Source organism: Microchirus variegatus (genome assembly GCF_963457635.1).
Source record: "Microchirus variegatus genome assembly, chromosome: 1".
NCBI lineage: Eukaryota > Metazoa > Chordata > Actinopteri > Pleuronectiformes > Soleidae > Microchirus > Microchirus variegatus.
The window spans coordinates 26,858,490-26,930,578 of NC_139802.1; the positions used below are offsets into that span (position 1 = coordinate 26,858,490).

The following is a 72,089-nucleotide window of genomic DNA, read 5'->3' on the forward strand; positions in this document are numbered from 1 at the left end:
TTAGTCAGTGTGTTTTCTTTTGATTTTAATTTTATTGTGTGTATGTCACTAACGTGTCACGACAACTTATTGCCGTTTGCAGATTTTCTGCGACGACAATTCACGCGACTCCCAATGTCAATAAGTTAGGTCTTGTGTTATTGTTTTGATTGCAGCAGCGGGAATTGCATACTTTGTGTTTAATTCTGCCAGCACACATTGATGATGTCAATGCTGGATTTGGATATGGCTGTTGTCACACACACACACACACACACATATATATATATATATATATATTGATAATCGAGGACTGAAATTTGGTAAAAGATCAGATCAAATCTGTTTCACATCAGTCTGATAATGTGAACATAGCCTTAATTGTCAATCACTTGTCACTAGTAGAGATAAATCTGTTTTGCTGTCCAATCTCTAGCTGACATGGTGAGTTTAATCTCTGCTTAATTCCTTGTGTGACCTGTCACTGTGCACTTTTGTAGAAAGAGGCATGCAAAAAACAGAAAGAAAGACAAACAAAATAGGATGGATCAGCCCTTTAAAACTCCTCACACTCTTTGCTCACTGACACTAACACAGCCCTTTGCCAGTGAAAGATAGTGGTCGATCAGCTTGTCTCAGGGTGATTGAAGAGTTGACTGATTGATTTGATTGGTTGATTGATTGATTTGCTGTGAGGTCCTTGGTGGGACTGCAGTGAAGAGGCCACAAAGTGAGACTCTTCTTCTCTATATTGCTCCATTGCCAGTGTCTGCCTTAGTGGGTTATGCAGCAGAGAGGCACTCAAAGGTCTGGGGCCTCACTTGTCAAACCAAAGCCAGGACTGTTGTAAATAATGTATGATAAAACTGGTATTTACTCAACCATGTTTGTTAACACCTTCATGAAGTGGATGACTCTCATTTAGACACAGAAACAACACCAGGTTACCAACTATGGTCAGCCTCAGTCTTAGGAAAGTTTAAATCGCTTTAAAGCAAGAGATATTTTTTTAGAAAACTGCTATCAAAAAAATATATATTATAGGTAAAATCCTAGATTGCCTGCTGTGATACACTTAAAAAATGTTAAACTAAAAAAATGGAATCATAAGAATGTGTTTGCACCTTCATCTTGCATTGAAAGACATTTTTCTGCTGGAAAGTGAAGATTATAAACCACTTAATCTCCCTCACCAAAGTCCATAGAGAAATTCAGCGTTTTTACCTGGCGGGGATTTCAGAGCTGCTGGTCTCCTGCTGCCTCAGTTGATAAGTTTGTGTCACTTAGGTAAATCCGTACAAAGAATTTCAAACGCCGAACTCACAGGATAACATGTTTTAACTTACTGACGGAGGCAGCAGTGGATTGTTAACTCCTGTGAGCTGTGATATCAAATCAGTGATTTGCTATATGGACTTTGGTGTGACCAGTGAGTGGTTCACAAACTGGCCAGAAAAAGTTTGACGGCAAGAAAAATAAAATAAAAAATAAAATAATAATAGAGGATGGCGTATGCCATTTTTTTTAATCAAATCAAATCTTTAGAATTTAATGTAATGTGAGTTTTACATCCTATGTTTGTTCCTATGTTAACGACTCAGCTCCTGCTTGGAGGATAAATGAGGCCGCAAGTGTTTTGGCTTCACAAAACGGCCCTCTAGTGTCCCTGGGATGTCCCTACAGTCACATGCATGTCAACTGTAAATACTCAACCCTACCCTCTGAGGTAAACCAAACACTCGACCACTGCTTCCTTTTGAGGACAGTAAAGCCCAGCATCAACTCTTTTAGCACCCCATAATTGTAGGTGAACCAACACTATCTTCATCTTTCCTAACTTGCTAAATGGCCCAACAAGTTAGACGAGGGAGAGCCAGTCTCAGAGCACTTAAGGTCCTAAAACATGTCCTGTCAAAGAAAAAATACAAAACAGAAGCTGGACATCAGAATATAGAAGAATCACAAAAGTCATGAAGCATGGATGAGCTGGTCCTGGCAGGCCCTCGAGCAACATCACACAAAAGGTAGTTAAGAAGATGCCTCTAAGGTAATGATGCAGAGCAGGAAGTGGAACAGCTGATATGTCAAAAACATTCTGGCATGTGAAAAATAATGCAGCAAAATATCTAAAGGGTAATGATGAATGCACACACTCCATCAATGTCTGTTTTTCCTCGGATGTGCTGTTCACATGCACACACACACACATATGCTGAGACAGAAGGAGAGGGTGAAGGGAAGGAAGGGAGGAAGTAAGGAGAGGAGGGACATTATGCTAGAAAACATTTGGATGGAATAGAAACAATGAGCAGGTTTCAAGTGGTAAGAGGTCAGTTCTTCAGGGGGGTGGTTCCCAAACGTCTCGGTTTGTCGATGTCCAATCCCAGCGCCCTTAGCTCCAGTTAAAACCCTCCCACTACCTGTGGTTGATGGTTCATCTACGGCAGATTGTAGAGGCATTTCCAGTGTGTCTCGCCACATGTGTCCCTGGCGGCCACAACAGTGTAAAAAGCCACAATCCTCTAGAGCATCATCACGCCTCACAAGCTTCAATTCACGTCTTAATTCAACCCCAATGTTCACTCCTCATTAGAAGCACTCTCCTCTGGTGAGAAAATGGCAGCCATGCCCACCAACGTAGAATTATGGGAGGCTGAAATGACGATGACAGTGTGTAGGAGGACGAGAGCCAACAGGCAGATCTTCAGTCGCCCGCTGCACAGTCTGGGGGAGGCGGCGGAGGTGACCGTGGCCCCCTCAGGCTGGCAGGAAGAAGCAGTCCTTTTTAGCGTCCCGCCTGAAGGGTTGTCCATTTTGGAGTCCCATCGGACGTCGCAGCACTCCGCCACGCTGTCTGACTGACGATCTCCCAAGAGTCCTGAGAAACAGACCACACAGGTAGAAAACATTGTAGGATGCAGCATATACAGTCAAACTTTTTATTCTTTGTCATTGTGTATTGTATGTTTTTTGGTAACATCTACTGCACGTGTGTCCGTTAAGGGAGTGGATCCCTCACCTGTGGTTCTCCCTAAGGTTTCTACCCTTTTCCCTGTTACAAGGGTTTTTTACCCCCTGGTAGTTTTTCCTTACCCTGGTCGAAGGTCTAAGGACAGAGGATGTTACCAACCCTGTGAAGTCCCGTGAGACAAACTATGTTTTGTAAACTGTGGGCTATACAAATAAAGATTGATTGATTGATTGAACACAATAAAACAGAGAGGAGTTTTGCAGCTTCAGCCCGGTTGGTGTCACTGATGTTAAAGTTCCACTTTGGCAGAAATGTGTTCTCTCTCCTAGGGCTACAAGTTTGTTTGGGAGTTGATCTCGACACATCATCTGGGCAGAACTTTTTTGTTTGGTATCTGACAACTATTGTGTGATTGGTCAGAAATCTGAAGTCGGCGTGGTTAATGCTTAGCGTGAGCGTTGTGTGCTGCAGTGTGAGGGGAGGAGTTCTGCACTTGAGTTTCTCATGAAGTAAGAATTGTCCTGTCCTCCAGAACTAACTTTGTTCTTGCCACCTTCTTGTGGGTTATGTACAGGCCTTTAGTGACATCTAATGGTGGCACTGCAAACTGTAACAAACCGAGGACTCTCCCCCCCCCCATTCTTTTTACCATGCACTTCAGTGAACTACGGTGGCCTTCACATACCAGAAAGGATGCTGTTGTGTAGTAGGCTTTTTCTTAAAAATATGAAATTCAGACTTTTTTTGTCAGTTCAGGCTGCTGAAGAAACACGACCCTTACATACAGTACATATACTGTAAAAGGCCTGTTATTTAATGCTTGTTATCACTGGAGTTTGTTATTATTATAGTATAAAACTTAAAGGTGCATTATGTAATAAATGTAAAGCAACTGGCCATAAAATCCTCCTAATATGTCACAGAGACTCAGGAATAATGTTCATATAACAAACTGAACTCACCAACAACAACAGTACAGACAAAATCTTTTGCAGACTTCAAATCATGTTTATGTTTTGAAATCATGTTTTGGCATGTGGCGCCACCTACCGCCGTCTACCAATCATTGCCGTTAGTAGAGTCTCCGCTGCCGAGCAACCATGGGTTGCCAGTTACGTCAGAAATCGAAACCTAAAAGACCTCGGTATTTTGAATTTGAATGTAGTAACCGTTTTTGGCCACATTCTTACATATGGCACCTTTAATTTAATTTAGTTTTTTACTCTAACATACATACATACATACATTATTGCTTATTATTTGCTGCAGAATTATTGCAACACATGACAATCCTGAATCCATGAACCTGCATTTAGGTAAAAAATAATCATAAAATACACTGGACAAGATAAATTAATAAAACACTTTTCATCACACTCAACATCAAACACACTTATAGGTAGTATATTACATTTCTGCCCATAAACCCTATAAAATGTTACACACTAGACCTTGAAAACACTTTAATAATGCTGTAACTGTCTTTATTCAGTTTGCTGTTGGAGGTTTTAAAAGTTTGCCATTGTCTTGTAAAGGTCAGCTGTGGCCACAGCACCACTTTTTTTTTTTACATGAATATATTTTGATGCCTCTGACTTTTAATTGGAATAATCAAACCGTTTTTATTCCCTCTCTGCCACTGAATCTCCATCCATAGCAACACGATATTCTTTAATAATCTTTTACCATAAAGTAAATCAAGTGATAATAGTGTAATAATAATCCTGTTTACAACCTTTGTTAACGCTGGTCCTTCACAGGAGACAGTGACCAAACACATAGCTCGTAGTTGGATGGAATAGAAAAAGGGAAAGGTTTTCTTTCATTTTAAATTTTCATGACTGAACTCAAGGTTGTTGTATGTTGTGGGTTGTTCATTTTGGATTTATTATTTAATTATGGAGTGGTTTTTATCTCAAACTTATAGACAGAACAAACAAAACAGAGCCAAAGAAGCAGCTCTTCCTCACCATACAAAATATGAATTATAACATCAACATTGATGATGCTGAGTGTTCCTCTGTCCCAAAATATTTCGTTTTAGATTATACAAATTTATTATTATCAGCTTGTAATCTTGCACATTTGCTACCACACAAATAAATATGCTTCATCACAGCATTTTGAAAGTGGCATAAAGTTTAAATAATGCAGTAAACTGCAAGCATTAACTGCATAATAAATGACCAGACAAAGAAAACTGAGGTATACAATAGAACAGCTTCATCTAAACAGAGCGAGTACTTCTGAATGAAGCCTATAAAACCAGCATCTACTGCAGCGATCATTTTAAAAGCAATACTGATTGTTACCTCATCAATAGTCCCACCCCACCCCTAAACTGTAAGTGGATCAAACCCAGCAGACCACAGTGTGCAGCTCTGATCACCACAGGGAGGCAGAGACACAGTGACCCTTGTCTGAACTTAAATTAAAGGCCACTGCTACACACGGGGCAATGCATCGCTGCATCAGCTGATGACTGTGGAAGTCATAAGTAGCCGGCGTGCAGAGTGAGTTGTCGCTGCACTCATCTGCACAGGGAAAACTCAGCTGGAGAGTTCTCATTGAAAGGCACAAGGAGAGGGCAGCTGATGGATGAGAGCAGATCTAGGTCAAGCTGATCTGGCATGGATGAAGTTATGTTCTAGACCAAAAACGTGTCAGGATTTTTAAAAACTGCAACTCAATCTATTTATTTAAGGGCACAAAAGTTTGCTATGATAAACACCAGGCGTTTTAATTATTCTACCTGATTAGTCGTCTCCTCAAGCCTGTGAGGGGGAAGTACATGTCATGCTGTGTTTGATTGGCATCTCCCTTATTGCTCTGTTGTGTTTACTGTACAAATATAATTCCGCTGAGGAGGCTCCATATTTTCTTTGAGCTTTCAACTTCACTTAGAAAAATAATAATCATTAAAAAAAAACATCCTATTGGCAAGTTGACTGTGAAAGAAAAGTGACATTATTATTGACCTCTGAGTTAGAATCTATCTCACTGTGTTGTTCTACACTGAATTAATCATTCAAATATTCACAGTCCACAACTGTGCTTACCTCATACAACTCTGTCTTTTGCCCCCTCTGTTTAAGGTTTAGACATCTGCAGTAGGGGTGGGTGAAAATATCGATTTTGTGATATATCATCACTTGTGCAATCCTATAATCGATACGCCAAGGCAAACATCGATATCTTAAATATCTTTAAGGTGCTCTAAAGTGCACAGTCCCTGCCAGAGTTTACTGCAGGATAATGGCAAAGAAAGCTACGCTAAGACATGCTCCACGTTCAATACATAGACTTTATGCACATTGTTCTCTATGTTGTGAACAATTAGAAAAATCCTGCACTTTTAACATTTCACATACATTTTGTTTTCTTCAGTTACACAGATCATGATGTATCGCTATATGATTGTCTCGCAATATATTTATTATCACAGAATCATTGTATTGTGATATTGGTATGGTGCACCAATAATGTATGGTGCATCATATCACATCGTAAGGAACGATGTGTTCAGTCAAGAAAATTAAAAATGAAAGAAAACATTTCCCTCCCTTTTCTATTCCATCCTACTAGGAGCTTTGTGATTGGTCACCGTCTACTGTGAAGGGCCAGTGTTAACAAAGGTTGTAAACAGAGCACAAAGGAGGTGCAGAAGAATTATCGCCTCCCTATTATCAATTGATTTACATTATGGAAAATGGTTATTAAAGAATTTAGTGTTGCTAGGGATGATTGAAACTGAATTGTCAAATATTATTTGACAATTCAGTTCAATTATCATAATATTATTATGATAATTGATTAATTGGAAAAAAAATGGACATTGAATAGCATTGTTCTTCAGCTTGAGGTTTAGGAAATGGAGATCAAGATTTTTCTTACAGACAGATAGGGGGTACATGGGTGGAGCTCCAATTGTCTGAAGGGGTAGGGGACTGTGAAAAGTTTGGGAACTACTGTACAAATAACACATCAATTAAAGGGCTCATATTACACCCTATTTCTCCAAGTTAAAGGTCACATAGAGTGGTCCTGTTGCACATAAATGTTAGTTATGGAGGTCTACTTACATATTAACTTGTTTTTATGGTCAAAAACCTCCTAGTTGCTGTAAACGAGCCGATTGAAATCCTCTTTTCTGACGCTGTTCGTCAGCCGCAATGTTTCAGAGTGAACTCTGACCCCCAGAAGACAGAGTCTTGTGATTGGCCAATACTATTCAGCACACCAACTCTCAGAAGCACAGCTCCCCCCCTCTGGAACGGTGGATGCACTGCTCCTCATTATCAACACTTTGTTTTAACAGTGTTTAAAAATAGCTTCTTCACGACTCCCATCCGCAGTCCCTTTTATGACTTTGACAGAGTCAGAAGACACTGTCGCTCGTGAAACACCTCCACAACGGACGTTATTCTTCTTCTGCGGTTCAATGTACGCAACCGGATGTGCCCGGACTAGTTCAGGAGAACCGCTGTTTACGTAACTATTACAGGATTTTCAGAGATCTCGCTGAGCCCCGAGATTACAATAAACACAGCGTTCTCAGCAGTGGCTGAACTGTTTGTTTAGAAACTTCAGGGCTTCATAAACAAGGTAATGACGCAGATACACACCAAAAAAACAGCGTTAATAGGAACTTCCGGTCGAGTTCAACTTTAAACTAGTTCCCTGGTGTACTAATGAATATGTCTGTGACATGTTTTGGTCAAAATACCGTAAGGATGAAACACCACAGCAGTTCAATCACCCTGCCAAAACAGCCCTGTTCAGAACGCTCTGTTTAGTAGTATCTCTTTAGATCCACCTTACAAGAATAATAATAAAAAAAAGAAGTTAAACGAAACTTAGCATTTGGAAAAGTGATAATTTGCAGGCTCAAGCAGGCACGTTGCTGTCATATATAACATGTATCTACTGGACAGATAAATCCTCTGAGGATGGAAGTTTGTTCAGAACTCTGTGCTGCACTGTGGAGCCAAGAATAGACTGATAGAATAGCAGACTTCAGTTTTCGGATACTGTTGCCCTTGCCAGCACTCTCGCGTGTTTTACGGACAAAGTGGAGCTCCGAGAGACAACAACTCCGGGAATTTAGCACATTGTGACGTCCCAATGAGTGCAGAAGTCAACATCCTGTGTTTTATCTCATGTACTTAGACTGAGGAGGACAGGCTTTTAGCCAGCAGGGCGTCCGGGCATCCTGGGGACGCCCTGTACTGAAAATAATAAGAAATTAGACGCCCCTACTTTTAGGCAGGACGCCCTAAAGACGCCCTATTTTTCCCCCGTTAACCACCGAAACGATGTTGTGATGACACGCGGGTATAGACAGGTGCATGCTGGTCGAAAAAACTACGGCCAGCGCGCGCCTGTCTATACCAGCGTGTATACCACAAGAGTCTCTTTGCATAAAAGCGAAACTTGGCTGCAGCGCAGCGCGGATTATGAACTCCCGGCAACAGGACTCTCTTCTCGCCGTTTGAGCAGTTAACTAAAGAGATCAGCTCATCTGTTGATGCATCTGTTATTCCCTTAAATACAGCGCTAAAGCGTCTTCTAAAAAAAGAATGAGACCACGGCGTGAAAATAATAAAAAGTGCGCTCTTCAGAATCTGTCAACACATTTTCTAAGATCTACTTGGATCCGCTGTATTTCATCGTGACTGTACTCGATCCTCGTCATAAAGATCATTATGTATGTGTCATATATGGATGTGTGGATAAAACTGCGCATAGAGAAATCCATCCATCCATTCTGCTTTGGATTCGGATCCGCGTACAGCGGCGCACAATGCAGGAGAGTGAAGAGCAGAGTCAGCAGGGGCGGTGCGCAGAAAAATAAGGCCCGCACCAGATGAGGGGCACCCTCTATAATTGCAATGCCTTGACTTTGGTGATGTCAGTACACACAGTCCAAGCCATAACAACAAAATTAGATTTAAAAACAAACAAAGATAAATAAATGTTACAAAATTGGCACAATAATTAATTTAGGTTTTTCAGTTTTTTTTCCATTTTGAGTTACTTGCCCTTACTTCATGAGTCACCATAATGATTCTTCAAAAAGCCTCAGAATGCCCCATTTTTACCTCAATTTTTCAAAAGCTCCGCAATTTATTTTAAGGGGGGACACCCTCTAAAAAAATCCTAGCTAAAAGCCTGGAGGAGGACCACAGAAACATGAGTGAGTCATCTTTTTTCACACTGATAGGGCCTCCAGAGTCCCAAATATAAGGATTTAAATTATTAAAAAGTTGGTTTTGCATAATATGTCCACTTTAAATAAGAAAACAATCGGCAGATTAATCAGAAATGCAAATAATCACTAACTAAAAATACCCAAATTAATGTGTATTTAATTTGTGTAGTAGTGAAATATTATTAGTTCACCTTTTCTAAACTATTACACAGTTAGGGCTGAAGTGTGTAACTTTTCAAAATAAATGAATGATGTCCTTCAAATCATTGTCAGATGAGCTGAATTCAATGCTGATTAAGTCCATCAGCTCCACACAACTCTCTCTGTGTTTCTCAGTAGAGCAATGTTTTGTTTTTGTGTCTTTGAAGACACATAGAGATGCAGATTACATCACAACTGACGAAGGGACAGTAGAAGCATAACAGTTACACAAGTAAACAATGGCATTATCCCACGTTCTCAGAAACATTAGTGTATGGACTTACAGTCGTCCTTTCAGAAGGCTCACCTGAGGTCTCAGGTAAGTCTGAGGTGGCAGCAACACTAACACTGTTTTGGTGACAGATGTTGCACACTGGAGCTTTAAATCAATTGATTTTATTTCAAATGGTTGGCCCTTCAGTCACTTTGATGCCAGGACTGCACCAAGCCCCTGGAAAAGAGGTTTGTGAACGTATTAAACTCAGGTAGAATTTTCTGGGAGGCTATGTAGTATGTATAGTTTCAAAAGGGGCAGCACACATGAAAACATCATCTCATGATGATGAAGCAGCAGCGTGAGGTGTGGTTTCTCTGCTGCCTCTGGTGCCAGGACAGCTCAAGATCATCAAGGGTAACTCTCAGATTGCATTTTATGATCTAAACAGAAAACTAGCTCCTTCCTGTTGCCATTTGAAGGTCAGTAAAAGCGACTTTCTACATTGTTGACATCAACCTTTTCTGATCACCGGGAGTCATTTTTTCAAACAGCTCCTTAGATTATTATTTTCCACTCAGTTACAGGCACATTTGTGGTCTATTTTGGTTGGTAACACTGCACACACCTGTGTGGGCTTTTCAGCTCATGATATTATGTTGCTTGTCTGTGCTTTGGCAATCAGCCAGTGTCTGCTCCTCTGTGGCGGGGTTCTTGGTGATTACTACTGTATAAATTGCAGTAAATATTGAGAGACGGGCCAAATTCAATTCATCAGTGCATTGTTAAACTGTCCTTGCATGAGCTTGGCAGCGCTGGAATGCACCACTAGATGTCATCAGAAAGCCTTGAGAAACACATCTCTTGTTTTCCTTGAGGAATACCATTCAGCCAATATGGAGACACACATTAAGGATGAATTAATACTGAGTGGCCTCATATAAAATGCTATTCACTGAGAGTAATGACATGAGGAGGCTCTCTCTTTCTGAGAGGAACATGAGGAGTTGGTATTAACCTGTGCAGATGAAGCTGGGGCTGCCGCCGTGGATCAGGTCGTCGTTGTCGGGCAGAATGAACGGACAGCTCTGCTGGACCTCCAGGCAGTACTGGTGGCACGGTACTTTCCTCTGACACGACTGCTGCGTGGTGGGGAAATACTGAGCACACAGCCAGGGCTTATAGGCCGTCTGAGGGGAAGAGAGACAAAAGATTACATGGAGTAAATATGTTGTGCTCTAGTTGAGGTTTGGTTTGAAAGTTATTTGGCTCCTCAAGCCTGTTAGGCCTCCCTTAGTTAAAAAGGAGCGTTCATTTTTAACCAAGAAGCAAAAACATATGCTTGGTCCTTATTTATCATCCCGACACATCATCCAGCAAAGTAATTACCTGTAAACCACTGAGCACCAGACACAAAATCTTTTCCTGAATAGATACTGAGCACTTAATGCATTAATAAAAGCTCAGGAGATTTCAGCCAAGGCCAGTCTGTTAGCAGAGCCACTCTGGATTAGTCTCACTGCAGAGAATTAACCAACAGAAAGCAAACCTCAGAAAATACAATGTAATGATTGGTTAGTTTATATAAATAATGACAGGCTGATGCAGCAGGTGGAGAACCTCATTATTTACTTTCAGAATAGTTAAAAGTTAAAGGTACTTTAATATCAGACAGGGGCTACAGCTAACATTTTCAATAAGTAAACTTCCAATCATTTCATTAGTTTGTTACCACACATTGTAATCACCAGTCACCAAGTGTGGAACAAATACTCCGCGCTCATAAAGAAGAAATAAATAGAACACAATAAAATGCCATTGCTGCTTTTTATGTACATTTTACAGTCTATTCTTGTGTTAGGATTGTAACACGTTCCTGCTTTTGTTTTTCTGATATCTGAAACTAAGTATTGCATTGACTCCTCCTTCTGTCCGAAACCAAAATATATTACATCAACCATCATATAAGGCAAAGAAAAGCACTGAATCTTTCACATTTTAAACAATCAACACAAATGTCAATTAGTCAATCACATTTACTTAACAAGTTTTAGCTTTGCACTGGATACATATATTCAGTCCAGGTTATATCAATGTCACACAAAACAAATTTACCTCAATAACTTCAAGTCTCTGTTCTCCTGCAAGAGCAATAATAAGACGCAGCATGTGATCGAAAATGCAGAGAATGTGCATAAGGAGACAGATGGTGACATGTACCAGCCAAAGCCTCAGGCCTGGAAAGCTTAGCAAAATAAAATGAACTCAGGGCAAACCACAGTCTGCTGGATTCATTCTCAGTGTAGCCTTTCCTTGATAAGCTTTTTTACTGGGATTACCACCAGAGAAGGGAAATTACAGCACCAAGAAACAGACAGTGTCTCATACAGAAGCTGTAATCTGATTTGTTTCAAACCGTCTCCTGTCACCAAAGTCTAACATGGTCAGCTGAAATTCTGATGAGTCCATGTGACCTTTGCAACGAGACCTTGCCACGCAAGTTCAGTTGTATACATGTTAACAAACGTTAACAGACGTTCCTTTGCAAGGACATCACACAAAACACTAACACTTTATGTAAAAGTAAATATTTGCTTTTCGAAAGTTTGACAAAGTCATTGATTTCTTTTTGGACTACTGTAAAGCCACAGTGTTAATAAGGTTAAAAAATTAGTAGAAATATTCATAATATTCATGCACACATGCATGTATTCATGGAGACACCATATTGTTTACTGCAGCTACGTAGGTAAACAACAGTCTGGATAAACAACTGATTGACTGACTAACAGGGAAATCAGTGAAATATCTGTTGTTAGGTAATAGGGATGTGAATCTTTGGGTGGCTCACGATTCGATTCCGATTCTTAGGGTCAAAATTCGATTCAAACCGATTCTCATTTCTTACAATTCTCGATTCAAAAATTGATACAATGCATAGTGTGTTAAGGCAAATTATGGCATCAAAACAATACAGTTTGTATAAGATAATGTGATCACACAAAGGCAAACTTAAGACAAAAGTTAACATTTATTCATTAAAAAACAAATAAAAACTTACTTACTGTACAAACAATAACTTGCATAAATAAAAGCTAAGGCTAGCTGCCTTTTTCTCCCAGAAGTTACAAAAATAAACTGTACACAAACTGGTGTTTTGTGTGGTTTTTCAAAGTAGAAAAGTTTTTTTCAAATATAGATTTTTGAAGTTTATGAATCGTTTCAGAATCGTGGATGATTAGAATCTCGATTCCAATGTGAATCTATTTTTTTCCCCCACCACTATTAGGTAATTGCAAGTACATCAGAATATTATAAACATTTGAGTATGCATTCAAAAATAAGTAAAGTGCCATAATAGTTGTTTTGATTGTGTTGAAAACTGGGAAAAATTGGTATTGAAACCGGGACATTAAAATGTTAACGATACATGTTTAGACACGAGACCCTGGGCTTGAAACTGCAATAGTCCCTGACAAATTTGCACAATATAATAATGTTTATATTATCACATTCAAGTGTATGTATTAATGTAGCCGTTATTTCCCGTATTGCTACTCATAGTTATGTTAACAACAGGAAAAGCATTCCAACCATTTTTATGTAAGAATATTTAATTTCCTAAATCTAAACATATAATATATATGTATATGTATAATACACATAACATATATGTTGATGTTTCTGTACTGACATATAACATGTTGTAGGTCTGTGAAAACCAAACTGCTAACAGAAGCTGACCCCAGGCCTGTGTCTGTGACATGCAGTACCATCACTTCCTGCATCTCACATGTTCCTGGCTCGTGTTAGCGAGGTTTGCAAGGTGATGTAAGGAGTTTTCCCTGATGTACAGAGGCGTATTCCTGTCATTCTGTGTCCACAGGCAGTGGCGAATATATGTGCACAGCACAGCATCATGTTTAACCCACACAAGGTTACTCTGTTGTCAGCATCAGCAACTTGGACTGTTCCATCAGAGTGGCTTCTATCAGTCACTGTGCCTCATGTGCCTGTGTCATGTATTCTTGCGACATATTATCCATTATGTCAAAAGACTAGAGTGCAGTTTTCACTGATCAAAGTGTGAAGGTAGTGATGTGGCACACTCAGGCAGTAGTGGTACAACAGTGATTTTCCAAGTCATGAATCATGGACAAAACAGACAATTACCAGCAATCAGATACCAAGAAGCTGAATAATAAAGTGTTCAACATTAACAGAGATTTAAAATAACAAATTAGGTTCAAAGGTGTTGGGGACCACTAAAGTGAAGAAAAAGGTTACATTAAAGATTTAGTTCTGTGTTTTTGAAGTGTGGTTGTATTGACACATTATCAACACTGGATTCACTGAGCTAGCACTGAGAACATGGCAGATTTGAGCCACTTAAAGGTCCCATAATACTCCCTATTTCTCCACGTTAACCTAGTTTCCTGGTGTCCTAATGAACATGTCTGTGACATGCTTTGGTCAAAATACCATAAGGATGAAGCACCACAGCAGAACAGCCCTGTTAAGAACACAATGTTTAGTAGTAAAACATAGTCCCTTATGTTTTGTTTTACTTTTTAAAAAAAAAGTAAAACAAAACATAAGGGACAGTAAATGACATCAGCCACAGAGGCTACTGGGAGCTAACAGCAGTTAGCATTTGGAAAAGTGATAATTTGCAGGCTCTAGCAGGCACATTGCTGTCATATATAACATGTATCCACTGGACAGATAAATCCTCTGAGGCTGTAAGTTTGTGTAGGACTCTGTGCTGCACTGTGGAGCCAAGAATAGAACTTTTAGCGGACTATGCGGACCCGTTTTCGGATACCGTTGCCCTTGTCAGCACTCTCGCGTGTTTTGCGGACAAAGCGGAGCTCTGCGAGACAACAATTACAGGAATTTAGCGCACTGTCACGTCCCAATGTGTGCGGAAGTCAACATTGTGTGTTTTATTTCCTGTACTTAGACTGAGGAGGATAGGGTAAGGCCTCCAGAGTCCCAAATATTAGTATTAAAATGATTAAAAAGTTGATTTTGAATAATATGGGTCCTCAAATGCTCACATAATAATAATAATCTATTGGGTTTTTCCATTATACAGGTTTAGCACTACTTGGCACTACTTTTTTTTTCTTTTTCATTGGGATAGTACCTACTACCTGGTGCATTTTTTGCAACCTGCTCTGGGGCGAAGTTCCAAGCGAGCTGAGTCGATACTAAAATGTCAACCAACTGCCGGCCACTGATTGGTCAGAGAGTGTCGTCAGTGGAAGAGTCATGAGCGTAACGTCTGACACTAGAAACAAACCTGACATTTTTAAAAACCAGCAAACGTATTACAGCGAGAAATACATGGCTGCTGTTGGCAAAAATACACAGTTGTTCATCAACTGGGTGCAGGCATCCCTGTGTTTGGTGGCTGGCGAGATCCAGATAAAACTGTGTCACAGCAGTTTTGCACAGCCGTGCTATGACGACCCTGCCTATGTTAAGGAGGTACTATGAATTACCCAAACTATCTATTTTTGAGAATTATTCTCTTTCCCAAACCAAAGTCACCAAAATGGCAGCACTTTAATCAAAGACTGTATTGATAATGTGTTAATACATAAACAATGACACTTCCAAAAACCTGACCTATCACTTTAAGTCCTTTAGCGCCTCTGGGGTGAACTGTGCATAGTGTGAAAAATTGCCTGTAGTATATCAATTGAGTCAGGGTTGACCGACTCTAAGTGAGGTCACCTGACCTCTATAGAATCAACCCTTATCTCGGCTAAAGGCTCCTTGCTCAACACAGAGGTTCCTTGTATGCTGTTTACGCTGAATCCCATTGATCCGTGACATAATTGAGGAAGGCTTTTGTAGCCTTTAAATGTATAATATGAGGTCATCAATCACTACTTTGACGCAATCAAGCCCATGGAAGTTTTGCATTTCCTGCCTCTTGCTAAATATTTAGCATCGGGGCTATGCAATCATAGCCACCCACGTTTGTCATCACAAACACAATCCCAAGGAGAAAGATGTCACAATGGAGAACACACTGCACGCACAGTTAATTATCCCCTGTGTTTTTTAACCACAGGGGAACATCTGCGGCTTGAAGATGGGATAGTTAACTGTCAATGCGGTTTTTAAAGTGTCATGGATGTTTGGTTAAATTACACCCAGCACCGCCACAGGGCTAAAAAGGTAAATCTCCAATTCTGCCCCTCCTCCCAAGTCACTTGTATCTCTAAATGCTGAGAAATCACACAGGGGGTCTGACGTACAAAGATAACAAATGTTGCACACGCAATTATAATAATTATAATAATCTGATTATGGCGATGTTGATGAGAATGATAATGATGTGGATTTGAATGTTGCGGTGAAATGAAATGTATTCCCGACATCTATGACTTCATGTTGATACTGTACGCATTAAACCCTCCCCCACGTTTTCCAGGAAGAAAACTCATCCTTTAAACACTTGATGCCAGATCAGTCTCCATTTTAATTTAGGTGACACTCGCTGTGCAGATTGCATAGGGAAAAACTATTTTGTTTCTGTGGATGTTGTGTCATAATAAACACCTTCATTCACACTATAGCAGCGACACATCTGTGTATGTTCAAGGGTGACTCAGATAAATCACACTGACACTTTAATTCCCACAATCCTCTGCTTTTAGCAGCAGTGTTCTCCTCATAGACGGCAGCTGAATGTGCAGAGGAGAGAGTGACTGAAAGCCAAGAAAAAAAATTCACCGTGATCTTTGATTACATGCATGTTTTAGTGGTTATGGGCTTTCTATCATTGTTAGAGATGGTAAATGCATGACTTAAGATTTTCAGATTTCTGTCTGCACAAATGGCTGCTCTTTAATTCATGATGATGTAGCATAAATTCTTGCCAGTGTTGAGATAATCTGTCTAGGGATGCCACGGCTATCAAGCGAGAACCAAAACAATACGACCGCAGTCAGACAGGAAATCTGGGTCCTCCTGAAGATGTATGCTGGCAGTTGCCAAGGTAACGGCTTTTTCTGCTTTTCATTAGAGCTCAATGGGTACTGCCCCACTCGCTGTTGGTTTTCTGTTTGTGTGCACACATTTTAGCCCACATTCACATCTCTGCATGTGTGTGTGTGTGTGTGCTCAACGTGAAAAGGGAAGCGTATGAGAGCAAATTGAGTTAGTCAGGAAGCAGGCCTGGAGTCTGATTTGATCAGTCTAATGTGTGATCAGTGTGAATGAGAACCTGGCACTGAAAGAGCTGCTGCCGCGATGTAGTTTCATCTACTTGTAGGCTACTGAGGCCTAGAGACACAGGCAGAGAAGACAACATGCTGGCAACCGTAACCACCAGGGTATTTACGCCTGCAGTCTATCTCAGTGCAGGCCCAGCCATGTCACCCCATTTAGGTGTTACATCTGCACTGAACACTTGAAATCTTCAGTTCTGTAGATGAAGTGAAGGAGAACGTGGTAATATAAGGCCAACGTTTATCAATAAAACATCTAAATGAAAGGCTCAAGCTGCAACAAGGATGACCAACTGATTGACTGACTAACTAGCGATGAAGTCATGGACTGCTCTTTTTCTGTCATACTTCTACACTCGGCCTGAAACAATTCAATATTTTCAAATTGAAATAAAAAGAAAGAAGAGAAAATAGCAGATCAATTGTTCTATTTTTTGATTGTTAAGGCTGCAACAATGAATCAATTCTTAAGTGATTTACTAAATACTACATTAAATGACAACTATTTATTTAAGTTGTTTTCAGTTCCTTTAATGTGACATGCTCTGGTGTCTATGCTCCATTTTGGACAAAACCTCTGCATTTTATGGACGAAAGAGCAAATCAATCAAGTGAGAAAATAATCAACTGATTAAGTGACAATGAAAATAATCATTGATTGATTGGTGATTAAATGTGCTAGCCTTACAGATGTATGCGTGTGTGTGTGTGTGTGTGTAGAATTGTGCAGAGGATCCATGATTGCACTGACTATTGTTACTCTGACAGTTTGCAGTTTTCATATTACACTATTTTTATTTTTATTTTCTATTTCCGTTCTGACAGTTTGCATGAGCTCTTATGTTTTCAATTATTTTCACTCTTTTGTAAATAACTATTTTCTATTTTACTGTCCTTATATGATTTATCGGTTGCTCTCAATGCACACAACTCACCAGAGCAAATTCTCAGTATTGTGTAAACTTTACCTGACAATAAACCTGATTGTGAAAAGGCATATATTAAAAGGTTAATCAAATGATTTTATGAATTCCATACCAGATCTTACAAATGAAGATTGATATTGGAAAATATTTTTTGTGTATCCAGCCCTAGTTCAGATAAGGATAAGTTTACATTTAAAAAACATTTAGTTCACAATACAACATTTATTATTATATGGATGCACCAGTCCAATTAACAGCACAAGTCGCTCTTTCAATGGAGACAAATAAGTCCAATTTGTTTTTGCTAATTACAAAAAAGAGAAATCATAATTTGAATGAATTTTAGTGCTCGTAGTTTTACTCAGCACATAAAATAATTGTCAGAATGCACATTTTTGTTCTTACATTGTGTTCTCTTGGAGCATCAATCAATCAATCTGATAGCAAAAAGCATTCTCAGATGAAATGGTCGAACAACCATGCCTCAGTGGTGAGTGTGTGTGTGTGTGTGTGTGTGTGTGTGTGTGTGTGTGTGTGTGTGTGTGTGTGCGTGTCAGTGACACTGTTTTGTAACGTACTGATGTTGCGACCAGCAGGCAGCAGGCTGCACTACATGTAAGAGGATGGAGAATTACTGAGCTAAATGTAGCGTCACATAAATTAGCAGCAGCACAGGAAGAGAAACATTAACGATGAAATGAAATGATCCTCAGTTGATGTGAAGATTTCCTCTCAGTGTGGCTTCAGGGTCATCCACAGCTCAGCACAGGTGGATCTACAACATCCCCACCTGACACACTAAATGTTGTAAAACCAGCTCAGTGTCTCAGGCTGACAGCTTGTGTAAATCAGACATGCAGAGCGACTCTCCCTCTCTTTCTGTTTCACCTGGGTGCAGGGCTTCCCTTTGCAATTCCCCTTCACATGTCTGTCAACTGACACAGACAAGACTGTGGGAGAGCCTGTCTGCAGACAAAGAGGAACCACTGGAGGAGCTGCTGTTGACGTGCACGTGTTCACTGAATATGCATTCGGCAGCAAAGGTACCAGTGTTAGGAAATGTCAAACACAAAAAATATATGGTAATTAAAACCAATAATTTCTTTTTAACTAAGCGTGCAACAATTAATTACACTTAAATATGAATATTTTCTGGGTGCAGTAAACTGAATATCTTCATTCTGAGGTCTGGGAAACACAGAGTGCCTTTTTAATGGACCAAAAATGAGTTGAAGCTCTACTTTAAACGAAAAACTATGTAGAATTAAAATCACTGCTAATTCACCACAACCTGGTCTTTAAACAACAGATGGAAGTGGATGAGGAACAGAGACTTAACAATAATTATTCCTTAGAGGACGAGCACATGAAACAAGAAAGAAGTTCTGGGAACCCAGTGCTCCAGCAATGCTATAACATCATGTTCAAGTAGGTGGGGTCTGGCAATTTATCCAAAGCCACTCACACATATAACATCTCCTTCTGTGGCTCATGCTCCGCCTCTCTACAAGAAAAACTATTAAGACTGTTTTTGCAGCCCTCCTAATGGATGGTAAACAAATGTGCAGCAGTGGAAAAACTTCACCTCGCAGAGACACAGTTTTAGTTTGGTTGGGTTCATTTGTTCCTAAATGGATTTATAGCCACAGCACAACAAGCACAATAATGACACACCATTACAGATGTTTATGCAAATGTGTTTAAACATTGGGCCACATTTCAACCCCAACAACCCCACTATAATTCTAACATTCACTGATCTCACTGCTATCTTAGCTCTGTTAGCCGTCTATCGACACTCTTCATTAGGGGTCGGAATCACCAGAGACACCATACGATATTATCCGATATTTAAGTCCTGACACAATATTATCACAATATTTTAATCCCGATATGATATTATCGCGATATTGCAAAATAGTATTTGCAAATCATATATTGCGATATAGAACTGTCCAGGGTGTACCCCGCCTATCGCTCTATGTCAGCTGAGATAGGCACAGCACCCCCCGCGACCCTCCTGTGGTAAATAAAGCGGTAGATGATGGATGGATATAGCGATAAAGTTGGTGCTATCTAGTGGACTGAAACGTCAACTGAATATTTTTTGGATTATTGGTAACATCCGTTAAAAATTATAGAATTTTAACACTAATACATTTTATAGCAGTTTTCATAAATTTAAAATGATTAATTAAAAAAAGGAAAACAGACATTCAAATAAGTTAAAACCATTAAACAATTTTACACTTTATATAATATTGTGATATTTCACTGTATCAATTTTACAGTTGCTAGGTTTTCCAATTTAATCCTGTAAAAGAATAGGAAATATATATATATATTTTCTATTCTTTTACAGGATTAAATTGGAAAACCTAGCAACTGTAAAATTGATACAGTGAAATATATATATATATATATATATAAAATAACGAGGGCTGCAACGATTAATCTAAAATTTGGACTTTTTACTTACTAATTTAGATTCTAAATTAATCGTCAACTATTTTCATAATCAATTAATCTTTTTGCTAAAAATTAAATGCTGAGTTTCTCTGATTTTTCAGTGAATATTTCGTGGTTTCTTTGTTCCATTTAAAATAATACCGATCAACATTTTTCCACAGTTTCTTACTTTTTATGCAGCGAATATTGGAAGTACTAGGATATTCTTGGAAATAATCAACAGATGTAAATAATGGTTAGTTGCACTCCTAAAATTTACCATATGTGTTTATGCTGCAACACAACAGGGGGAGCTTTAATCTCATTTGTTTCTGAAGATAATCTTTTTTCTGGACAGTTATATGACTCTTCTAGTCGTTGATTGGCTCCAAAGTACAGTACCGTGTGTGTGTATTTAGCCATTATGATGTCTAGTGTGTGCACAGTGATGAAGTAGTAAAACAAGTCATAAAATTGTGAACCCAGATAATGACAGTCTATTCCTGAGCCGAACGCCACAAATCAAGAGGCAAGTTAACTGTACTCATGTAGAGTTAAAGCTTCAGGGTATGTTAAAACTTGAACGGAACACGGCGTGAAGTATCAACACTCTCTCTCTTTCTCTGCAGCAGGACAGTGTTGTCACACAAAGTCACTGACACACTCACACACAGACAATGCTATAAAGTGGAATTACAGCCGCAGCTATAAAAAGCGTATGAGTCAAGCTACGCAGTGAGATCCCAGTTAGAAGCTGAATGACACAGATCATTACCACTCACACAAATCATGGCATCGGTACAACAGGAAGTGGCTCTCACACTACCTGGGCTATTTTCAGAAGTGTTTCTTCATTTCATTACAGCCAGGATGTGTTTTGTTTTTTTAGCACTGTAATGTACTGAGTGTGCAAAAAAATCCAATCGAGATTCTTGATAATGAAAAGACTTATACTGTATAAGAACGCGTTTTTAAGAAAGACTGGGCGGTAAAACTACCAGAGGAAAATTTGCATATGCTGCACATGACATGAAAGAAAAGAAACACCATCAATCTTGGCAAAATGTTGTGACAGGACTTTGATGCACTAACATCTCAAATCACAGCAGCTGCTGCGGGTCACTGACGCAACCCTTGGATAATTCAGCAGGACAGGGATGTAAACAGGTGTCTGTCTGTCTTCCTGCATCGATGTCCACACTTATTACATCCCATTCGCTGGTGATGTAACATATCCAGACGCTGTATGTGAGCTTCAGGAAAATGACACTCTGAGGCTGAGTGGCCTCAGTGAATTAGATGGTTTGCAATTTCAGTGCAACCCCTAAACCGTTCAACTTCCCCCATGTGCTCAGAAAAGTCATCCATCCATCCATCCATCCGTTATCGACCGTTTTATCCTCCGCCGGAGGATCGTGGGGGGGTACTGTGCCTATCTCAGCTGACATAGGGCAGTAGGTGGGGTACACCCTGGACAGTTCGTCAAAAAAAAATATCAGACATATTTTTAGTGTTGCTCTCGAGACATGGCAGCATAAGATGGTTCCTTTGTAAAGCAAGGTCCTTGCCTATAATACAAAACCATTTTTTTTTTTTGGTAGCTGATGCTACCAATATTTGTGTGTCTTTTTTGTTGCCGTGCGTTGTCGCAGAGAGAGCCGTGACATGTCGCATTATCGTCAAACGGGGTCAGCCTCTGACTCGTGACTCTTCAAAAACGGTTTGCTTGTCGTGAGGCTGCTGTCTGTGGCTAGCGTTAGCCGTGTGGCTAACGTTCAGCTGGTTAGCTCACAGTCCACAGCGTGTTGGTGGAAACACTTGTTTGTGACAAGAGACAAAGGTCAGACAAAAAAAGAAAAAGAGAGGGGTGTTGTTGTTGTTTACCTGTTGACCTGGTATTTATTTCTAACTAACAATTATTTATGTTTAGTTACTGTTGTGAAATCTTAAAGTGGTAGACTTTGTTTTACAACAGAAAAACATTTTAGTTTAAGTACTAAAATGAGGTACTATTTGGTACCAGTACCAAATTCGAGATAATGATACCGGTACCGCATTGGTTCAATTATGAACGATACACAACCCTAGTAACCGTACTAAATGTTTACATGATGCAAAAACACACGCACAAACCTCTAAAAGAACAAAGTTTCAAAGGCAAAAACAGTAAACAGAGGCCTTGATTAGTGATCCATCAATCATATTGACAGTCTTGTATGGGTTTCCAGGAACAGGGAACCTTTAAACTGGAAATGCTACACAACATCACATGGCATTATTGGAAGTTAGAGCATGAGAGCAGACTGACAGGATCCGAGACATTTCTATGATCGCTGTCATTTATGTCAGCTCCTGATTCATGTGCGGACATGGAGGATCAGATCCATCAGCGCATGATGGCGAAGATTGCATCATTTTCTCTGAATTATAATTTGTAGATTAGTTCTGAGAAAACGTGATCATGAATGTGCACGGCAGGATTTGTTTTCAGCCTGCTTTTGCACGCAGATGCATGTAAACAGGTAGACGTAAGCGATGGCTTGTAAATATCTGCTGCGGGGAAACAAACCCAATTTAAACTGGACAAGAGGTCCTTTTCCAGTTTTGGTCTCATGTCGAGCAGATTAAGACGCTCTCTGGTCACAGGATCCAGGTTGGCTCGATGCCAGCTCTGCAGCTCGTCTTCTGTAGAGGTTTAAAGAATTCATTTTCAGCTGGATCAGAGTTCAGAAAAGCCGCTGAATAGGTCAGTGTGGCTCTGCTTTCTCTATCGACACAGTGCCTGCTGACTGCAGGAGGCTCGACCTAAGCCCAGGACATATTGACTGAACCCTCCCCCCAAAGATGTCGCTTCAGGATAAACATGGATGCATAAATGCTGAGCGGGGGGTAGGAGGTGCTTCGACAAACAATAAAAACTGGACTGAGCACATGCTATGCATTTATTAATCACATCCCAGAAACCTCAACTCAGCACTAGTCCCTGAAGTTCACAGGCTCTGGTTAAGCTATGGCACATTCAGTGCACATTAGAAGGAATGGTCTGACAATTTAGGAAAATACTGTATTTGACCCATAGTCATGTTTGTGTGGTCACATAAACAAATAGCAGGGGGGAGGGAGTAGTTCTGACACAAAAGTGGGCCCTGGTCCTGTTCTGAGTGGGTCGTGGACAGATGTTGGACATGGACATGATGTTGGTGTTGATGTCTACTGCCATTTTGTGCCTATAATATGTCAACAGAAACATAGGAGGATCCTTGTTATGAACCAGCTGACCAGACTCCTCACACACATACCATCAAGTCAACATATCTCACTTCCTTTAGACCTGGCCTTCAGAATAAGAGCCACTGACTTTGAATATAAACACACTGGCAATAAAAAAAAAATTATGAAGTTCAGTTTTATTTTTGTGTCAACGTTCAGAGATAAAATGGTCAATACCATTGGTAATACATTAAGGATAGAAAAGGACAGCGACCTCAGTGTTGATATGCCGTGAAATGCTTGCACACAAGACCATGAAACCATCCAAACTGAGGCGCCATTTAGAAATAAAACATCCCAAGTGCAAAGACAAGCTGGTGGAGTTTGTTCAAAGACAAAGATATGCATAGAAGCTTCATGCACGTGCATGAAGCTGAAAGAAATAGAATCAAATGTCAAAACTGCACAAAAAATAAGGGCACAAATTATATTTCACTTCTATGCACAACTGCGTAGTTGTCACATTCCTGCTCAGTCTGTGCCCCAAAAGTAAAGAGATGCATATAAGTTAAATATTTCATGTTGTGGCCTTATGTGTTTTGCACATTCACTTTTATACATGTAGTTGTCTAGTTCTTCCTCAGTTTCTTATTGTGCTCTGAAATTCTATAAAAGTGGGTAGTGAATTAATGTCCATGGCAGAGGTTGCGCTAGACTTTTTTGTTGTCTGTCATTTTGACTGACAGGGTCATACAAATCCTGTCATAAGCTACTTTCACCGGTCACTTCAATTTTTTAAATGATAATAAATATTCAATTGCATTTCATTTTAATTCATTTTTAATTAATATTCAGTCCAAAAAAGCTGAACAAATAATCCACACCGTGGATACACACATCAAGCAGAATATGAAGAATATGTAACTTTTTCTCCGCAGTAACAAAAACATCTGACTGTGGCCCCAGTAGCTACATATGAACAATGAATAGTGAAATATGAGCGGGTCACAGATGCGCTCCAAAGCCTCCTGTCCATAGCTCTTTAACACGCTGTCAGCACCACCCGGATTTTTCCATCCTCCGTCCTCAGCCAGGAGAACTCCTGCTCCCACTGAACTCTGTACTCCCGCCTCACCTCCTTGCTGCCGCTTCCTCGCTCCGCCGAGGCCAAGGGCTGAGTTTGTCCTTCATCTTCATCTGCATCTATCCCTCTTTTTTCACCTCTTATCAAAATCATTATTGGGCTTTTTAAAGAAACTTCTGACACTCAACTGCTGTGACATTTTTATTTTTTTCTACTTTTCTTCTTCTACAAGAGCCAATTACTGGAATATGGTCTTCGCCACCAAGTGGTCAGGTTTTTCCGTTGCCGTTTTAAAAAAAACGGTCAATGATGGAAAATATTCGGTTAACGCGACCCCTGGTCCATGGTCAATGTGGGTCCCAGGGTAAGACAAGTTGAGAAATTCTGTATTAGTGTATGGATTCAATATAGGAGATACAGTACATTCAACATGGAAGATGGTTATTGAAGCTATTCTATGCTATTCTTGATGTTATTGTTTACACAGTGTTTCAAACATGGAATTAACACTGCTACAAGTAGCTATAAGCATGAACCTTATAGTAGTTTGTCACCATATTGATCAGGACGAAGAATAATCTTTATGAGCTAAGAGGTAAAAGCTAAAACAGCTACACTTGTAGCTGCTATGCATATGTTGGTCAATGTATGGAACATGGGTAAATTGTATTGTATGTTGTTCTGACCGCGTGTTGACCCTCCACAATTGAGTGTCCACAGAAAACAAAATAACATGTGAAGAATGGTGTCAGCTAATGTTCACTTTTCAAGCTAACTGCTGTAAATGACAATTATTAAGTGTGGGCAGTATTGTCAGCAAAGAGCTGAGAAGGAACGATTGGCCTGAGGGCTGAGGGGAGAGAAGCAATCGGCATTATAGATTCAGTATGCGTGAAAGGGGGAAATGTGAAAGGTCATGGTGTGAATGATGGCCAATAGATAACTGTGGTAAAGCCAGGGGAAGATTCTTATGCAACACTATCAACATTCCCATCAGTCACTGTCACTGAATTCATTAAAAAACGTAATTAAAAGCCTTGTGTATTTGCATAATACAAGATTCTTCAGTCAATCCCAGTCTTTACTTTGTGCTAAATGCTAATGCTAATTACTGACTGTACTACTCAAGGCAATAATCTGGTGACAATTTGTTTTCCATTCTTCATCAATTACTAAATTAGTTGTCAAATAATTTTTTCCTGATTTTTCAGCTTCTTAATGTGAATATTTTCTGGTTTATTTGCTCCATATAACAAAGAAATTAATAGTTTTGTTTTTGAACATTGGGAAACACTGATCAACATTTTATCAACATTTCCTGACATTTTATGGACCAAATACATACTCAATTAATCAAGAAAATAATTGACAGACTAATCAATTAAGAAAATAATTGTTAGTGGCAGCCAGAGATACAATACTTATTCCAATATAGAGGTGATGATATGATACATTACAATATATTGGGATACTTTAAGCCAGGTGATATAATGCCAATTTCCCCCAAAAATATATATTTTAAGAAAAACTAGTAGTAAAAAACACAATTTGTATAGTTTTCTAGTGATAGGAATGGAAGGAGGGGGAAGAGTCAAATGGCCAAAAAACCTTCAATAAAACACAAACCATCATCTGAAAATGTATGTCAAAAATGTAAAGAATGCAGCATTTCAGGACAGGGTTTCCACACCTTGGTTGACATAGGATTCAAGGACTTTTCAAGGACTTTCCAGGACCAATTCTCACAAATCCAAGGACCGAATGTGCTGACACAGCTTAAGATGGGAAGGCAAATTGTAAGGGCCGCTTCACCCATGGCTTCCACGTTTATTAATTAGCAGCACGCTCTGCATCTGGCCAAGTGATCAGTCAGACTTTGTAATTTTATTTGGTGAGCCAGAGACCTTTACATTTGTCAGTATATACACAATAAGTGATACTTTTCTCTTTTTTGTCCTTTTTTTTCTTTCTGAAGATGAAACCGAGTCCGTGTTAGTAGACTCGCTTGCCCTCTCTTGCTTAACGTTACTCGCTCATTGTTCTGCATGGAATCTCACGTCAACGGTGGAGAGAGTCACAGTGGACCGTGTCCACAACAACACTGGTAATTACGACTCAACATTTGATGTTTGTTAATAGGTGTCGTGTGTGCAATGCAATGCAATTTTGTGGGGAGAAACAACGCAAAAAAAGAGTGGATGAATTCATGGCTGGGAGGAGGGAATCAACTTGGATTGTACAAGTTACAGTACTGAACAAAAGTATGCAACATCCGTTTCCCAGTCAACTTGCCATCATTGGTTATTGCGGGATTCTGCTCACGCTCCAACCTCTGTTCACGCGTAAGCAACAAACATGTTTAATACATACGATTTGAAAGACTCTGATGTGTCCAATGACATTAAACCACACCTGTTAACCCCTCACACTACATGATCATCTGGACAGATAATCTGTTGAAATCAGCCTAAAACCGTAAGGCAACCACGATTGTCAGAAGGGCCAGATCGGGACCAAAATCTGGCCAGTTATCCTCTATTGTGGGCCAGGCTTTCCTCACTATGTAGGCATGGGTATGTTAGCATGGTGTCAACATTTGCTAATTAGCACTTTAAACCAGTGAGTCATACAAGTCATTGGGGAAGGAAAGGCATGAGGAAAATACATGCCATTATTTTGACCCTGAGGTCATGAGTCCAGAAATAATGGTCATTCATCAAATTAAAAATTCAGCCTACTGGTTGGGTTCCAGTTAAAAGTAGCGCTTGGGCATTAATCACAATGATATACTATACTTCAAAAATGTCAATAAAGCAATCCAAGAATGTGACGTTCATATAAAGTACAAGGACAAATAGAAGTTAAACAGCCAAGAGGCCTTTCATTACGCCTACACCAGGAGCCTGACTTTAGTTCCTGCAGTGATACGCCCCCCTTCTCATGCCTGCCACCAATGCCGTCAACACCACAGCCTTGAAAAGCAGTCCTCACATCTCTGGATCATATTACTGCAGTTGTTGAGTGTGGGTATTATAAGAGTATTGTGAAGAAATTAGATAATGCCTGCCGATTTGCGTTTAACTTTTACTCCAACATAGCTGAATGCTGTTGAAGAGAGCGTTATTGTGATTCAGCTCCTCGAAGCTTAGGTGGCTACCTACTACTACTCCAAATCAGAAGGAAGGATTTGGAGAGGAGGTCACGCAGCGGCATCGGGACTGTGTTTGACATCCTCTGTCTCTCTTTGATTCACGATAAATTAAGCAGCACTCTGAAACAGATCACCACTGACTGCAGAGCACTTCACCCACACAATATGCTTACCTGCTAACTATACAGTGTTTACATCATCATGCTCAACTTATTGTCACATCAAACACAGAGAGCATGAAAGTGCAAAATCACTCCAAATGAAAAATGAAACACAATTAGCAATTTGATAATAGAGTGTGAATTAGGCCATGTTTTTTTCTGTCTGAACACAACCAAGCCCTGGATTTATGGGTTACAAACTTTCTACTTCACAAAGAGTTTGCACTGATGGGCAGTAGTAATATCACAGATTTCTTTTTCAGTTTTCTTTTTTACATGTGCCTTAACCTTTCTTCTTCCTTTTTTTGCAAAGGGAATCTCATCCTTGGGTAGGTTGGCCCAGATAGAGAGAGATTGTCTGTAAGTTTACTTACAGACAATCACAGATACATCTTATCTTAACATGACTATAATTGTATTTTCTCCACAAACCTCAGATATCCCAGACTACACAAAGAGTTATTGGATGGACTTTAGTAGCTCAGTTACACATATGAGGACAATACTTATGTAATGTTCTTATCTAGTGTATGAAAACAGAGCTCCATACAGTTCCTCCTTGTGTGTAACATGAACCTCCTTTTAACTGTTATATCATCACAGTCTTTTAAGAACAACATGTTAAATTGTTGTTTTGTTTAGTACGGCGCCCCAGACATGAAACTGGACAAAAAAATAATAATAATAATTTGTGGCCACAAAATTTGTTTCCACGATATACGTAAAACGTGTGCATGCATAATATTAATAACATTCTCATGAATTACCTGGAAAGCTGTACAAGTCAAGCGCGCAAAGAGGGCTAAAGCTTCGGGATAAAACAGAGATAGTGTGATTGAGTTTTATTTTAGGTTGGGAATGAGTTATGAATATGTTCTCAAAAGCCTGACATTGTCATGCCAAGGTAGTTATCCCCAACAGGATTTGTATCCCCTGCGAGAGCGCGCATGCATTCAGCAAAGTGGGGTTACGCTGCTAGAAGAACATCCAATAGTAGAGCACCAAATGTGGATTACACACAGCTGAATATAGTCCCTATATATGGGTTCCAAAAGTGTTCTTCTACAAGGGCTGAGGTTCTACCTGGAACCATTTGCTTCTGAAAGGGTTCTTGGTAACGCTAATGTTTCCAGTAAGAACCATTTTTAGCCAGAGAACCCTTTAAAACCATTTCCTGAATAAAGGGTTTTAAAAGGGTTCTTGGTAACACAGGGTTTTAAGTGGAACCTTTATAAAAGGTTCTACCTGGAACCAAAAACTGCTCTCCTATGACAAGCCAAAGAACCTTGTATGGTTCTACTTAGCACTTGTATTTCTAAGGATTTTGTTTCAGTGACTTTGAATTAGATGGGGGTCTAAATATTGATTTGGTGTTATATTGTCATACTTCCTCAATAATCGATACGCCAGGCTAAATATCAATATTTTAATTAATAAATGAAGGTGCGTTGCATGGCTCCTCACTGTGGTGCTGCTCAAATGAACGAGGGAGACTTGGGGCGCAAGTTTCCTTGCCGAAGAAGAGGGAGTTCCCAGCAGGGTAATGGTGGAGAAAGCTATCCACGTTCAAGACACACTGTAGACTTTATGCACTTTGTTCTCTATGTTGTGAATAAATAGTGAAATCCTGCCCTTTTAACTTTTCATGGATGTTTTGTGTTCATGGACGTTTTTGTTTTCTTAAAACTTGTTCTTTAAACCTGCGCAAACAGGGAGAATGTTGACTATATGGATCTGCTAATGGTATAAATTGGTTTGTTTTCCACAGTAAAACGTCCTTACAAGAAGATAACAATCCCAATTCCTTAGCCAATAAAGTGGAGAATAACCATCACAAAGAACAATATATAGATCCAGTATTTATATCTCATAACGCCACACCTCTGCTCTTGTGCCACTGCTGTGCTGACTTCACTTTTCTACCTCACTTTTTATTCTCAGTCAGCTCATATCAACAGTTTGAGTACAGAGCAGGAATATAAATAAATAAATCTGCACTATAGAGCAAGATAATCTGGAAAATATCAATGAAAAGCTGTTGCACATTTGTTAATTTGGTTTCAAAGCAAGGAAAGCTTCTTTAAAAAAAAAAAAAAGTAATTGCACAATCCTGTAAATCATCAGTTGACACTCATGATGTCATGTATGTTATCAACTTACTCCATAGGTCAGCAGCATTTATCAGGGAGAAGTTAGTTTAATGGAAGAAGCTGTATATAAAGTCTTCCTCTGAAGCAGTATTGCTGCTAGGCTAACTGTTGCGCTCTGATGGATAAAAACAGTCATGCCTAGTGACTGACAATTCATTTAACAGGGCAAATGTCGCCCTCAATCATCCTAATGGGCCGCACGGAGCTTAACAGAGATTCAAACATCACCTTTTACCTAGTGCACTGCACACAAGACATGCAGGCCTGGTTTGAAAAAGGCATTTTAAAAAAAGGACACCTGAGGCGCCTTATAGAGGGGAATAAGGGGAGAGGTAGATCATCTCATTACATTAGTGCCAAGTAGTGGAGAATTTGGATGTGATCATGTGAAGGCAGTAGGCTGGGTATTTGGGCTACTTAGTCATCAGTTTTAATATCCAACACCAGCAGCTATGGCTGAACAGAAAACCTGCAGCCTGTTCCACAGAAGACACTGTCTACATGACAGTGTTTTAACACTAAAATCAAATATAGAAACCAGTGCATTCAAGCTTATAGCTTTCCATGTGAAAATAATCCTTTGGAATACCTATGCAGACGATAGCACTGTTAGACTAATTGATGTCACACCCATAAATTAATGGATGTATAAGTCTGCCCCTTTCTGAGGGTGTGGGGGTGTTTCTAACATCTTAATTTTTCAAAAAAATTATGAAGCTGAAGTAATGAATGTTTTTATAATTAAATGTTGGTTGCTCCATGATTGCCTTAAACAGGAGAACAGCTTGGCACCTAAATGGAATTCATCTCCAGGGAGATTTATTTTTTAAAGAATGTGTCATTATAGCACATCTGTGCATCTCCATTAGGACGATGCATGGTTTCTACTCTTTACACAGGAGCTGGGTGTTTAAACATATTGTCATTAAATAAAGATTTTAACTTGCTGACACTAGGATTTGTGTGTCATTTTTTTCTCTCCTCAGGTGTTTGCGAGTGTGGTTGCTAAATCCTGATTGGTACACAGACATATGTGGCATCACTTTGTCCAAAAAAGCTCCACCCAATGCAACCCAATAAGGAAAGCTTAGTGTAAAAGTCACATGGGCCAACTAAAATCGAGTTGTTTTCTGTTTGTGTCCATTCAGTCCAGAGGCGGAGCTCAAACCCATTCAATTTATGTGAACCTGCTGAATCGACACTTTCAATAATGACCCATTCTGACTGGATAAAAAGTCACCAACATCAGCAAACTGTGCCGATCGCATCAAAGCACCAAACTTAAAGCAATAAAATATACGATAATTTAATCAATATAATGTTATGTTAGTTTATAAAAGCATTAATGGAACCATTACAGTGTCTGACGAGCTGTTAATGAAACTAGATGCTACAAACGCATGGATTAATGTGCAGCTTTCCCCTTCTTGGCTTTTCATACAGAATACTGGAAAACATATTAAAATACATCTAACATTCAAAAGTAATTCTTAACTTCTGTTTCCCTCATGGAGTAACCCAAATTCTCCACCATCCATGTCAGGACATGGTGTTCAGATACGGACAAGAAAGAGGTTTTAACCAGCTTAGTAAACTCTGAGGCGTGAAAAACAGTGCAGTGTTACTTTCTGTAATAGTCTCATTCTGTCTGTTATTTATAAATATAACTTCATCCCCCAAAAAGTGTGTAAGACTTTCTTACACAGGCCCAAAAAAATACCAAATAGATGTATGTATTTAGTTAGAAATATAACTAATAGTAAAAATAAAATAGTAAAAATAATGATAATAGAAAACTATGCTATATATTATGTAAAAAAAACAAGGGAATTCAAATCCAAATTAGCTAAATGATATTTGTGTAATAACTTGCAGAGGAGCGGAAAATTCCCGGTAAATTCGGCAATAAATTTCCAAAAACTTTCCATGGAAACTTTAATTCAGGAATCTGGAAACGAATCTGTTACAAATTTCCATAGGAAATTTCCATAGGAATTATGGGAATGAATTGTAATTAATGGGAATTAACTGCATTTTGGATAAATAGAAGAAACTGAGTGATAAACAAACAAATATAAGCATTTTGGGTTTTTAGTAGACGTTGCAAAAGGATACAATTAAATAAATATTGACAAAAAATAGTAACATTACAGAGATTTATTTGTACGTAGAACTTTAGGAACGCTTCATTCTTTCACTGAACAACAAAAACATGAATATTGACTGGAATGTTTCTTCAAAACTCTCCTGTGTAAAAGAGTATGATTAAAAATGTAAAAGTAAAGCAAATATGTTGCTTCAATAGTATTTTATGTGTTGTGGGCTCAGAAAAGTAGCTTTAGTGACTGTGTGACTGAGGAATAGCATATTACTGTATTACATATTATTGTATCAAATCGGATTGTTTTGGCCAAGATTATGTTACAATATTTCTTTTTTTACCTACTTTATTTCTTTTCCCCACATTCAACTTTGAAAAATCCCAGTTTATACTCATTAATTCCAATAATTTCCAGTTAATTCCCATCAAAAGTTTCCAACTTTGAAAATTCCTGGAATTTTGCAACCCTAGAATTTACATACTATATTAAATAAAGAAGCAGCCTAGTGATGGACAGCCAACCTGTCCAGGGTGTACCCTGTCTTTCTTTGGCCCTATGTCAGCTGGGATTGGCACCAGCACCCCGTGTGACCTCACATGGAGGATAAAGTGGTAGAAGATAGATAGATGAATGATAAATGAAGAAGCTAAAAAGGATTTTTCTTTTTAACAACTATACACCCTGCAAGACAGTTGCATATATGTATATTTATGTACATATACAGTGGCAACATGGTAACAGTATGCACTAAGACCATCTTTACATCAGGGAAAATGTGTGTGGGACGCATAACGGACATAACGGAGGACGCATTTCAACTATATATATCATGTAGTTAGCAATTTTGTTGCGTAAATGAAATTATTCCTCTACGCAGAGATTGTGCAGCTCTGATTAACTTCGCCCATGATTGACAGCATGTATGTATGACGGAGAAGCGACTCCACATGTCATCTATAATGGAAATGACACGGAGGTTAAACGAGGCCTATTAATTGTGTAACTCACTGTAAGCCCTTCTGCCTGCTGTTATCCGATCTGATCTGCTCTCCATGCAGCGCTTCACTGTTAAAACAACATGGAAGCAAGTGCTCTGCAACAGCTAGCCTTCCCTTACTCCTCCTCCCCCTGCTCCCCCTGCTCCTCCTGCTCCTCCTCTTGCCTCATTGGCATGCTGCTCACACATCTGCCCATTCATAAAAGAGCTGGTGTGGGATGGGCCAAGCATTTTTCTAAGGTACAGAACCCTCTCCAAGGTCAGCGTTCACAACTGCTGCAGGGAGACACAATGGTGGAAAGCACATGTGACTTCTATGTTCAACCTAGACAAGCAGCTACAACAATAGGATGCACTGCAACAACATTTGTTCTGCGTCATAATCACAGCTGGTTTGATGGATACACACAAAACAAGCAAATACAATGAGATCAATCATATCTGTAGAAGTGAAATATAGGAAAGAACAGATCTTCAATAGCAATGTTGTCGCTCAATTGAAGAACTCTCCGATAAGAAATCAATTAACTGATCATCCCATCCATCCATCTTCTAAGGCTTTATCCTCCACATGAGGATATGGGGGGTGCTGTGCCAATCTCAGATGACATAGGTGGCTCTATCTGACAAAGGTTTGTAGGGGCCACATAGAGATAAACAACCATTCTACACACTCACACCTACGGTCAATTTAGAGTGTCCAATTTGCCTAATCCCAAAACCTGCATTTCTTTGGACTGTGGGAGGAAACCAGCAGGACGCACACACGGGGAAAACATGCAAACTCGATGCAGAAAGACCGTTCCAGGTTCCAACTGGGTCCTGAAACCGGGTCTTCTTTCTGAGAAGGCAAGAGTGCTAACCACTACACCCACCGTGTGGCCATTAACTGATCAATCAGACAAATTTACGTACAATGACATTAAATTGCTTCGCATGACAAAACAAAAGCAATGTTTTCAAAAGAATTCTCAGCAGTCAGTCTGAAAAAAACTAATAAATTACAGTGAATGAACAAACAATAAGAGGATATGACAATGAAGTAAAACTGATCAAAATGTAAAAATTAATACACCAATAAAAAAAGGACATCAGCAAAAAGTGTATAAATAGTTAAAATAATGATTAATAGTCAAAAAATATATAGATAAAAGAAGTTTAAGTCGATGAAAATGGTGACAGAAAAGGAACAGGAAGTACAACAGACTAAAATGTTTGACGAAAGACGATTACTGGCAATAATCGGATTAAAGAAACAAATACTTTTGGGGCCAGTGGGAAAACTAAAAAAAGTAGAAACTAAAGTCGCATTGATGGCTTGTGTACTGTATATACAGTATATTATATTATGATGTCACTTAACCTGACATTTAAATAACCATGACAGTAAATGAAAATGTAAAACAGCATCTTAACATCTTAACGTACAGTGTGGTTATTAAATGTCACTGAGGTACAAGAGCTGAAAAAAGCCACCTACATTTACAGATTAACATTACCTCAGTTACTGTATATTAGAATCATTTATTAGGAACATTTACATCATTGCAAGGTGAGAATCTTTGGACCTGTTCACTGATGTTGTGGCATCACATGGTAAAAAAAAAATAGATGTGTTGATAGAGCATAGCAGTGACTTCCCATTCATTTTCTCCATTAACTTTTCAAAAGAAATCCTTGTAAAAGAGGAGTTTTTCATGTGGAACCAGGCCGACCAGCTGCCAGATGAATCATGACCACAAAACATTTGATTTGGAGCAAAATAAAATATTGGGGGAAAAAAGGCAAAAGGACTGTGAACAGATCCCTTTTCTGGGGGTGCACATGAATCATCAATTATTCAAATATTTGTTTGTTTATAAAAAAAAAATTTGCTCAGCAAATGTGATTATTCGTAATTCTATTAAAAAAGATAGAAAAAAGATCTGTTATGACAAGCAGAAACAAGCATTGATTGTGTGGATTGTGTGTTTTTATAGAGATGACATTTAAGAGGTTTCTTAAATGTATCTCATTAGCTGCTCAACCACTTTCACCAGCTAGTTGACAAATAATCCCATCAAATAATCCCCTTCTTGTTGTTGTTATAGTGTTGGAAAATATCACAGTTTGTCAGCATTTACTGCATGTTTTTGCACATTAGAGTTACTGGAGGATTCTTGTGTAACACCTGTCGGGCAAATATGGCCAGTACGAGTTGTGGGTGTGTTTTTGACTCGTTTTTTTATGTATTTATTTGAAGCCAAAGTGTGTTTGTATGCTCTTGTAGTTCGATTTAATCACTTGCTTTAGTGCCTGTCTTATTTCTCTGAACTGGTACAGAGACCAGACTAGAGAGTGACACAGTGTGTGTGTGTGTGTGTGTGTGTGTGTGTGTGTGTGTGTGTGTGTGTGTGTGTGTGTGTGTGTGTGTGTGTGTGTGTGTGTGTGTGTGTGTGTGTGTGTGCGTTCTGTCACACAGAGGGCTTTATCTGGGTTAAGACCTGGTTTAGGGTTAGAATTTCATTCAGGTTAGGATCAGTTTAAGGGTCTAGGGAATGCATTATGTCAATGGGTGTCCTCACTATTAATGCTCCGCAAACTTGTGTGTGTTTTTACTAAATATTGCCCAACTTGCTTCCCTGGAAGTTGAAGCTTTTTACTAAACCTGTTTATATTTGCTTCATGGCTAGGGTTGGGTATTGATTACACAATGTTTGCTACTGTATCAGTATGAATATTAATATCATATTAGGTATCAATAATATTGATAGTAAATTGAGCTTACTGACTCAACAATACTGATGGAATAGGTACCTTAGCATTTGAAAATCGAATGACAACTTATTTTTAGGTGAGACAGAATAGGTTTGGTCATAAAACAAAAGTATTAATGATCAGATGCTACATGCCGCCGGTTCTTAAAAAGTATTAAAAGTCTTAAACGCGATTTCATGAGGTATTACATTTTGTCCATAGAGTTTGACTGCAAAAAGTATGCATGAATGTATTTATTTTCCTCCCTGCGTTTCTAAAAAACAACGATGTGCAGGCATGCTCGCCCTGCAAGATCGGCTCAGGGCAGCACACATACACGTGACTTTACGCCGATTTCAGCCAAAATGTTACTTGTTTATTTATACCCTTTGTTCCTTTCCAGGTTATGAGTTACTTTGTATGGTTGTGTTCTATACATTTAAACTGTTTTGTAAGTTAAATATGTGTTGCTGATTACAGATTGAAGTGGCAATAAGGTCTTAAAAAGATATTGAAATTAACGTCAGGATTCCTGCATATACCCTGTCCTATCATGGCCAGAATTTCAAAAATGAATACTCAACATTCGCAGCTCTGACTGATTTTCAAAGTGACTAAATTAATTTTGGTGAGATTCAGTTCTTCAAAACCCTGGGAGAAGTTGCATCGCTCCATCACACTTTCGATTTTTGTTTCAAGGCTGTCCATGTGAGAAGTGATATCTTTGTTGTCCCACATCATTTACTGCACAATTACATAACTGTCTGTATTATATAGGAAGAAAGATAACAGACGAGGAGAGCGTAAGAGATAGGGGAAGTCTTTCTCAACTCTCTATGCCCTCCTCTCCTCTAAACGCACACATTCTTCTGATGGCACAGCCAGACAGTTTCAGATTACTACATGATGTCTTCACTGCGCTCAGCCAAACGCTGCCCTATTTTGGTTGCAGGAGTGGCTGACTATCAAATGAAGGACGAGTGAATGCAGCAGGCGCTGCGCAAATCAATAGGGATCAACCTCTTAGTAATACTACCACCCAGATCAACGTAGATGTGCTTTCTACTTATACACAACACCAGCTAAGATTAGACATTCAATGGCCCTGGAAGCAGGAGACAGATTTCTGCACCACCTTTTCAGATGTGTGTTTTGGGATTATTTTACATGATAAAAGTGAGGTCGTACATGCAGGGCAAGAAATGTTCCTTCTTTTGGCTTAAACTAACTTCATATACTGTGCATTGACATGATTACTGCTGCATGACAGACATGTGCTTTCCTCGCTCACAGTCTAGTCATTCAGTCATATAATGTCAGTGGCACACTCAATGGAATCCAATGACTTTGACCACCATCACGCCAATACTGTATGTATGAACTATCTTGTCTTGCGCTGTTTTTACATCATGTGGCAAATGGAATTACTTCAACTCATAGGAGCCCAACATCAAAAGAACCTTGAACTTATTGTTTCTGCTGGGAAAACTCCAAGACTTACTGTGCGTTGTGTTTATATTAGCAAAACATCTGTGGGCTTGTATGAATTTATTGAGCAAGTTACCAAAAGTCTTTGGACCGAATATCAAGTTAATAGCATTTTTCTGTTAAAATTCAAGCCTGGCCACCACAATAACATCTTCTAACTATTATGTAATGTAGGTTTAACACTCAAAAGCTCATCTAACCTGCTTTTTAGACATGTGTGTTGTCTCCTAAAATTCCATACTCGCACAACTAAACTGCATTCGGCCGAAAGGTGGGGTTCACCCTGGACAGGTCACCAGTCCATCACAGGCCACATAGAGACAAACAACGACTACTCTCACACTCTCACTGATAGTCAATTTAGAGTGTCCAATTTACCTAATTCCCAAAGGGATTTAAACAAAACTGTCAGAACAATGTGAAATATTAAAAACAAACTTAATCTGTGAGAAAATACAGTCCATTCCTTCTAAAATATAATTGAATGCAGTTAGTTGAGTGGGAATGGAGGTGTCGGTTTTATTGTCAGACTGACTGATGTAAAATAAAATCACACATCACTGAAGCACCGCAGTACTGCTATTTCCTGACATTTTAGACCAAATAAATAATACATTATAAAGACTATCTTAAGGTAGTTGAGTCAAAATTAAAATTCTGGTTAACCAGCTCTAACGCTAACTGAAACCCCCAATTTTAGGCTTTAACTAAGACTTTTAGTGTTGTACAGAATGCAACTAAAACCTAAAATTTCCTCAAAAATCATATAATATGAGCATAGCTTTACCTTTAGTACGCATACACGAACAATGCATCAATAAACATGCTTCATGTGACTAGGTAACAGTAATTGGTTGTTATAAAGTTGGCTTTTAAGATATCCTGCATTAAACAACGTGATTTCAGTGCTGAGACCACAGGTCTATCTGTTGGAGAGCAGTTGCTTCACTGCCAACACGACTTTTGACAAGCCAGGATTGTTTTGGCCTCATTAATTCTTGTGAATCTACAAGCGAGTCTGACATTTTAGTGAACACTACATGCTGGAAAATACTTCTGCTTTCAAGTCAGCATTAGTGCTTGTGTATCGGCCCGGGTATATATTTTTCCAGCCTGGACCTGCTGTCAGGATGAATGGACAGGGTTTTCACCATTGGGGGATCCCATTGTGAGGAACAGCGCATGCCGGCCGTGTCCACTGTGTGATGTTTCACCTGAGGCTAGAGGAATCAAAGCACCACCTGTGGACCAAAGGAACCACTCCGGCACAACAAATGTTACTGTCCGTGTCGAAAATCCACTCCAGCTGCCTCTGCTGCTCTGGTGTGTGACAAAACGAGAATACAAGGCATGGAGCTGTTTGTTTAATGTGATTGCACTCAGTCTATACTATAATCTTGCCATATTTACATGGGCTGTATATAGATCTCTGTGAGCCAGGCACACAACTAGCAGTGCTTGGCTTCTCCAAGGCAGGTACCCATTAACTTGACAAGAGCTCGACATTATCAATTGAGTCACGTAGCTCTTGGCGTAACACTGCAGGCCAACATATATACAAGACTTGTGCCAACCTATAATCAAGTAGGTGATGGAGAAAGGCCATTGTTAGAGAAATTAGCAGCTTCGCTAAATGACTGTTTTCATTTCAAATGCCAAGACACGTCCGAAGACTGGCAGCGGACAAAACATGGAATCATTGCGCAGTGTTTCAGTTCAGCTGAGAAAAAAAAGAAGAATATGAGATATGCATGCGAAGGTTCAATGATGGTTAGTTAGAGGCTACTAATAGGTAGCAAGCCCAGGCAGCAGTTTGACTATGCCTTAAAAACACATGATTTGGAATTTTTTGACCGACTGCTGATGGGAACTAAGGCCTTGTGAATAATATAAGAACTTTGTCACGATGTTCCAGAGCCCAAAACATCTTCAAATGTCTTGTTAACCTCACAGTCAGAAACTTATCAGTACTCTATTTGCAGGAATGACAATTAATTATTTTTTTTCTGATTGTATGAGCCTATGATGCAGTTTGTAGAAGGCTGTCTCCTTGCCCTAAAAGTCCATAAAGTAAACCAGCGATTTTTCATCACAGCACACAGTTGTTGATGTTGTTAATTCAATGCTGCCTCCGTCACTTGGTTCAGCTGTGTTATTTTGTGACCTCACTGTTTGAAAGCCTTTTTAATACAGATTTACCAGAGACAGAAACTTACCAAACAAGGCAGTAGCATCAGACCAGTTGTTTAATGGTGAGTAAAAATTGGTAATTGTGTTATTAAGACAGTGAGCCGATTGAGTGAGCTGTTTCTCCATGTAATTTTGTCATGATAACAGCAAGTTATTTGTCTAGGGTCAATGTTGATTGTGTGTGTCATACTTAACTGCTTAAATAAACAATGTGTTGTTTATTTTTGGAAGAAAACGCGAACAAAGGGTTTGTATTTTTGATTTCTTCTGATAAATAGAAGCAGCTTCTCCTAACAGGGGCCAGAATAATGTCTCTTATATGTGCTTGCAGATGGTTTGGTTGGAGTGGTGGTTTTGACGCCTGCGTTTGTGTCGCTGACACTGGTTGGGTGAATGGAGGCCATCTGGGATTGGCCAGAGCTTCTGTGAATGAATGGAGCCGGGTAGCGTCATTCAGCACCGCGGACAGCTCTATCCGCTCTGCCGGTGGAGCTGTCCGCGGTGCTGAACGCGGCTGCGCTGCGGCTCGGTGCGCTTTCCTCACAGCGTTTCCCGGACACACGCGACAGCTTCGCTTTGACCCGAGGAGGGGGAGCCGGGCTCCAATGAGGCCTAAGGTGTGGGCCTGGTTTGATGAGCAAACACAAGCCGATGCGTAAAAAGCCTTCCGCGACATTAGGTAGGGAAACCACCTCTTGATTTAAATGAAACGCTCTCGATGTGGAGTGGGCAGCCATGATGAACACCTGGCGGACTGCAACAACACACACACACACATGGGGTTTGTACAGCTATTCTTGTAAGGACTGTCCACGGTTGACGTAACCAAAGCCTTATGCCTAACCTTTATGGGTTTAAACTAAGTACAACTCACATATTAATCACAAAATTGTGTTCTGATGTCAGTTTTTATGCCAGAAAAGGGCCTTATAATGTAACACAAACGTGTACATACACACTCTTGTACAGCTGAGGACTCCCACAGACATGATGCATCCTCTAACTCTAACCCTAAAACCAGGTCTTAACCCTGAAAAACCATATTAAAGTTGTGAGAACCTTCTAAAATCATCCGTTTGATACACACACACACACACACACACACACACACACACACACACACACACACACACACACACACACACACACACACACACACACACACACATAACGTGTGCGCATACGTCTCCTTCCGCCTCATTAAAACGTTATAAACGCGATGACCGAGTCTAACAGGCCCGTGCACAGGTTATCGGTTGGTGATCACGCGGGATTATGATGAGCCAAAGCGGCGTGCGGCGCACTTCAATGTCACAGGAGAGCGCGTGAACCAAAGGTAGAGAGAAGCTGCAAAAAAGACACCGGCAGCAGGGCCTCCATCTCCATCTGCACATTAGCATGGGGCCTAAACACAATGAGGAGGAGATGAATGAACATGAGGCCCGGAGTCTCCTTGAATCTGTCATCCGTCTCCATGACGACAGGAGGAGGAGGAGGAGGAGGAGGAGGAGGAGGAGGAGGAGGAGGAGGACCAAAACTGGCATCTATCCGGGCCCAAATCAACAGATGGCCACCACAGCACCACACACCCACCACCACCACCACCACTCTCCCCTCTATCACAGCCTACCTTGCACTGCTCCATGCACGTCCTCACTGAATAAGCGCCCGGCTCGTACTTCTGACTCAGGAGCTCAAAGTCCTCGTATTTCTCCTGGGCGTGCTGGTCGTAGCGCTGGTACGCCTGGACGCACAGGCTGCACCTGGTCGTGTCGCCGTCGCCGAGCACGTCGAGGCTGCAGTTCAAATTGTCCGGACTCGTGGAGCCGTCGAGCAAATCCAGCAGAGAGTATGAGTTACAAAAGGAGAGGTACAAATCGCTCATATTTACAGCCCGCGTTCCCTCTTGCTCGGAAAGGCCCCTGCACAAATGGTCGGCATCTGCGAAAGCGAAGCAGTTCTGAGATAAACTATCCTGGTGGCAAGTTTCCAGCCGCCACAAATGTTTGGTAGAGTTTCCTATAAAAATAGCATCTGGGTTTCCTCTGAGGCTGCTGTGTGCTGAGTGGGTGTGGGGTGAGAGGAGGTGGGAGGAGGCGAACTTGTCCCGGGTGCGGGCCAGTTTGGCCTCGGCGCAGAACCACAGGTGATCAGAGAGGAGGATGGTTAAGAACAAGAGGGATGCCAAGGACAGTCGCCATCTCTGCGCCCTCTCTGAGTCGGTGAATGGCTTTTGGTTGTCGCGGGGGGGCTCTAGCCAGATTTGGAAGCCGTCGTCATCTTCTTGCTGCCAACACGTCCCAGCACCCCTGGTCATATTTTGGGAACCGGCCGACTCCACCGTGGGGGCTCCTCTGCCGCAACAGTCATTGACGTGGGGTCCGCGTCGCGTTTTCCTCCCCTCAGGTGTCGGGTGGTGGGTTGTCCCGGCTGGCCTTTGATATCAGCGTTAATTCCCATCAAAAATCGCGTGGGTATGATGGGGAATCAGGCGACCACGGGCCGCATCCTCCATGGCTGGCCGGTGAAGCCACTGTCCTCCCGTCCGCCCCGAGCTCCGCGCCGCGCCGCTCCGCTCCTCTGCGTAGCCTCGACTCCGTTTTTAGAAACACTCACCGACGCGTTTACGTTTTCCCCGGCCTCGGTCGTGCAGGGACAAGGCTGCTTTCCTCTTCCAACATGGCGAAGCGGTGAGCCTTTGTGTCGGCGGATGGGCCTTGAGCCTGTCACATACCTCTCTGCTTTTTCAAGCCCTCACCGTCTTCATCGCGCTGCCGTTGTCAAGTTGCCGCCATGTTCGCCCGGAGACGGTGTGTGTGTTTGCAGGAAGATGCGGCAAGTCAGCAGGAGATAACCAGCGGCGTTTCCGGTGCCGACTTTCAAAATAAATCTCACAAGCGCATTTGTGCATTATTATTACATATCTATGCAAATGAATTAATTTGAATGACAGTTTCCAATCTTAGTGGCATCTGGCCTTTTAAAAATACATTCAGTTAATTTGTTGCCTCCATGCACATGTTATTATGTCCTATATTAATGAGCTATGATCAACTTATGTTCTGCTCTGTTTAATACAGAATTATTCATTATTTCAGATTGGAGAAGCTGAGATGAAATGTTTTATTTTCATTTTATATTTAACCTTTAATTATCCCGGAAGTCCCTTGAGAGGGAAGCCCCTTTAGAAGGGAGACCTTGTCAAAACAACTGGCCATTTACAGTTGATCAGAATAATGTGCTGCAATTTTAATTGAATAGATTTTGATTTTGGTAACTTTGCTTACAAATATATGTCGTTACCTTGAGTGTTTACACAAGATGGATTCAGTATTCAATTGTCATTTATAAGATTTTTGGAATGTTTTGTTTCCACCTGCTGGTGAAATTGCAAATATACACAGGTTACTTAAGGAAATGCACATGGTATAATAATTCACATTGTGTTTTTGTTTTACAACAACAATAACAACACCTATATATTTGTAACAATACAAACGCCATGTAGCAAGTGAAGACACATATTGTGTTGAAGGTCACATTTCCTAATATCCGTTTATCTGCTGCTTTTTGCTGCCAATGTGACAAACCTCTCAATGTGTTGCGTTATGCGCGCGCACCGCGGCATCCCTCGCTTCGATGGCATGTCAAGCCTGAGAGTGAGCTACATTTTCATCAAAACTGTTGAAATATTATTTTCACAATTAAAGCCTTTGATGTTTCTATTAAAATATAAAAACAGTTCCACAGCTTCCTGTGCTTCTACAGAGCAAGTCATAGAAGAAACACGTGATCAAACAGGTGGATACATTGCAATTATTAAGCAACAAAAGACTGAGCTGTTTTTTTATTTATTTTGAAAATAAAGTATGTCAGACATGTTCTGCTCTGTGTTCTTGTCCAATGGATGTTTGGGCACAGACGTGTCCAAACTTAAGATGTTTGTCACCCTTGAAAATGTGTGTTTATTCACAGATTTAAAAAATAATATGAATAAGTCATGATCTCAAAACAACAAAATAATTATAATGATCATTTTGGCCATATCTGAGAAGCCATATGAAGTATTTACAAATGAACACATGTATCATTCTCCTGTCAGTAACACATGTTATATCAATTATTTTAAAGGTGGCAAAAAATAATAATACATTTAATGGTGAGACTGCAGATTGTATGTCAAAAACGATGGTGGCTTCCATCTGCCAATACACAAATAAAGACAAATGTCATCCTGTTTGTCTTTATTTGCATATTGAAAAAGTATGCAGGATGCTGGCCTTCATAAAGAAAGGCCCTTTTTCTTCCTCTTTATTAAAACAAATGAAAGATTCATTCTTGCGGCTTGATGGTGTAGAATCAAATCAAATAGTATAGAAAGCTTTATTGTCATATACTATGAGGCAATGGGTCATTTAAAACGAAGCATACTATAAAAACATTAAATAATAAATGAAATAAAAACTCACACTGAGCTGTGGCTTTTTTATAACTACAAATGTAGTCATGAATATAAACAGTTTACAGTGACAAATAAATAATAATCAATATTAAACTATTCCTTGCTTCACAAACCACTAAGATTGAGGGAAAAATTGCATTACATATGGTTTCCTATACCTAAATCACAAAGTCGAGTACGATATTAGTCTTAGATCGAGATTTTTATTGACATTGTATATAGGATATTTATTGGGTTTTACATGTTTATCATGTCTGATATCGATTCCAGTGATTTTGACCAGTATCAGACCAATACTCACTAACAGTCGGTCTGATACTCAGGAACAGTATCGGTCTGATACTCAGGAACAGTATCGGTCTGATACTCATTAACAGTATCGGTCTGATACTGGTCAAAATCACTGATATCTCGTTCTGAGCCCTTCCACAAACTCCACACAGAAACTTTAAAATGGGATTCGAACGCAGACTCTTCTGTGCCAACCCCTGTAACACCACATCACATCTTGCAGTTGTGTTGATACCCTGTCATTTTATTCCTGTTATATTAAAAAGTTGTGTGTTATCACTACACTTAATCACTTTATAGACTTTTAAAAACAGGACCGCAGCTTGGAGCAAGTTGGAGCTTATGAAAATGTGCATGACACTAAATCCGAGCGAGATAAGGATGTGCTATTATGTCAAAAGATAAAAACTGATTTTAGTTTTTTTTTTGCTGATACAAGTGGATTTTATTTTGATACAAATCAACCACAGCCAGTTTAACCAGACTTCTCAAGTGTCACTTATTTATGAACCCAATGTTTGACCACTTATTTATTCATAAGCCACCAAATAGAGCCTGATTTACTGTTGTTTGTGAGTGAATTTCTTAAGTGAGGGTGGGCTGTGCTAATCGCTGCAGACAAACCCCTGCGGCTACGAGCCTCTGTTTGGTCTCTACAGGAGCTCGTTTATTTCAGCTGAGAATGTGCAGCTGCTGGATGTCTAGGGGCTTTTTCCAAACCATTTGTTTTCTGCTTTGTGTCCATTGTGTTTGTTGGTTCCAGCTCTCAAGTAACTACGCCCATCTTAATTAGAGCATTTATCTCATTAGGATATGGGTTCTTTTCTTTTTCTTCTGCAGTGCAATGGCTTTCAGCAGTTGTTTGCACCGCTCTTGTTTTCATCACCTGATCCTTTCAACTGTAAATCTGAGTTGCACTTTACAAGTTGTGCTCATAGACTCAGGCTGAACGATTAGGGGGGAATATCTAATTAGGATTTTTTCTGGCAGATAGCGTTTGACAGTGTTTGATGTTTGATTTGCAATGTAATTTCAATAAGTCTTGCTTCAGTTCAGACAGAAATGTTTTTTTTAAACGTATTTTATTGCACAGTATACTGTATTACCAGGGAATGTGCTCTCTGTAATAGATTTAAAACATGATGGAGCATTATATTGTGAGGAATCATCAAAAAAAAAACTACTAATAAAAACATATCTTGTGTATTAAATAAGAATGACAAATGTCTGAATATGCTAGATCAGTGGTTCACAAACTGTGGCAAAAGAAAGACTGTTATATTGTATATACCAGCGTGTGTGATCGGGGTGGAACTGAGGAATTTTAGCTGACTAAGTGTATTTTAACTTTGGTGATTATAGTGTTACTCAATCTTTTTCAGGTGGTACTTGGTCTGAAAAAGTAACCCTAACCCAGTACCACTGTGTTAGGTGAAAAAAAAAAAAAAAAGGTAAATTCTATAATAAAATAATGAATTTTGCTTTTGCAAGTTGCTAATTGCATCATTTGAAATTGCAAATAGTCTTTTAGTTTGAAAAGTGAAACCCAAACTCAGTTTGAATGGAAGTCTATAGGAAAATTGGCCTCTGATAACGTCAGTGAACATTCCACTGACGTCTCAATAGTTTCAAATACTAGTTTCAGCTCTTCTTCAATAGCACATGCTTTAGAGGAAAACTAAAGGTTTTCCCAGGTTACAGGAGATGCCTCCAGTTTCAAACAACGTCACGGTGATCACAAATCTTGAAGCTTTGAAAGTGGAGTTTGTTTGCAATTGTAAGACTATGTCCACTTTTATATACAGTGGTCTATTGTGCATCAGAGACACAGTGCTTCACACACACAAAGCCACACAGGAATAAGCACTGGCTGAGTAGCTCTAATTAAAGCCTGTCAGTCAAACGCTCACTCTTCATCACCTGAAATAGTCCAGAGTGGGCTATGGTTTACACACAAGACATTTTTTTCTCTCCAACCCTTCATGCTTTCATGATATTTTCGACATGGAGCAAAGCTTGGATCAGCAGAAACAGCCACAAATGTCAAAAAAGTAAAATTTTGTTTAACAATAACGGGAAAGGGACCCAAACTCCCAATAGGGAAACTTTACATCATGTCAATGAGAGATATTATTCACACCATATAATTAGGAACAGGTACCTCATCACTTAGATTTTTGAAATGTATTCATGCGGCATTTACGGACAACAATGCCCAAGGCGCCACAGGCAGCTACCTACACCCTTGAGGCGGCAGCGATGAAGGTTATAACATATCAATAAGTCCCAGGGCACAGCAGTGACATTTTTGAAGACGGGAAAACATGGCGACATCTCTGTTGAAAGGCCTTGCGCGCAACTGGTTTTGACGTCCCCCTGTGGTGTCCCTCTGTCTCTCTCTGCCAGCTCAGCGCTTGCTACACAGCTGAGCCAAAGGCCATAATTTCACACAGACACTCCATTCAACTTAATTACCAATTATTGAAAAAAATAATTTGTCATTTTTTTTACCAGATCAAAATATTTTTGAAGGTTGCATCTGATATGTAGTTAAACAAGCACCTCACAGTACAAGAGTTGACTTTCATTGCACTAATATGATGTTTTTAGAATTTAACCCTGCATGTGTATTCAGGTGGAAGTGTTCCAGTGTATGATCTAGGTAGTAGAGCTGCACCATGTGGTCAAAATAATATGCAATAATATAACAATTATTTTTGACAGATATTGTGATTGCAATACGATTTTCATGAAGAAAAAATTATTAAAATCAAATATCAGCTAATGTACAAAGCGAGATTTCACACTCTAATAGCAGATTTGATTATCAGCCCAATTCTTCTCTGCATAAAGTTTAGACAAAAATGTGAAAAAAAAGCAAAAGACAAATCACTTCTCCATTTGGAAAAACTCAAACTGCTAATACTTTTACATCCAGTTCCAACTTTAATTTCCTTCGTTTTTATGTCACACATTTGTTAAAAGCAAACACCAGAAAACCTTAATCACCGATTAAGAACACACACGCTAAAAGCGACTGAGTTTGCATGAAAGCCCTGTAAATGAACACCCATGTACTTTGAAATCAAACCTCTTTATCAATTTATTTATTTAGCTTTTATTAAAACCTTTAATTTAATTTGTTATCAATTAAAATGCAACATTGAAGGAGGCTTTTCCTACAATGTCTTTTGTCAACATTTTACCCGTTAAACCAAGTAACTGTCATCATTCATGAGATGCCCTGCTTTGATTGAGTCAGTCACCCATGAATCTCTTACAATCTTAAACTTTTTCCTATAACACCTTCTCAGAGTCCTCAGATCCACAAGTCTGGTTTCCTCTGTGACGATGACATGAGACACTCCTTCCTCCAGCTTTGGCACAACTGTGCCTCCGTGGTAGCGAAACTCCAGCGCCCTGATGTCCAAACAAGTGGCAGGTATGGCGGTGTCGGGTTCTCCTACATCAGTGCAGGTGTCCATGTAGGCCGTGAAGGGTCTGAACATGCTGGTGGGTAGGTTATCCCAGCCGCAACGCTGCTCCACCTGTCCTATGTCCACGGCCGCCGGCGGGTTGTCACCACCACCAATACGGCCAAACAACTCCCGCAGCTGCTGCACGTCTGTATCCACAAAGTAGCTGTCACCATAGGCGTCATACTCCTTTGCAAAGTGCTCCTTGGTGGAGGGCGACATGTGGATCATGTGACGTGGTTGCCATGGCACCACTTCCTTCTGGTCCAGACACTCCAGCAGCCACGAGGCCCAGACCGTGTCATGCTGGTTGGCTAAAATCAGGTTCTTTACGCGCATGTTCTCCACGCCAGCTATCACACAGTAGGTGTCCCGTCCTGGGTTTTGAACCACGATTCCTCCACACCTGGTGATGACATCGCTAATCAGTTATTTTTTATTTTCAGTGTTCATTTAGAGCTGCTATAATTTCTTTCATTTCATTAATAATGAAACGCATGCATCAAATATTTCACCACAGAATGGCACAGAGTGGATAGTTTGGGTTTTTGAAGTGCAATTGTTGTATGAAGTGCTGACCCAGAGTCATAGCTGACTGCAAAACAGAAGAAAACAGGGTTCGTACACTTTTTTAACAATAGTTTTCCATGACTTTTCAATGACTTCTCCATAACCTTTCATCGACTTTCCAAGACCGAAAATCGGTGCCATCCCACAGTCTTACATGAATGTCCATTAGTTTTGACTGCAAATCTTTGTTAAAAAACATATGCAGTTTGTCGCGACACGTCTTTCATTATCAGCATTTTGCACGTCCGTGGTCTGCGTCTTTCAGTAGCCAAAGTTTAAAGCTCTCCGTAAAAAGCCACTCTGTTGTAACTTTCTTTCACACTTATTGATTTGAATTATTATTTGAGTAATGCTTTAAGTAATGGTTAAAAGAGAGGAAGTGGTTGTATTCTGTAAGGTCTTTTTTGTTGTTCACATTTTGGATCATGCCTGCAGTATACACCTGCAGCCACTGTGTGGCATCGTTTGCCTGTGAATTGTTGTCCCCTATAGGCGTCTCCTTTTTTTTTACCTCCGAGTAAGAACGCCGGAAGTGTGTTGCCTTGTGTTTTTAGCTTCTCCGTTAGCTTTTGTGTTAGTGGGCGAAACCCACACGCCAGGACTGAATGATTGTCTCTGTAAGCCTTATTTGCATTGACGCAGTTAAATCATATCACACTCGTTGAAACTACACTTTCCTGGCATTTTGTCGTTGAATAGAGCATCTCAAAATCCATGTGAGGACTGGAGGGTCGCTAAGCACGGCGCCAGTGATCTGCTTGTTTCCGATTGACACTTCCGTGTCAATTTAAATTTTAATCGCACATTACATCATTTTATTTATATTTTACGCATCCAAAATATTATACATGCAATATTTCCATGACTTTTCCAAAACTTTACAGGAAATTTAGTTTTTCATTAATTTTTCAAGGACCTAGAAAATGCATTTTCCAAACTTTTCCAGGTTTTTCATGACTGTACGAACCCTGAGAAAAGGCTTGCCTAATGAAATCTATGCTACCTTAAATGTATGCTAGCTTAAGAATACGCCATTGTATACTGACATTAAACAGTGTTTCCTGACTGGAAAATTAAGTTCTCCTTTAAGTTTGTAAACCACTCACTCCCCACACCAAACTTAATGATCCAGTGCTGCCTCCATCACAAACTTGTTATTTTGTGACTTCAGTATTTGAAAACTTTCATTCAGATTTACTTCAGTAAAACAATCTTACAAAACAAGATGCAGTAGATAAATAACTCCTGTATCACCACATGCTAAAACTGCAAAGAAAAGCTCTATGGACTTGAGTGCTTGAGAGTCAACAGTTTACAAAGCAACACAAAGTTCAGTCTCCAGTCAGGAAAGGCTTTCTAAAGGCTTAATCAATGAGCACATTCTTAAGGCATCAGTTTAATTGAGGGAGCCTTTGTTAAGTTACTAAAATCTGTTTCACTTTCTGTCTCACACTATATACAAGGTTAAATAAGATGAAATACTAAAAGTATATTTATCAGGTCATCTGAAATATGACTCTAGAGAAATGCTAATGCTGCTCTGAATCTGTTGGATGTGAAGCAGAAAAATATAGAAGTTAATGTTCAAATGAAATCTACATATTTATCCAACAACAACAACACATGTTATCCACAACAAAAACAAATGAACAATGACTTCATTGTACCTGGCCACCCCCTTCTCCAGCTCAGCCTTGGGATGATCCTCAGTACCGTTCAGGATGCAGAACTCCACATCTTCAAACATGTCCATCTCCTTGGTAACCCCAGAGAGGTCCTGTGGCTTAAAGTGGTCAATGATCCCAACCACCTTCTTTGGTCTGGCAACCAGCTTGCGCTTCTTCTTCTGTGGTTCCGCGTCGCTGATGTGAAGGTGCCTCGAGGCGAGTTTCCCCGACGCCTTGCTGCGGAACTGATCCAGGTCTGCCAAAGTCATGCACTGGTGCCACTCCTTGTCATCACGAATCTTCTCGATCCTGGGGAACCGCAGGGTGCAGTTTGTTTTGTACATGTCGCTTCCAACTATCTCTGCTGCCTTCACTTGGATGATGACAGAGTTGCAGGGCTCGATGTAGACTTCGGGTTTTTCTGTTCCACACAGGATGGATGTTGGTGGGTCATTTTTTCTGTAAACTTTCCAATGCTTGGCTAACTTTAAACCAAGGTCATGTAACTCCTTCATGGTGTAGCCGGAGCCAATGCGGCAGAACGAGTGGAAGACGGAAGGTTTCTCTCCAGGCTTTGGAGCTTCAGCTACGGCACCTAAGAAATGGGACATCATACCACCTCGTCTCCCTTTCCCCCAATAACCACCAACAATCAGCAAGTCAAGCTCATCCATCAAGCCATCAACATATTCTGGCTTTATTTTCAGCCATCCCTCCCCACGCTTATCAGGTTTGTAGATAGATAAAGGATCCTTCACCATGATGCCCTCTTCTCTGTTATCAATAGCATCATTGAGTGCGTTCACCACCTCCTGCATGGTCCTTGCATCTGTCTTTGGCACCAGGTGTAACCTTCCTTTAACTGGGTTGAAAATCGTCTGAAGGGTCTCGTTGCGCTTTTTCAGTGTTTCCTTCCCAAGCTTCTGGTCGTTGACTAACAAGACATCAAACACACAGAAGCACGTCTGTAGCTCAGAGTCTTCCATCAGCCTCTTAATATCGAACTTGCTCCCTTTCTGCATGAAGTTCTCTGTGGTTGGGTTGTATGCCATCATCTCACCATCAAGGATGCAGTTCACCACATGACTTTTAAAAACATTATGGATATAAGGCGTGAGTGAGCCTTCTAGAGGGGATCCTCCAAACTGCTGTGTGTATTCAAAAGCATTTCGGCTGAAGTATTTGTACACATCTCCATCTTTGTGAAGCTGAATGCGTTCCCCATCCAGCTTTGTCTGGATGAAAAACGGGCTGTTACCCATCTGTTTCTCCACATTGCGAATGTTAGCCACAGCTGCCAACATGGGCTTAAAGGCAGAGAAAAGTCCGATGGAGACTTCACTCAATGACACAGAAGGGTCATGGAGCTGCTGGCACACTTTGTTCAAGTCTGTGTTGACATTGTAGAGCTCGGCAGCGTCCGGGTGGAAGACCTGGAGAACAGTTTCTTTGCTGATGCCAAGTTTCATGTCCTTCAGAATCATTCTGATGAGCCACTTTTGCTCAAGAGCTGAGCTCTGGGTGATAAGGTGAAGAAGATTTTTTTTCACAAGATCCTTTTGTTTACCAGCATTGTTGGCAGCCACTGAATCTAGGAAATCATTGACCTCTTTGATGCTGAGGTTTCCTTGGTTGGTGCATCGTTTCTTGAGGACAAAGTAGGCCATGCCAGCAAAGTCTCCAGCTTCTCCTTGGGATGTAGTTGGGGCTCTGTAGTTTGACAGTTTATTGGCCTCTGGACCATTCTTTGGGAGGCCTAATACATCGATGTATAGTTTTGCTAACATGCTCTCTTTGATGCCGTATGCCATTCGCTCTCGTTCAAAAGAAGGAACTATGAGACGTATCGCTGAGTAGAAAGAATCCGTTGTTTTGGCCTTGTCTTTGTGGAGGGCAGAATGAAACTTCCTCCATGAATCAATGAAATCCCTTAGGATTTTGGATTTTTCCGGACGCAGTTTAGACTTCTGGATCTTCTCTAGAACGGTACACAGGTGAAGAAATGGAACCTGTGCTGCAACAGATAGCTCACCAGCAGCATCACTTTCAGAAGATCCCTCCATGGTGAAATCTGTTACACGCATCAACAAAGAAAATCAGTGGTGACTAAGGTTGCAAAGGGATGGAAAATTCCCTGTACATTTCCAGAAACTTTCCATGGGAATTATTGGAATTTATGAAAATTAATAAGAATAAATGGGAAATTTTGGTTCATTAAAAGAAATGGCATGAAATACAAATGTAAACATTTTGTTTTGTCATACGCAGACATACTTGCAAAATTATACAATTAAAAAACATGATACAGATTAATTTGTATATATAGATAGATATAACTATCTATATCTAACCATCTATCAATAGTTGGTAGTATCTATCACGGTATGTGGCCCCAATAGCCCTGCAGTAAGAAGTGTGCTATGTACCTGTGATTGAGGAATAGCAATGATATTCATCTGTATTTGCATTAAATCTGATTATTTACCAACTAGTTCCCAAAAAAACACATCTATCCTGTGAAAAATACCTAGTTGTAGATTTCTGGTTTGAAAACACAATTTATCACAATCTAAATCTAAAATCTAACAACATGGCAAAAGCTGATATTGTGCATGAAAAAAATTAAAAATCTGAATATCCTTGAATCTAGTTTAATAAAACAAAACATCATCAACAGAAAGTACAGTAACCTGCAGCCTCACAATTATCTAATTTACAAACTGTGTTTCAGTATAATGTAATCAAATCATCACTGAGAGATGAAAACAAGTGAAATTAGCGGGAAAAATAAATTAATCTCTGTTTACTTTGTTCTTGAGACACATATCTTGCATGTTATTATTATTATTATTTTCCATTATTCGTTGTATTATTAATACTATTATTATTCCAGGTGTATGTCTTACAACAACAAAATAAATGTTTATTTAATCTGATTTAGGTATTTACATGCTTATTTCTTTACTTTATAATTAATTACAGTACAATTTAAATTAGTGAGTTAATGAACCTAATCAATATATTTGAAACACTGTACACCATGGGTGTCAAACTCTGGCCCGCGGGCCAAATTTGGCCCACTGTGTAATTTCATTTGGCCCTTGAGGCAATATCAAATTAACATTAGAGCTGGCCCGCCGGTTAATACCGGCATTATACAGCGGCACCGCCGCTGTAACACCGCATTCACCGCTAATACTACAAATCCCATAATGCTCTGCTGTTGTTTTGTATTCATTGTTATTTTATTTTCAAATTTATTAGCTTGTGGAAAAAGTTAATGTTGATATTTACCTTAGGAGGCTGCAAATACAAAAGAGGCATTAAAGTTTTTATTTAAATTTTATTTAATATGCCATTGATGTTTTTCGGTTTTTTTTTGAAAGTTGATTTTGCACTATTAAGTTATATAAGCGTTGCTTGTTCCATATTCAGTGTTAAAGCAAATCAGTGTAGCAAACTGAGCAATAATTAACGTTTTATTCATGCACTTTCTCTTGCTACTTCAAGGCTTGAATGTTTAATTCATTCATTATTGTTATTTTATTTTCAAATGTATTATTAGCCTGTGGAAAAAGTTTATTTTGATATTTACCTCAGAAGGCTGCAAATAGAAAAGAGGCATTAAATTTTTATCCATCCATTATCAACCGCTTATCCTGTATTTAGGGTGCATTAAATTTTTATTTAAATTTTATTTGATATGCCATTGATATTTTTTAATTATTATTATTATTATTTGAAACTCGATTTTGCATGTCACTATAAAGTTATATAAGCCTTGCTTGTTCAATATTCAATGCAAAACTTGTTTGGGTCCCTATTAAAAGGTTAATTTGTTCAACCTTGGCCCGCGGCTTTGTTCAGTTTTAAATTTTGGCCCACTCTGTATTTGAGTTTGACACCCCTGCTGTACACAAACAAGTGTAAATGTAATTTTTTATGTAATTACAGTTACCGCTGTCAGAGAGAAAAGTAAACATCCGGTTACTTTTCAAAATAAAAGTATCCGCTGTCATGGGTGTGTTGCCCGGGCATGTCCGTCGAAATACCCAACAACACATTAAGATCTGATTTTGTGTTTGTAATTACATTTTAATGTGAAGCTATCTTTAACAATTCATTTTATTTAACACAAAGAAACGTCAGTGAAGTACGCGTGTTCGCGTTGCAAAACAAAACGCGGAAATATGCGCTCAGTGGAGCTTTAAGCTCAATTTGAAGAAACATACACGTATATGTTTAAATGTTATTAAAATATGTGAATGTTACCTTTGTCCTTACGTTCTTGAAACAAAGGTGAGAGACAACTTTGACTCCAATCAGGACACTACATGTTTACACGCTTCTACGCTTCGTATCACAGTGTGTACGTCTACGGAAATTGTCCCTGTAGAAGCAAAAGCGGAACTTTTGTTTCCGCGCTACGTTTTATGGTGTTATCGGAAAACGTGTGTAAAATAAATAATGATTCGTAATGACTATTTTCAAGTTTGAAACGTATTGTGATTTCCCAGTCTTCTTTGTTTGGCTCTCTCTTTTTAATGTTTAGTGTATTTTGAGCTCAGTTATTAAAAATAGTTTCCCTGCAGATATGACACGTACGCTCCTCACCATCGGAGGGCGCCAATGAGATGCTGCTGTGATTGGAGTGGTACAGGTTGTTTACTATCCTGTGCCAGTGAGTCAGTATTTATCTGGTTGTACTGGTTGGTGATTTATTATTGATGAAAATAACCCCCACTACACAGGAGCGATACTGTCTGACATATTTGGTGTGATTGTACTTTAAGATCACCAAGTTACACTGCTGTGAATACGTTTGTGCTGGAAAACCAGCTGGAATGGAGTCATTTTCAAGATAAAGCTGATTATATTTTTGCATTTATAAAATGCAACAATCACGTTGCTGTTTCAGTAGTTTGCACCATCTAGACTATCAGAAACCCTTTTTCCCCACAAAGTACACAAGCGAGAATAGCATAAAAAAAGCTCATAATGATGCTTGTGGTAATAGGACAATGCATGTTTTTATTCATGATAAAAGCACTCATAACGAATTGATTGGGATTAATTTTCATCCAGGTTAATACTGAATGGGGAAATTTGAGACTGCATTTTTCAGAAAGATAAAGGCCAGTAAGACTTGATTTCACCACCATCAACTTATTGTGAGTGCTTTTAATTTGTGATAATAAGAGCTGCATTGATCATCATATATATATATATGTGTGTGTTTGTGTGTGTGTGTGTGTGTGTGTGTGTGTGTGTGTGTGTGTGTGTGTGTGTGTGTGTGTGTGTGTGTGTGTGTGTGTGTGTGTGTGTGTGTGTGTGTGTGTGTACACAGGGTGGTGATCTGGGGGCTTTGCATTGGGGGTGTATTTAAAACAAGAGCCAAACAGTTGGTAAAGTACTGCTCAATTTCAGCCATTATCGGAAGCATGTTTATCTGGAAAAGGAGATGCTTTCTGTACCCATGAAATTATAACAATGTGCTGATTTGTTTTAATCTGTTTGATCATTCAAAATATTGAATGAAAATGAAAATGTACTTGTAATGCGGAATTGAATAAAGTATCTAAAATGTGTGTGTGTGTGTTGAAAAAAACCCCAACAACATATAAAGCTTGGATTGCCATCTCTAAATTGTTTGTTAGTGCTTCTGTTTTGATAACAGCATTATGACTTGTAACCCTGTGCTTTGTTTCCATCACAAAACTTGTTTTGACACACACCGTCAGATCGTGCATCATGTAATTCCAAGTACATGCCGTTACCTGAATAGTGATCTGAAATCTTTCCAGTTATGTCCTCCTGTTCAGAAGTATCTGAAGCTTGTACCAACAAACAGGAGATTCCCAGGTCACATTCCTCACAGAGGCAGGGCTGTTTCCTCAGAAACAATCATGCCTGATGCTCGTTTTTCATGAACATGATGATGGACTCACGAGGGAGGATCTGTCAAGGATGATATTGATTTGAATAGTTAAGTGTTTTTTGAGTTGTTGAAGGAGATTTGTGTCTTTGAACAAGACTGTGAATCTTTTCCAGGCAAAAGGTGCTACTTTTTGTTAATAGCCTAAACTTTTGGCCTGTGTGCGTATGTCAAGTCAAGTCAATTTTAATTATATAGCCCAACATGATAAACACAATTTGCCTAAAAAGGCTTTCGTTTGAGGAGAAATGGGAGAAACGTAGAGAGAAATTTAAAATGTAGAAAACTGTATGTGTGTTTGTGTGTAGTAGAGGACATAAAAACACAAAACACAGACAAAAAAGAAGATAATTTTAAAGTCCTTAAAAGAAACAGAGAAACACAACTGTTTGGGATTTACCTGTACGTTAACATGTTGACATTCTTTATTCATCATAATGATAATATAACAGAAGAAAGTGTGGTGCATTCTTAGTTCTTTATATATACATTATGTACTGCCTGGAAGCACTGTGTTGTCCTTACTGATGATGATGAAAATTACTTTTGATTCATGTATATTTTTATTTTTTAATTCAGTTGGAATGCTTATTTGTCTTTTTCCCTTAATATTTTAAATACACATATGACCACTCTTTTACACTTCTTTTCTAGACGTAGCTCATACTGTTTTGTGAAAACAAAACCTCTTTGGTTTCATCAAAAAACAAAATTTAGGAGAGGTTTGTAGCTGTCAACAGGGGGCGACATGAGCCCAGTGCAGATGCTGGGGAAGCACTGAGTCCTGAGTCACACATAAACCAGGGTTGTTTACTTCTCTGCTGCTGCAGTGAAGGATCCTGGGAAATGTGTGGGGAGGGAGGGAGGAAGGAGATCTAGTTGGAACTACTATATTTGCTCCAGCAGTGAACCTGTTGTGTTTTCACTTTACACATAGTGCAGTGTAGTGGGGAGGGAAGATGGCTGTTTATACATCAGGTCTGTGCCCCCTTTGACCCTCTGTGTGTGTGCATGTGTGTGTGCGTGCGTGCGTGCGTGCGTGTGTGTGAGTGAATGATGCCTGTGCACACTGCAGCTTAGGACCCCCACTCCTCACACACTGCACACACACTGCAGTAAAAAGCCCGTGTTATGCAGCAGGCAGCAGAGTTATATAAGCCCTGCTGGAAGTAGTGTTGCACTGCAACGAGCGGCAACCTTCAAGACAGTAAACAACCTACGTCACTGCTTCCATGGCATGCATCAGCTCGTATCAAGGCCTGAGAGGGAAGGGGAGGAGGGTTGTTTATAATGAGCTGTTGTAGGACTGAGTGAGTGAGGTTCTGCCAGGGAGGCACAGAGAGAAAGAAAGAGAATTGGGCTGAGTAACTGAGCTTATATCTCCCTCGATTTGGCTGATGATAAAGCAGCAGTACGTCAGCCTCCTGATCCAGAAAGAGCTGTTATTGGTGTGTGGTTGTGGAGAGAGTTCTTAAGAGTCCCTGTCTCCTGCTGGGTGCTGACACAATCTTTAAAAAAAGCTGCCATTAAGTGCACATGATGAGGTGAATCAAGGGCCTCCTTTACACCTGTCATGAAAATGTGTTTTCTGTGATCAGATCGCACCTACAGCCAAGAGACTTTGAGGATGGATTGTTATCAAATCTGCCTAACCACTTCGGGAGGTGGTCGGAGACACATCCCTGAACAGAAGCAGTAAATGCAAATGCAGCGAGTCGCCAATGTAGTTCCACTCCACCCAAAACAAGAAGCACGTGAGCGGAAATATGTTGGTGGTTTCGAGCACAGCTAATGTGAAAGCAGCGACTAAAGTCTCTATTTTTGTCGGTTTTCTGCTTGCCAAAGAAAAGCAAGGAGGAATCCACACAATAACGCAACTTCACATGCGGCTAACGTTGTTGTGGCACTGTAGTCTGCTGCTGTAAATCTTTGCCGGGGGGGGGGTTATGCAATGTGGACACACCAGGTATAAAAGCATGTGGTGAAGCACTCAGATAAACACATTCTAATGCCAAGTGTAAAGAGGGCCAAGATGAAAATCAACATTAGGCTTCCCTTACAGAGTATATACGAGTGAGAACGTGTCAAATCTAGAAGCATCTTCACCTGTGTCCCGCCCGCCTCCCGGCTGGGCTGGGGTCGGTGGTTTGGGCTGGGGGGCGGTTGTGGAGCTCCGGGGCGCTGGTGGCTGCGGCGGGTAGTTGGGTCGGCTGTCGGTCTGTCGGGGGGAGCCCCGGGGGACCTGGCCGTGGCTCTCCATGACTCCTGGGAAGGGTGATGGTGGGCGGCGGGCTGGTCGCTCGGCGGGGGCTGACTTTGGGCGCCCTGCCCTGGGTGGACGGTGGGTCCCTGTGCCGGGTGGGCGTGGGGTCCGCTGTGACAGGTCTTACGGCCTCTGACCCATACCTGCGTAAGGGGGCTTGCCCGGGGCGGATCCGGGACCCTGCTGCCTCCTGTTCCTTGGGGGCCCCCGGCTGGGATCCCTACATGAGCCTCTGCCGGCTCCCCTCTGGGGGGGAAGTCGTGTGGTTGGCTCCGGGGTAGGCGTCAGGGATAGCTGTGGCGGGCTCCGGCCTGCCTCCTGGGGGGGCGTTCTGGGGGAGGCTCTACTGTCCCTGGTGATGTGCTGGGCTGCCCTGGGGGCCTGGGTGGGTCCCGGGTGTGGGGACCTGGGGCCTCAGGACCTGCCTCGGCGTGTGGTGGGCTGGTCTGTGCTCGTGGTGCCGTCGTCTCCTGCCCCCTCGGGGCGTGCTCTGCGCGTGGGGGGCGCCGGCTCTGCGGCACCCTGCCCTGGTCCTGTGCGGGGTGGACTCGCGGCTGGCCCTGGGTCGGGCGGCGGCGGGTATCTCCGGGCCCGGGGGGCTGGTGGACGCCCCGTGTGCCTGGGTTACCGCCGGTCTCCTTCCGGGGGGCTGGGGGGAGGCGACACGGTTTCACCACCGATTCCCGACCACACCAAGTGACAACCTCCGCACATACATATATATGGATGCGCGAATACACAGACATACAGATACACACACAGACAAACTCTGGTTCATGATAGAACCAATATAAACTGATACAACCGTTATAAACAAGATCACCTTATCTATATGTGGTTGTTAACAAATTCTAATGGTACTGTAATACAAATGCATATCAGTGTTATTAATGTTGTAATGTTGTCATTACTGCCTTAGTGTGTTATGCTACTAATTTCTATCTAGTGTCTCTCTTTCCCTCCCTCCCCCTCTCTTATCTCTCCCTCTTTCTCCCCATCTCTCTCACACCTCGGTCCTCCCACACAACCTAATAAATAAAAAATAAAAATAAATACATAAATAGCAGGACGGGCATTACAGCGCTGTAATCACTCGCCCTGCAAACAGCAAAATCTGTTCAACACCAACAGACATGCAGTCAACCATAGTGCATGCCCAAGGTACTGGACAGGACAGGTTAAAAAAAAATAAAAAGAAGCATCTTCAGATAGATAGATAGATAGATAGATAGATAGATAGATAGATAGATAGATAGATAGATAGATAGATAGATAGATAGATAGATAGATAGATAGATAGATAGATAGATAGATAGATAGATAGATAGATTAGTATTACATTACATTAGTATTTTAAATTGGTTTATGTCTATTAAATAGGTCAATATCGGGGCGTTATAGAGCTCCAACTGTTGATATGCTGATGCATGATATGTCACTGACAAACAAAAACAGCGTGCATGTTTTCAGTACAGTATGTTCCCACACGCATGCCTAATAGTGTTCCCAGTGGCTGTTTCATAAACACGGTACGTCACACATCACTATACCTCCAGCAAGTATTGAAGTCCACAAAGCGTGATCTCACTCAAATTGCACCGGGAGGTGAGGACAGGCAGATCCTGTTCCCTTATGTTGGAGAACACAACAAAAATGTTTTTATTTTCCAAGCGGGCAGGGCAGGAGCCAAAAAGTACCACACAACAGTACCCAGTGACCTTGAATGCTAAATTTAGATCAGCTTCGCACATCACCATTCCAGACTGATCTGTCCCCTGCTTTTTTTGTACCTTTTTTATAGCTGTCTGCGTCTCTGTCTGAACCCCCCCTCACTCTCTGTCGTAACATGCTGTGTCATAATATCTCCCCCTCCCTTCCTCTCTGCTGTTATGAAATGAATTCCAGACCATATTTTGGACTATTCTCTGTTTTCATCGGCTGACCTGTGGAGCGGCCTTCCTTGGTTACATCAGTTGCCATAGCAGCCCTGCAGTGACCTCGACATCACAGCCTTGATTTAGGTTAGAACATGAGATATAACAAAAAAAAAACTAGCAGCAATGAAGTGAAGAAGATGGACTCACAAAGAATATTGAGGTTAGAGTTTTCCTGATGAGTGGATATTTTGTTCATCTCTAATTAAATTGAAGTTTTCTGGACACAGTGACACATACAGCATGTGGGGTTCCCACACCTTTGTCAGCATCAAATTCAAGGACTTTTCTCTGACTTTCCAGGACCAATTACCCCTAAAAGTTAAGATGTGAGGGCAACTTGTAAGAGCTGCTTCGCCCACGGTGTCCACTACTCTGACCTCGTCACTTCTGATTGTGGTGTATTGTCAACAATTTTTTGAATCATTAAAACAAGTTTTCTGATATTTCAGCTTCTTAAATGTGAATATCTTCTGGTTTCTTTGGCCCATATCAGAAAGAACAAAACAAGACATTTGAAAGCATCATCATTTCCAGGTTTAAAAATGTTACATTTACTCATTAAACAAGTACACAATTCATTGAGAAAATATAGTTGCAGCCCCATGCCTGATAATTGGTCATATAATAGTTGTGTAATCTTTTCTTGGCAACATAGCAAGTTCTGACTTTTCTTTTGGATTATGGTTGAAAACAAAGAAAGATCAAACACATCAATGTCATGTCATGACATTTTATAGACCAAACTATCCAGTTTTTTATTGATTTATCACCAAAGCAGCAGCAAAGGCCTTTCCACAAGCACGCCCCATTCAAACACATTCAAAACCATTACACTTGCATTCTATTTACATGATTAAACTCGATCCTCGGTCAACAAGGGTTTTTAAAGCTTCCATTCAGCACCGACATCTAACGTTGAAAACCTGAATGAGTCATTGTTTAGTTAGTTGGCGTATTTTCATACACACACCCAACCTACGCATCTTTTAAATAAACAGAGCGCTACTGTGTACGCCTCTATCCGTGTTAGCTTCCAGCATCTGATATTTACAGTGTGACTGCCTGAGTCAGCCTGGGGTAAAACTTAATTGTGCTATAAAAAAAAACATCATAATATAAAAATATAGAAAGCTTCTTTTTTTTGGAAGTTTCGAGTGGTTGTTTTTGCAGATAGATGTGTACAAGCCATTTTGAGTCATTTTAATTTATATAGTGTGTAGTTATACTTGGAGCCTGATATTTTGTAAAAAAAAAAAAAAAAAGAACACATTTTTTTCATTATCATGGTCAGTTCATTGTTTATTACATGGTCATATTGATTTTTTTTTTCTTCCAGTTCCTGGACTAGACAGCAATGATTTATTAGCTTTTTTTTGCTTTTGTATTCATTCTTTATTGAACACCTTGAAGCCACACGATTGGCGTAGTGGTTAGCAGCAAAAGACCCAGGTTCTCAACCCCTGTCAGAACAAGGGCCTTTCTGTGTAGAGTTTCCACTTTCTCCTCATTTTCTCTCCCATAATCCAAAAACAGGCAGGGGTTAACTGGACACTCTAAATTGACTATAAGTGTGAGAGTGAATGGTGGTTTGTCTCTGTCTCCCTGGACCAGCTGGGATTGGCACCCGCGATAAAAGCTAAACCATGAATGAATGAATGAAATAAAGCATAATATACCATAAGAACAGTCATATATATACTGTAAGAGTAAAACATTTATGATTGATTTCTGAATTTTAGACAACTTTGATTGTAAATCATGGGTAAAGTCAAAGTAAAATTGTGGTATAAGTATAATTAACTTTCTTCATATTAAAACATATATACTGTAATTCAATCACGTTTTGGTGCTTTGCAGAAGACTTTCAGCATTTCAAATTGGGCGCATCATTCTTAAATTTGGGTTTGGCTGTTGTAAATAATTGATAATGTCAGAAGTCAAAGAACACATACAGTGACTCACAACCAGACTCATGCCATAGCTGTTTTTTTGAGGATGGATGTCCCCTGTGACCTCACATTTCCCTTCCAGGAACGCCATGTTATTGATCACACTGTGTTTTGAATAGAATTGCTGAGACTGCTCTCCGTTTGCCAATTATCTCAGTGCTTAAATGAACTCAGTGACTGATAATTGCGCCATAAAAGTTCCCGCCGTGACCTTCAGCCAAAACAAGGACACCTTCACTCACTGTTCACATGTCACCTATCAGAAGCCGAGCACAACACATTATCAGCAATCCACAGAGAAGCATCCTCCAATATAGCTTATACAATGTTATGCTATCGCCAGCCTTGCTTTAAGATATGGAGCTTAGCGCTAAAGCAGCGTGTTGCATAACTGTGAAAATGAATGACATCACAATGTTCTAAGGAAATATGAAATCTTGCAGGGCATCGGGGTCAAACTGTGATTCAAACCAGGGAATGGTGCCAAGTAGTTTGAACTTGTTGTTCTTAATAGGGGAATTACAGAATAAACACATCATCCACACTGAATGTTCTCTTCTTATAATGTTTTTTTTGTAACAATCTTACCTGATATATTTGCTTCTAACTAAAACCAGGTGTGCCTCACATGTCCTGAGTTTGTTTGGTTCATCAGATGTGCTTATAATTCTTAATATGCAAAACAGGAAGAAAAAAACAATTGCTGCATACAGTAGCCTTAGTGTATATCTCCAAAGCAAATATTTCTTCTTATAAGTCGACGAACATGTCAGCGTGTTCAGAATGACTCACTGAGTCATTGTTTGCTAACATGATAGCGATGTTGTCAATATAATAGTGCTCTATCTGTGCATTTTTGATGCTGTCTAACGTGTGGCTTAGATTTTGTTTTTTATTTAATATTTATAATATTTAATTATTGAAAATGCACCTGTTTTTCTGACATATGGCACATCAGTTTCAGCATTAAAAGAAAAGTAACTAAAGATCGGACAGGACTGACATTGTCATTGTCCGTGTGTCGACAAACTACAGTACTTTGCTTGAATGAGCCAAAGCTTTCGCAATTAAAACAACACACTGACAAAGTTACCTCTGATTTGACAACTGTACAAATTCGACTATTGGCACTTTTCCTCTTTTCTGTTCTACTACTACTTTGCAAGACGCTACTCGTTTTTTTTGCTACCCCATTTGCGGTTGTATCTGGTACTTTTTTAGTACCTGCACTGGCTAGATTCCAAGCGAGCTGAGCTGTTATTAAAATGTGTCGTAAGCAGACTGCCAGCCACCGATTGGTCAGAGAGTGTCATCACTGGAACTGAGTCATGACATGACGTCCAACACAAGAATCAAACCAAACAATGCCGAAATGTTTATGAGTTAGAAAGAATTAAAAATCCTGAAAAACTGCATACATCTCCAAGATTTAGCAAAGGACATTTCTAAAACCTCAATTAACAGAGGAGTCTGTTGTATTTAGCAACAGCACCGCTCAAAGCCCGGCAGTTTCATGTAGATGTGAGAGCGGATGAGTACAGGGAACATTTATGGGGACGGACAGACAGGAAGTATAGGTGTGTGTGTGGAAAGCATGGATGTATAATAAGAACTGGATAGAGCACCGCCCCCTCTGCCTTGAAGACAATTTTTACATGGTGGCCACTGTGGGTACTGCAACAGAAAACCTCATTAAAGCCCAAAAGCCCAAACAGCAATTTTCCCATTAACCGCAATAGTAAAAGAGACGCCTGTAAAAGTGTCCACAGGACACCTCAAGACATGGACACGGGCTTTTATAGATATTTACATGGTAGTGACACTACTGGGCATGCTCTATGGGCCCTATAACCTGGAAATAAACGCGGAAGTCAAAAACTTTTTTGGCATATGCGCTGGGTGAGCAGCTTCATAGGAATGAACGGAAGCGAAGGGGCGGTGCTCTATCCAGTTCATATAATACATCCAAGGTGGAAAGGAACTGTTGTAAATAAAGTGAACTGCGGACTCATATATGACCGGTGAGTCACTGTCGCTGCTAAGCTACGCTAACACTAGCCTGCAGTTAGTAGAAACTGAGTGCAGTGCAGTAAATAGCTAGTTAGACAGATGCATGTTGGAACGGGATGTCAAGAGACAACGCAGAGGAGCCTGCTCAACAATAAAGAGAAAGAACAATTGATTCCTTTTTTCTCCATAAACCCACCAGAAAACTTTGACTTCTTGTGCTGCGTTCCAGAGCACACCAGAGAATTGCTGACAGTCAAAATGCCTCTTCAAACATGAATCTAAAGCGCCGCGATCGTCTATGTTTTCTAACATTCGACTTCAACTGCTGGAACACTTTGAAGTAGGAGCTAGTACAATTCAGGTAGGATAAGTCCCACATCCCATTCGGTTGGATGGGCTCTGGAACGCAGCATAAGACTTCACCAGCTCGCCCAACTGGATTTGGCGATTTGAAAGGTTCCCAACTTGTCTGATACCAAACTGAGTCAAGTAAAGCCGAGTAGAGCTAGAACTGTAAAACTTTAAAGCTCACACAGAGTGGTCCTGTTGCACATATTAGTTATGGAGGTCTTCTTACATACATTAACTTGTTTTTATGGTCAAAAACCTCCTAGTTGCTGTAAACGAGCCGATAGTAATCTGTCTTTTCTGACACTGAAATCTCACACCCAGACGCCAGTCATCGTTGAGCCTTCCCAACTGTCTTGTGATTGGCTAATACCCGGAAGTGACATAATCAGCACACCCGCTCTCAGAAGCACAGCTCCCCCCTCTGGAATGGTGGATGCACTGCTACTCATTATCAATGAGTCAGACCCAGAGTCAGAAGACACTGTCGCTCGTGAAACAGTACGCAACCGGATGTGCCCGGACTAGTGCAGGGAGCAGGAGGATCTGCTGTTCAGGAGATTTGTTTACGTAACGGACTGGGTTTTTTCAGAGATCTCGCTGAGCCCGAGATTACAATAAAACACAGCGTTCTCAGCAGTGGCTGAACTGTTTGTTTCGGAACTTCAGGGCTTCATAAACATGGTAATGACGCAGATACAAACTAAACAACAGCATTAATTGGAACTTCCGGTCTAGGTCCGCTGTAACTGTAACTGCAGAATGCAATAATCACATGAACAATAAGGGCGCTCCAGAGGCATTATAGCCATTGTCTCACGAACAGAGCAGCCATTGCTTTGTCAGCAGTGATCTCAGAAGGAACCACATGAACCTCCTCTGTGTTGACATTTGCACAGTAACAGCAAGGAACTACATTAACAACTCCTGACGCATTTGGTTGTGCATGCAAACAAGTGGCTAAACATCAAGCATGCCTTTGGCCTAAATGTACTTGCAAAGTTGTTCTTAAATACATTGCTGTCATCCGGCTGTAAAATGAAGTAACCCAATGTTACATGAACTGTGTTGCCATCTTGTTTTCAGAGCTGAGATGAACAAAATGAATTAAGCTGACAGGAATGTATGGTGAATGTATACTGCACTGACTGTTTATAATATCATCTATATTCAGTATTTTTCTGCAATTATTTGGATGTCAGATAACCACATGATCAGCAGGTTCATGGTACCAAGGTTACAGCTGGCTGTTTCAATAATAAGCTGTCTGAAACCCTGCTGACCTCTCAGCTCTGGCGCTCTCATTAGTAGGGCAAAGTACACGTTGTGTTTTATAAGGGTGGAAAAATATATACACATTGAAGTTGACGGAAAAACTGCCATCAACTACACCTGTACTCACAACAAATCATGCCGGCACCACTGATTTGGCTGCGTAAGCATGACGTAGTAAGTAAAAGGTCACACTCTGTTTACAGGACACTTGCCATTAAATCTGAGATAATCTTATTTTCATTTTGTTTGGTGAACAACTCAGTCAATCCAATCACAGCTAATCAGAGAGGACGAGCTCATCAGCTCCACCAATTATTACAGGATTATTTTGCATCTGCTGTTGATGTTTGACATGTTTAGATGTTCTCTCCTCGGCTTCATTTGCATGTTTGGAGCTCGTCATTTGAAATTCTGCGGGTCTCCTGTGTGTTGTTTTTTTTGCTGGATTTGTATGGAATGTTTTGGACACAACATCGTTTGCATGTCACGGCTCCACATGAAGCCCCCTCTGAATGTGTGTCTCCCTCTGGCTCTGTCCTGGTCTATAAGCTTCAGCCTGGCGTGTTTGACAGATGATGTATACTTGGATGCCACACATGCAAACATACCCCTGGTGTGACCTCAGCTTGGTTGTTGTTGTGCTGCTTACTAAGATTTCTATAGGCACTAACCCACTCCCTCTAATAGGATTGGGCCCGGTTTGAGACAGCTGCTGGTGTTAAAGGTTCATGCGGAGAATACAGAGAGCAGCTACAACAGTCCTACACGTATGGTGCAAGAAAACTTATACCACTTTACAGGAAGTAGTGGTAGTATTTCCAGTAACAACAGTTTTAGCTCTTGTAATAATTTCCTCAAAAATTAGTGATTTTTTTTTTCCTACTCAAATATATCATTATGTTTGTATGATGTATGAAATAGACACATATGGACTGTTTTTAATTATCAGGGCAGGTACAGATGGCGGCACGATCAGTTGTTGTGGAAAATGGCAGAGGTGGTAGAGAGGAAAAGGCAAGAGGCGAGCAATATATATAATATAACAGTGGATCCAGTTTCTTAGGGAAGGGGAAGCGGGGGAAACTGCAAGTAGGAGAGCCAGCACCCACCCTTCTGTTGCCAGGTGTGGTTTGGAAAATGAAGGTGGACTTGGGCAGGCAGCTCCATCTCCCAGGGGATATCTGCAGCACCACACTAAGGCCCGATATGGTGCTGTGGACCAAGGCGGAGAGGTCTGCGCTACTGGTAGAGCTGACCGTGCCATGGAAGGAGGGGATGGCGGGAGCCAATGAGAGGAAGAGGGTGAAGCATACCGACCTAGTAGCAGAATGGTTGGACCACACGATTCTTCCCAGTGGAAGTGGGCACCAGGGGATTTGTGGGAAGCTCAACAACTCGCCTACTTAAAGAGCTAGGGCTGAGTGGCAAGGAGCTGGCTGAGGAGGCAGAGAAGGCAAGTTTCTGGATTTGGCTAAGGAGGCGGGACAAGGCGTGGGGAGTGAGCATGGATGTATAATATGAACTGGATAGAGCTCTGCCCCCTCTGCCTTGAAAACAAATTTTTACATGGTGGCCACTGTGGGTACTGCAACAGAAAACCCCATAAAAGCCCAAAATCCCAAAAAGCAATTTTCCCATTGACCGCAATTGTAAAAGAGACATGGACAGGGGCTTTTATAGATATTTACATGGTAGTGACACTACTGCGCATGCTCTATGGGCCCCATAACCCGGAAATAAACGCGGAAGTCAAAAAACTTTTTTGGCATATGCGCTGGGTGAGCAGCTTCATAGGAATGAATGGAAGCGAAGGGGCGGTGCTCTGTCCAGTTCATATTATACATCCATGGGAGTGAGCAACTCCTGAGAAAGGCTAGCGGCGGGGGGTGACTGAGAGAGATCCCTGTTCACTGCCCTGTCCAGGAGATGTTCCGGGATAAGGGGAGAAACATTTGTGAATGGTGTTCCCTGGCTGATGACCCCGCAGCTAGCATAATGGGCACCGGTGGAGGTGCAGCAGGCCTAGAGCCCAGCAGGTGACAACATCTACCTGTTCAAACCAATCTGATGTAAAGATTTTTCAAATTTCTTTCTCTGGAATGTGGAGAACCTCAGATGACAACAGGTTTTCATGGATGATACAGCATGTTTTCTATATCCAACTTTGGCCTGGTATTGCCTGGCACTGTTTAACCATGAACTTAAAAATGCTATATTTATTTACTTAGTAAACATGGCTAAAAAAATATTAATTAATTTTAATCATGTTTTGAGATTATTTTGACAAGTATCTACGATCTACGATTAACGATTCAGTAATTGAAAGAATCTGCCATGAAAACAACAAATATTTGTCGTCCAAATGCAAATGAAGCAGCTTCCACACAAACACCCCTTTCAAAAAACCCATGCTTAAACTTGATCCTTGATCTACAAGGATTTTTAAAGCTTCAATTCAGCACCAAAACAAACAAAATGGTTGCAACACATCCTCTACATGTGTTCTTCGTGTCTGCTTTACACTTAATTCTCTGGTGTGTTCAAGTGGAAACAGTGGAACGAGCTGCAGCCACTTCAGCACCAGATGTGGAAGGTGACAGACATTCAGAGGGTGTTAATGAGCGGTAGCGAGGGCAGTGAGGCCAAAGCGAGGCCAATGCGAGGCCAGTGAGGTGATGCATGAGGGCAGCATGCAGTTCAAAGCAGATGGGGTTCCATTATAAAGAACTCTGGAAAGAAATATTGACCCCATCTGTGTGTCAGTGACACACAAACATAACTTGATTGCGTCACTGGTGCGTTTGCAGCAAACATGAGAGGAAGTTTCCATAGATGAGGCAGACTTGATGATGATGATGGCAACACAGTCGCACTTGGCAACAGTGCCCGAGGTGTGTGTGTTTCCACTTTATGTGTGTGCATTCAGTGTGTGTGTGTAAGTTGAGCAGGGCTTTATCCTTGTTGTGTGTGACCATAAAAACCGAGTGATTGGTCGTAAAAGTGCACGCGTCAGGACACAGTGAGCTCAAACAGGGTGTAGGATCTTACGTGTGCACTGTGTGTATGAATGTGTGTGTGTGTGTGTGTGTGTGAGTGTGTGTATGTGTGTTGTAAAGATTAGCAATGTTTGCACAAGGTTATGTTTCTTTATTTGAGCATCATTTGGATTTACTGTGTGCAACACCAAAAAGGCCACATCATTAAGCTGTTTGTCTCTGTGTGAGTCACTGTGGACATTTGTGTATGTGTGTGTGTGTGTGTGTGTGTGTGTGTGTGTGCGCGCTGCCCTGTGGCCCATGTAACAGAAGAAACACACATACTTTCTGATAGATTAAAAGTTGCATAGCTCCACATTCCATTCAGCAGGTAAACAAGCACCAGGACTAAGGTCTAAGGTGACTAAGGTCAAAAACAGCACCATCTATGCAGCCACACAGTGGGGGCTGAGGCAGATCCGAGCCACGGTGATCCACATGCTCATAAACCCCAGCTCAAGTGTTTCAAAGTTGTGTTAGTGTAGCGCTCAGCATTCAGAAATGTAGAAATGTAAACATCCATTTGCATGTCATGTTGTTTACAAGACGAGACAGAAATGCCAATTATTTAAAAGACAGAAAATGCCAAAAATGTAGTCAGCTGTAGTCTGACGTGGAAGCACAAGAGCTGCACAGTCATTCTTGACAGGTGCCTCACATAACATGTTTCCTCCTACGCTGTGAAGAATTCATGACATGACAAATTAGATTGCATGTCGGGTCTGAAGCACAGGCATCTTTTTGTGCATTTGCTTGACAGTTACATAACTAAGGGAAAGTAGAATGTGCAACAACGTTCAGGAAACTTTTTCTTTTTTTTAAGTTTTCCCTCCTAAGTGTTGTGTTTGTGTTTTCCCTCATCTATTTGACTGTTTTAGGTTTTGCCTTTGTCCCTGATGAGCCAGTTTTTATCCGTTTTTTTCAAGCTAACAGGCCTAGGTCATCAGTTTTTTTTGGCATTATTGATTAAAGCTCACATAGAGTGGTCCTTTTGCACATATATATCAGTTATGGAGGTCTACTTACATACATTAACTTGTTTTTGTGGTCAAAAACCTCCTAGTTGCTGTAAATGAGCCGATCTTGAAAATGAGTAAATGAGCCGAATGAAAAATCTCTCCTCACTGAAGCTCTACTCAGCCGCGGTGTTTCAGACTGAACACCCAGAAGACAGACTGTGTTGTGATTGGCCAGCCAGTGTATATAGAGCCTTCCCAACTGTCTTGTGATTGGCCAATACCTGGACGTGACATAATTAGCACACCCGCTCTCAGAAGCGCAGCTCCCCCTATGGAATGGTGGATGCACTGCTACTCATTATCAAAACATTGTATTAACAATGAAAAAATAAATTTTGTCACGACTCCCCACCTCTAATGACGATTTGAAGAGTTGTATATGAGGGGAAATAAAACCCTCCTCCTGTTGGCTGCTCATATAATACAATTATTATTGTTTTTTAAAGTCATATTTGGTTGATAGAAAGTTACAAACATTGAAATACTATTTTAAAACGGCGTAACTGCATCTTTTACTCAACTGTGACAGTGTGCCGAGTGTGGGGGAAATGTACCCTCTGTAAAGTACAGTATCAGATACATGGGGGGAGGGAGGAGGGTGCAATGTCCATATGTAAACAGTCTGAGTAGAGTTAGCAACCCTATATGCAATAATACCTGCAGACGATACTCAGGTGGACTAGTTTTCTTGTTATCCTGCCCACTGCAGATTTAACTGCTAAATACTATTTAGAATGGATTTCACATCACTTATACCAACTCAACTTAAGTCTGCCCTTAACTACACCCACGCTTAGCAATGGTAGTACACGTGAACGCCCACTTTTGTGCAAATAGATGATGATCCCTGTGATTGATGACAGTCTGAGTGAGATGACAGATGGCTCATTTCTTATAGGTTATAAAAGTTATTGTTATTATATTTATACAGGCAACAGGGCTTCCTTTTGACACTTACTGGAGCAATTAGTGTATGGTTGAACTATATTTAGTTCAACCATACATAGTTATTAATTACATTATTAAATGTAATTAATTCAACATGTAATTATATACAAGCTAGTTTTTTGTCAGTTGTCTAAACGTTATTATCGATTCAATTATTTATTCTATTTGTGCCTGTTATTGTTACTTATAGATTTGTATCATCATCATGTTCTTTTTTGTGAACTATATATGGATAGTTAAGTTTACTCCTCCTGACCAGACTAGAAGTTTCCCCAGGTCATTTTGAGTTTGAGTACGCTGTTATAGTATAAATATACTATATATATTACTTTGACACAGATTACAATGTGAAAGGAACAATGAACATAATAGTAATACAAATTACGTGTTTCAAGAGGTTTTTAAAAGATGCACAGTAAAAAAAAAAAGAACCCTACAGTTGCTTGTGAGTGAGCATTAAGTACTACTTCTTTATATGTACATGATACACTGAGCCTAATAGAAAGATAAACTTTATTTAACCCTGAGGGGATCCTATTAACACTTAGGTATTACCTTTAGTGGTTTGCATACTGACGCAAATTACATTTTGTAGGTGTTTAACCTAAAGCCTGAATAGGCCTGGGGTCAGTTGTCTCGCAGTTATCTGCCTCCCTAATATATTTACACAGATGAGATTAGAGGAATGTATGAGGGTGAATCCACACAGTTTATTGTGCCTTGAGTCTCCGCTGTTATTTGATTACATAGGAAGGCAGATCTTTGTGCTTCTATGTTTTTTTTCTCAGATGTTTGGTTTTGGCCAAGGTTGTTAAAAAGGTACAGTGTACTGGGGATGATATAGTAACCATTTGAATATCTTTAGATCCCACGCTGGTTTCATTGGGTATGTACCCAGCTACCATCAACATAAGAAATAATCATAAAAATATTCTTAGATATAGGACTGCTATTGGCCAAGAGGGTCATTGAGGATTGGATTTCCAAGTTATCAACAACTTTGCCTTTGGAAAAGATATGTTATTAAAGGCAAATGTTCTGTTTTCTAGATACATTTTCTAAAAAGAAAAGTATTATGTTTGTATATATTTATATGTGTATGTTTCTGTAAAAAACGCACACATACACACTAAACTATACAGTAAATATATATATACATATATTGTATATATGCTATTATTTTTATTCTAAAGTGATTCTACATTTCTGCACAAAAACATACTTATGGGTAGTATATTCATATTTTATTATATTACAGTCTTGTTCTTGAAGGGATGTAATGATGCGTCAGTGTGTTTGTAGCTTTTCGTCCAAATTAAGTGAGTTAGATTGGTTGTGTGTTAAAGGCTGCTCAATTTCAAGGTGCCATGCCCTTCTTTATTGATATAAGATAATGCCTCTGCTCTTAAACAGCAACCTCCTCCAACACACCTCCAAC

General features: G+C 40.3%; 2 protein-coding genes across 2 annotated transcripts; both read right to left on the reverse strand.

Moving 5' to 3' along the window:
• Nucleotides 1-2,558: 2,558 nt before the first annotated feature.
• Nucleotides 2,559-41,783, reverse strand: nalf1a (NALCN channel auxiliary factor 1a; the record flags this gene model as incomplete). Its single annotated transcript, XM_083893474.1, has 3 exons — nucleotides 2,559-2,857; nucleotides 10,595-10,766; nucleotides 41,097-41,783. The coding sequence occupies 3 exons, from the start codon at nucleotides 41,781-41,783 to the stop codon at nucleotides 2,559-2,561; spliced, it is 1,158 nt and encodes a 385-aa protein (XP_083749600.1).
• Nucleotides 41,784-47,428: 5,645 nt separating this feature from the next.
• lig4 (ligase IV, DNA, ATP-dependent) lies at nucleotides 47,429-52,001 on the reverse strand (the record flags this gene model as incomplete). The annotated part of the gene is made up of 2 exons (XM_083896008.1): nucleotides 49,933-52,001; nucleotides 47,429-48,101 (listed from the first exon to the last, which is right to left on the reverse strand). The coding sequence occupies exons 1-2, from the start codon at nucleotides 51,993-51,995 to the stop codon at nucleotides 47,429-47,431; spliced, it is 2,736 nt and encodes a 911-aa protein (XP_083752134.1). The 5' UTR covers nucleotides 51,996-52,001.
• Between the last annotated feature and the right edge of the window lie 20,088 nt (nucleotides 52,002-72,089).